This window comes from Mixophyes fleayi, chromosome 2 (genome assembly GCF_038048845.1).
Source record: "Mixophyes fleayi isolate aMixFle1 chromosome 2, aMixFle1.hap1, whole genome shotgun sequence".
Taxonomy (NCBI): Eukaryota; Metazoa; Chordata; class Amphibia; order Anura; family Limnodynastidae; genus Mixophyes; species Mixophyes fleayi.
Genome location: NC_134403.1, coordinates 88,522,679 through 88,583,626, shown reverse-complemented (window position 1 = coordinate 88,583,626; position 60,948 = coordinate 88,522,679). Strand labels below are relative to the sequence as shown.

Here is a 60,948-nt window from a genome sequence, read left to right as displayed (position 1 = left end):
TGCTCGGCACAATGTTCCCAGGCAAGCTCCCTTAGGGCTCCTCAGACCATTACCTATTCCTAATAAACCTTGGTCCAGTATTTTCATGGCCTTCATTGCAGATCTGCCCACTAGCAAAGGCTTTAACACATTCTGGGTAACGGTGGACCGTTTCTCTAAAACATTTCATGCCACTCAAGGGACTTTCTTTTGCACCCACCCTAGCTAATCCCTTCATCAAGGAGATCTTCCGCCTACATGGCTGTCCTCAGTAGATCATTTTGGCTCGGGATGTCTTGTTTATTTCCCAATTTTGGAGAGCCTTTTGCCAAAAACTAGAAATCCGTATCAACTTGTCTTCCTGTTACTATCCTCAAACAAATGAGCAGACAGGGTGAAACAGGACCTGGAACAAATTCTGAGAACGTACATGTCTGAGAATAAAGATGATTGGAGTGATTTACATGCATGGGCAGAATTTGCCCACAATAACCATCTGCATGTGTCCTCTTGTTCCACGCCCTCCTTCATTGCTTCATTGTCTTCGGTACTGTTACGAGCCGCCGCGGCTCGCTTCCTGGTTCCTCTAGCGTCCCGGCCGTCACCTTGACGACCGGGACATCACATCCGCCCAGCACCCGACCATTGCTAAGGCAACGGCCAGACGCTCCTTCAGCGCGGCGTCCCGGCGGTATAGAGAGCCGGGCGCGCACGCGCATTTTGTAAATTATGATTGAATTCAGCCTGTGGGCTGAATTAGCAGGCATTAGCCTGCAAGTGGGTATACTTCAGGGGTAAACCCTGATTGGTCCCTCTGTGTATTTAAGGCAGTGGGGTCTGCAGCCTCACTGCCGGTTATAGCGTTCTGTCCTCAGTCCTGCTGCCTGCTTGTGCTATCTGTTTTGGTTCCTGCTACCTTGGATTTGACTACCTGTGTTTTGACCCCTGCTTGTTATTGGACCTGTGACCCTTCTCTTCTGACCTCGACCTTTTGCCTGGACTTCGGATTTTGCTTCTCTGCCTGTGTGTTTGACCCTTCGCTTGTCTTTGGATATTGCATCTGTGCCTGTGACCCTTTGACCTAGGATTCTACTTAACTACAGTCCGCCAATCACTCCACTTCTGGGAACTCCTTTAAGTCAGTATACGTCACTCGACCCTCGGTCGGCCCGCAGCCCAGTCTGTCCCCACCACTAGGGGCTCCAGCGAACACCTGGCCTTCAGAGTAGTTCCCGAGTTTCACTGTACTGACTTGGGAGTTCCTAACAGGTACCTATCCCATCCTGCCTGACTTTTCATCTGTCAAAAACCCCGCTGTGGGACCCCGCTGTGGAATCGTTGGTCCTTTTTTTTTTTTTTGTTTACCACCTCTTATTTGGTCTCAAACCAAAGTTGTTGGAGACCACCCTCCGCTATAATAAAAAAAAAAGCTGCTGATAAAGGAAAGCATGTTTTCGACAGGGTTTGATTGTTCACAAAAACATAAGTCTTCGAGTACCTTCCATGAAATTGGCACCTCTTTTATTGGTCCCTTCTGCATTTCATAAGTGATAAAGCCAATGACTTTCAAACTAAAATGACCCTCTTCTCTTAGAGCCCTCAGTGTATTTCACATTTCTGTTGAAACTGTGTTTGAAGTTAAGTAACTATTGAATTCCAAGGGGAAACTTCAATATCTAGTTGACTGTAAGTGCTATGGTCCAGAGAGGTCAATGTCTTTAAGCTAAGTTCAGGAGAAAAGTTAATCTCAGGAAAATCTTGATTGATCAAGGATATATCTTTAAGGTGGTGATATTGTCAGGCGCCGCCTCCGTCCTCTTCCCCGTCACAGGGGCAGAAAAAACGCCTTCCCTTCCCAGCCCGTCGTTTAGCAATGATACACGACTGCCAGGTTTTCGGTGTACGTATGCCTGTTGCTAGGCAACTAGATGCATCTTAATTTCCCTGTTGGTGGTCAGCTGGCGTTACGTCACAGATCACCAGAGCTGCCTATGTAAGGAAGACTTTGGCACTACTTCAGTTCCTTGTTCCCATGTGCCTCTAGTTCTTAGAACTCTCCTGTCTCTTTTTCCATTTTGGATTCCGGCTGCCGACCTTTTTGCCTGTTCCAGACAAACTTTTTGCTACATGATTCTGGTTCTGTTCAGATCTCCTGCTTGACCCTGGCTACCCTGACCATTCTTTTGTCTCCTGCATTAGCTTTGTTTGGATCTCCTGGTTTTGACCTAGCTTGACCACACTGTACTAGTGTTTACCGTTACCTCGCCAGTGATGAACTATGCAGGGTGCGGCCTTTAGAGCCAATCGTTCCTTTAGTTTGGGACAGTGTCCCAACAAACAGGTAGTATAGAACAAATTTAGTTGGACACTTACTATATATAAATTAAATTTTTGTTTACTCATGCTTTACATAGTAAACCAAATGGATGTTTCCACTGCTTAGCCAATATCAAACGTGCATAGAATATGATATAAGTTAGTAGTAAGAGGAAAGGCCCAGATTGACCAATGTAAACCGATAAATATACATAGTCTGGAGGGAAAAGTCAGTTCCTTTTCAAGAAGCAATCATATTATAGGAATGATTTCTCTTCAATAGTTATCCATGTCAATAAATCATCTTTCAAACGCTGAACTGGGCATCATTTTTATTTTATGTAATTTCTCTGCTGTGTAATAAATGCTATGTACATATTTGCCCTGTGTCGATTGGTTTCTTGAACTTCTAACTAGTTTTTTATGGGGCGCTCAAGGACTTCCTCCCTCAACGGGCCTGTCATCCTCCCATTGGCTTTTGTTTTTAACAAATTGTATTCCTTTTATCAATGATCCCAATTAATTTTGAGTCCTGCAGAAGCATTTAAGGATCTGGAAAATATATCGCCTACATACACAATTTATTTTCTTCCGTTTCCTCAATTCGAGAACTCTTTATATTCTTATTGGTCCTCATTACCTGGGCTAGAGGTTCTAATGAAGGTGACAAATAGTACTTACCCTGGCAATGGGGAGATAAATACATTCACAATATTTACTTCCATTTTAGAAAATTAGGACTAGAGCCCATTTTCTTTTTCATCTATGGGGGACACTGGGGTAAATAGGTGCCGTGCAGGAGCCTGGTCACTTTAAATCTAGCTCCAAAAATCCAAGCTTCTCCCCCTCTATACCCCCAAAGCCTGCTGGGTCAGTTTTTTAAAGTGCCTGTCAGGTCTGGGCACAATTTTGTATGGTTGCCATTGGCATACCAATTTTTTTTATTTTTTTTTATGGTTTTACATTTTTATCTATGTACTTATTATTTTATCATTGGCAGTATCTCACAACATCAGCAGCAGCTGTGGGATGCCTGTAGCAGCCTGAGGCGGTACACTGGATGGTACCTACTCCAGCCGTCTTTCCACTCCCAGTGAGGGACTCCCTCTGGGTGGTACCTGGTCTCCGTTACCACTGGTAGTGACCAGGAAGCCTGTGTCTCTAGTACCATCAGAGACTGGACTGCAGGTCGGGGCTGCCTATCATGGTAGCCTCGTACTAGGTACAGGGAGAATGTCCAAGGCAAGTCCTGGTGGACAAGAGCAAGGGTATTTGCATGCTCCAAGTGCCATATCAAATTACCATATGCCCAGTCTGGGGACGTTACCCTCTGCACAGTATAGAAAGCAGAGGATCAGCGGTCCCACCTTCCTGTGTTGCTCCCATTGAGATAGCATAGCAAACCTGAGCTAGATCCTTAGCCTAGTCTATTGCAGCACTTATGCAGCAATAGACTAGCTCCCATGGAGCCTTCTGGCGGTTCTTCAGTCTTGGGATGAATCAGAGTCTGAGTTTTCCTCCCATCCTGAGGTTTCCTTGTGCCCTGACAAGGATTCCAACAGGATGAAGGGCTTACAGAATTTAGTGCCAGCCAGGCGAAATACATTAAATATTTAGGACCTTGGGGAATCAGTGATTCCTGATAATTTGCTGTTTATGAAGAAGAATATATAGACTTTGATCTTCCTCTCAATTGGAAGACCTTTTATACAAAGTGTGGCCCAAGCTTAATTGTAGGTTACAGGCTTTCTGCAGTTTGCAGTCCTTCTATTTTCTCCTTAGTGAGGATATGGTGAAATGTGAATCTCTGCTTAAGGGAGATGCTTCCATTGCTCGCCTATCTAAGAACACCATTATTCAAATTCCAAATGCTATTACCTTAGGGGGTAGTATGAATAGGAAAACTGAAGCCACACTTAAGTGGGTTTACATGGTGGCAGGGGCCTCCCATAGACCCATCTTGGCTTCAACTTGGGGCATTGAGACAGTCCAGAGCAATTGGCAGAGGATTTGCTGTCTGACAATCCCAGATTAGGTTTACTAACTCTGGTGGAGCATATCCATGAGGCCGCCATTGATGTGAGACTGATTGGCACTAGGATTTCAGCCTCCGCTGTCCCTGCATATCTTGCTCTCTGGCTTAGGACTTGGGAGGCAGACTAAGTTTCTGCCCTTCTCGGGAGCGATCTGATTTAGTTCTGAACAGGACAAGATTATTTCCCTGGCCACTGGGAGTTATTTTCTACCTGTTAAGGCTTCCAGACCAAAGGGCCCTAAGTTTCATTTCATTCATAACTCAGGGAAGGTGTGGGAGCAGATCTCCAGAGGTCATTTGGCATACCTCAATCATGAGACCCTAAGATTGCCCTGGCCATGAGAGAAACCTGCAGGATCATGCAATGAGCGAAGCAAGATGTTCCAATCATTGTGGTAGTGTTCATCACAGTGATGAAGAATTTCTCTGCAGGTAGGCACTTCAAACTGGTAAACGATCAATGCACCCGGAAATCTTCTAGCATATAGTGGACTTTTGGGGTTAGCCAAATGTTGACATGATGGCATCTCCGTTGAACCTTATGCTCTAGGTCAAGTGATCCAAAGGTGTTCTTGGTAAATTCCAGGTTGGTACCTTCATCATCGTCATCACCATTTATTTATATAGCGCCACTGATTTCGCAGCGCTGTACAGAGATCTCACTCACATCAGTCACTGCCCCATTGGCGCTTACAGTCTAAATTCCCTAACATACACAGACAGACAGAGAGAGACTAGGGTCAATTTTGATAGCAGCCAATTAACCTATTAGTATGTTTTTGGAGTGTGTGAGGAAACAGGAGGAACCCCATGCAAACACAGGGAGAACATACAAACTCTACACAGATAAGGCCATGGTTGGGAATTGAACTCATGACCCCAGCGTTGAGACAGATTTGCCAGTTCCCTCTGGTAGCAATGCTTCCACAAAGGAAAAAAGAGATTGCATTCAGGTGTTTCTGGTGGCACCAGACTGGCCAAGAAGGTGGAGTTACATGGACATTCTCAGCATGGGTAAGGGACCATTGTTACATCTGCATTTAATAATAACACAGGGCAAAATGCCCACAAAGATATAGGGCAGATCATAACAGCAGGGTAATATGCACACAGGGAAAAAGCAAATAATAACACAGGGCAAAATGCACACAAAGATACAAGGCAGATCATAACACTGGAACACTACCTTTCTCTTGGCCATCTCCACATCCAGGAGAGTTTCAGAGCTGAGGGCTCTGGCTTTTAGGTCTCATTTTCTCATCTTTCATGTAAGCAGGGCTGTTCTTTTGGCAAAGCTTTACCCAAAGTGGTTTCCAAGTTTTTTCATCAAGATATTTTGATATGGCTTTAGATCAGTGTAAGTCATTGGAGAAAGAGTGCTCTCTTCTGAACGTGGTCAGGGTCTTGAATACCTATGTCCATAGGACCTGTGATGTGCATAAGATAGATGAACTCTTGGTCCTCTGATACACACAAAAGAGGTTGTCAACATGTAAACAGACATTTACTAGGCAGAATCCTTTGGTAATTCGCCAGGCTTATGTTAGGGCAGAATAGCTTTATCACAAATATCTGACAACACATACCAAACGGTGGGTGCCTCTTGAGTCGGACGGCATGGGGCCTTGGCTGAGCAGTTGTGCAAGGTGGTACACATGTTCACAAGATGCTACACATTCAACATTTATCATACAAGGATACCAGTTTTGTACATAACATGCTGTGCTCGGCTACTTCTTCAGATCTTGCCCTCCTGTAAGGATAGCTTTGGAATATCCCCAGTGTTTTCCAGTGTCCTCCATGGATGAGAGAGAAAGTTTTTAGATTGAGGTTAAAACTTTTTTTTAACCTAAAGTCCATCCAGTGTCCAATGGGGAACACTGGGTGCATACCATTTTAAGTTCTTTTACTTTGTTCCTTGTTTTTCACTGTTCTTCGTGTTAGGTTCTTGTTATCTTCTCTCTCTACTCCTCTTTACTCCTTGTTCGAAAAATGCTGAAGTCCCATCAGCCTAGGCTGGTTTAGAGGGGGGCATGAAATTTTGCAGTTAGATTAAATTTGCCATAGGTCCTGCACTGCACCTCTCTACTACAGTGGTTTTGGTGTCCCCCATTGTTATCAGAGAAAATAGGGAAAATGATTTGCACATTTTGGATACTTCCCTGGCTTTAGCATTGCTACAATTAGGGTGTCCCTCACTAATTGGGGTAGTATACATCTTGTTTTAAAAAAAACAACATCTCTCCCCAAGGCTAATTGATGAGCGTGGGGAGCAAAGGCTAGGCCATCTGGCCCAATCCCACTGAAGAGCTACTGTAGCACAAATTGCTGATATAGTTATTGCTGGCTTTGATATAATGGTGTCAGAACACACAGTGCATCGCAGCTTGCTGCATATAGGGCTGTGTAGCCGCAGACTGGTCAGAGTGCCCATGCTGACCCCTGTCCACCGCCCTTCATGGTAAGAGTATTCCCTGATGGCAATGGCCTCTTTCAGCAGGATAATGCACTCGCCACAATGCAAAAAGTGTTGAGGAATGGTTTGAGGAACATGACAAGTAGGTGATCTTAGTCCGATCGAGCATCTGTCAGATGTGCTGGAAAAATCTGTTGAACCCATGAATGTCTGACCTCACAACTTACAAGACTTAAAGGACCTGCTGCTAGTGTATTGGTGCCAAATACCACAGGACACCTTGAGAGGTTTTGTGGAGTGCATGCCTCAATGCATCAGAGGTGTTTTGGTGTCATAAGGCATTATTAGGCAGGTGATTTTAATATTGTGGCTGATCGGTGTATATTGTAGTGTTAAATGTTGATCATCATCAGTTATTTATATAGCGCTACTAATTCCGCAGCGTTGTACAGAGAACACACTCACATCAGTCCCTGCCCCATTGGAGCTTACATTCTAAATTCCCTAACATATACAAACACCATACAAACTCCACACAGATAAGGCCATGGTCAGGAATCAAACCCATGACCCCAATGCTGTGAGGCAGAAGTCTGATAAAAAAAATGTTGAGATTATATAAATTAATTTGTGATGGGTTGCTTTAGTGTGACAGTGCATGTTGGCATATTACCTCTAATAATTCTGTATGTTCTTTGTACAGTACTGCAGTATTAGTGGCGCTATATAAATAGCTGATGATGATGATGATGTATGTGCCTCTTTAATGTCATTGACTATATATCTCTGTTCATTATTATCCTTCACTTTCTTTTAGTATTATTTTTGCTCCTGGTCTACCTCTTTATAATGTGCAGTATATTGCTCTATCGTGTTTCCATGGGTGAAGGCTTTAAAGGCATCTCAGCCTGTATGACAGCTAATTGTGTCCTTATCTCATTCATCATAGTTTATAGTGTCAATAAGGTGCTCTGAAACATTGGCTACTTTGAGCCAGATTGGGTTTAATTCACAAATTCTATTTAAACTCTTTTCTTAACGATTATAGGTGAGTGGTCTGATTTTCAATCAGATAAGTATTTATTTTAATAATGGTCTAGACACAAAATCCATATCTGTCATAGAGAGTAAGATTTTTAGTTATAGTGTAAGTGTCTCCAACCTTTTATCATATTTACTCTACCTACCCAAGTCTCCAATAAAGATGGTTAAAGTTTATATAGTTAGTCTAAACCTACTATATGCTCATTTAATTTTGTATTAAAATCCCCCCCATATAATTATCAGTAGTGGTTGTAATGCCACAGCTTTTAATATTGTTTCAGCTATGCGTTGAATGTTGAAAGGGGTTGAGCAATAGATATTAATTACTATAAAATATGTTTTTATAAATTTTACAGACCACAATAATATAAATTCCATCCCTATCCAGCTTTATATTAAACAAAGTAAAGTTATTTTTTTTACTGATCAACAAATTACACCCCTTGCACAGTTTGAGACTATGAAGGGATACGTACAGCCAATCGAGGGTTACTTTATCGCTAATAACTTTTACCAAGTAATATGTGTCTCTTGTAAAAGGATCACATCCTGTTTTTTATTTTTAAGATATCTGTATACCACTGTTCTCTTTATTTTTACTATTCATACCATTGGTCAATGTGAAAATTTAGAAGTGGTGATATGGGAAATCTATGTGAATGGAATTTGATTATTTTACAATGAAAACAATTGGAGAGGTGACATACCACCATATACTTGCCACTGATTTATATCCCACATTATAATAAATTAGTAAGGCTCAACAGCACCATACAGTAGGGAAAACAGGACATTCATAAAACAGGGGCATACAAGGTAGACAAAATAAATGCAGACATGAAAACAAAGGGTATGGAGGACCCTACTAATTAGAGAACATTTAAGTGGGAGAGAGCACAGCTCACACAAGAGGAGCAAGTGTGGCTTAGAGTGGAGATACTACATGTTGTGAGGGTGCATTAGTAGGAATAGTATCATCGGGCATAAGGTAAGCTCCAAAAAAAGAGATGGGTTTTCAGAGAGGATATAAACATTTGAAGACTGTGGGAAAGCCTAATTTGGCCTGCTAGGGAATTCCGTAAGTGGGTAGGAGCATGGTAGAGGTCTTGTAGGCAGATGTGAGATGTGGTTACCAGAGACATGACAAGGCGCAGGGAGAGTATTTTGATATGAGATTTGAGATGTATGAAGGGGTGGTGGTGTTGAGGGTTTTGTAGGCAAGGGTGAGTCATTTAAATTAATTTATGTCTTGCAGCAGCATTTAGGAATATTAGATAGCAGGAGGTTGTGGTAGTCAAGACGGGAGATTATATGAAGAGTTTTGGTAGCATGTTGAGTAAGAAAAGGGTGTGCTCTGGCAATGTTTTTAAGGTGGAGTCGACAGGACTGGGAGAGAGTTTGGATGAGAGGAATAAAAAAAGCAGAGGGCGGAGTCAAGTGTGACTACAAGGCTTGGGAGATTGAGGAAATTGTGGTGTGACAGTGAGGGAGATTTGAGGGTAGGTGGTGGCTTTCGCAGAAGAGAAGTTGAGTTCTGTTTTGGACAGGTTGAGCTTTAGGTAGCATTGGGACATACATGAGGAGATAGCAGAGAGACGGTTAGACAAGTGCAAAATGGGAGAAGTCAGGGAAAGAGATATAGATTTGAGTGTCCTCAGTGTTGAAGTGGTATTGGCGAATTATTTCTACAAGAGAAGTGTACAGTGAAAAAAGTAAATGACTAACAACAGAGCCTTTTGGGACCCCAACTGATAGTGGGAGTGGAGGGGAGGTTATGCCAGAGGTAGAAACACTAAAGGTGCGGTTTCATAGGTAGGAATTGAACCAGGAAAGAACTGTGTCACAAAGGCCAATAGAAAGGAGGGTGTGTAGGAGAAGAGGATGATGGAACAGTCAAAAGCAGCAGAGTTGTCCAGGAGAATTAGAATGGAGAAATGAGCCATAGATTTTACAGTAAGTAGATCATTGGTCACTTTTGTGAGAGCAGTTTCAGTGGAATGTTGGGGGCGAAAAGCTGATAGCAGAGAGCAGGGAAAGTGAGACAGGCAGTTGTACACTAATCGCTCAAGTAGTTTGAAGGGGAGGAGTTAAACTGGGCAGTAATTGGAGAGAGAGGTTGGATTGTATTTACTTATAATTTGTGAGATGAGTGTATGTTTAAAGGAGTATGGAAATGTGCCAGTGGAGAGAGACAGGTTGAAGAGGTGAGCTAAATGTGGAAATGCAGTGGAAGAGAGGGAGCGGAGAAGTTGGGAAGGAATAGGGCCGAGGAGACAGGTTGTAGGGTGAGATGATGAGATGAGTTCAGAGCCTTCATCTTTAGTTACTGAAGAGAATGAATTAAGGTTGGATTGGGAGGTGTAGTTGAAGGTGGCTGGAATGTGTGGAATTTGTCATGTCAAAATATCTTGTCGAAATGGTGTTGATTTTGTCTTTGAAGTTAGTGGTAAAATCACCAGTGAAGTTGGCAAAGGGGTGATGTGGGTTAGAAGACTGAGTGGAAATTAGAGATTTGAAGGATATTTGTTTGAGGGGCAGTGCTGTAGGATGAAAGGATAAGTTTATTGTTGAGGAAATAGGTGTCAGAACAAGATTTCCTCCAGTGGCGCTCGGCAATGCGGCAGCACTTTTGCAGGTAGCAGGTCTGTTTGGTGTGCCATGGTTGGGGTTTGAATCATCGAAAAACTATGTCAGGGGTGGCCAACCCGTGGCTCTTTTAACTTACAAATGCGGCTCCCATGCTGGCAGGGACAGATGAGTCCCCGGCCAGCACTCCGATGCTTCAGGTGTCGGCAGGTGCAGTTTGGTCCCCAGCCAGCGCAATTGCTTAGTCCTGTGACCTCCTCTGCACAACGCAGGGAGGTCACAGTGTGTAAGCCATCGAATCAGGGATGGAGGAGGAGACAGTGGAGCGTGCTCTTCCTCCTTCCTTTTTTTGTGGGCTCCAGGCTTTGTCTGCTGTAAGTAGGACAATAAGGGGCATATTTTTATTACAAAAAAATATATCCCAAGGCGCAATATAATGTGGTAGAGGGCTAAAAACGATAGTGTGCTCTCTGAGATGTGGTCCTAGGAATAGGAGAGGTAGAGGACAAGAATTAGATTTTATACATTTTGTGGGAGGCTGCTGGGCATGTAGGGGATCTGATGGGCATCTGGTGAGGTCTAATAGTATATAAAGTGCATGTGGAGTGATCTTGTGGATCTAAAGGGCACCTGGCAAAGTCTGATTGCATGCAGCAAGGCTTGATGGCATATAAGGGACATGTGGTAAGGTTTGATGGCATATGTGAGGTAGTCAGATGGGCATCTGGTAGGGGCATGTGGGGTGATCTTGTGGCATCTAAGGGGCATCTGGCAAGGTCTGATGGCATATAACGGACATGTGGCAAGGTTTGACGGCATACAGTATGTGGGATGGTCTGATGGTAGGGCATCTGGTGAGGTCTGGTGGTATATAAAGAGCATGTGGATGGTCTGAAGGGCATCTGGTGAGGTCTGGTGTCATGTGGCAAGATTTGATGGCATATAAATTGATGATAATGATATAAGACGTGGGGAAGTTGATTGGCATGTATGGGGCAGGTGGGGAAGTTGATTGGCATGTATGGGGCATGTGGGGAAGTTGATTGGCATGTATGAGGCATGTGGGGAAGTTGATTGGCATATATGGGGCAGGTGGGGAAGTTGATTGGCTTGTATGGGGCAGGTGGGGAAGTTGATTGGCATGTATGGGGCATGTGGGGAAGTTGATTGGCATGTATGGGGCATGTGGGGAAGTTGATTGGCATGTATGAGGCATGTGGGGAAGTTGATTGGCATATATGGGGCAGGTGGGGAAGTTGATTGGCTTGTATGGGGCAGGTGGGGAAGTTGATTGGCTTGTTTGGGGAATGTGGGTAGATCTCCTGGCATGTGGGGAGGCTGATGTGTATGTAAAGAGCACGTGGTGAAGTCTGGTAGGAATCTGAAGAGGTCTGAGGGGCATGTTGGCTATTTAGAACTTTTTTATTTCCACTTCATTCCCTCCACAGCGACTGTGGATACAGAAACACCGTGAGTTACTGTGGAGAGCCTGTAAGTACCCTTTGAACCCTTCTCAACTGAACACAGCAGCGAGGTAAGAGTCAGCTCTTACCTCGCTGCTTGATTATTATTATTATGAACATTTTGGTTATGTTGGATATCTTCTTTTTTACTTATCAAGATATTATAAATTATGTTATACTTTCAATGTATATGTGTGCGTTATATATGCGCATGTATATACTGTTTATATGTATATGCACACACATATAAAAGGTAAAGTTGGTTCTTTGCTGTACCTATAGATATTTTTTGGCTCTTGGCCTCCCCTGCTGTATGTGGTAGCTGAACTTCGGTTTAAAAATCAAATCAAATGATACAATATGCTTTGGAACGATAATTGTTCATCGTTGGAGCGTACACAAAAATGTGATAATGGGCCGAACGGTCATTTATCGTGTGAACGTTTGGTCTCATAGCAGCTCTTGCTTCTATATATCATCAAATTATGTTACAGAAAAACACATTTCACATGGCAATATTTTATAAGTTAAATAATAAGGTAAATTGTATACTTTTATTTAAATTGTATACTTATCATTTTGAAAGTAACTCGGACTTAAAAATGCTAGATGCTTTATATATAGGTTAGGTATCCAACTACATCCCTTTATAAATAGTCATAGTTTCAGGAACTTGTTAGAACACAGGCTGTGACTGTGGAGTTCATTGTACACCACACAATCTGTAAACCTATAGAAGAACGCAACAGGGAGCCACTAAGATACAAGAAATGTGAATTTGCAGAGAATAGCTTACAGTCCTATAAACAGCAAGGGGTTCATACACATTTAAGCACTTTTACTTAGGAGGTTCTCTCACAATCACATGATGTCTTTTTATATCAGATTAACTTGTTTTAGGTTCAGTGGTCATTAAGTGTAAGTCATGCACCAATATTAAATAATATATTTGCACAATACCCAAATACCCAGAGCATCATGGCATTCCAGGCCCCAGCAGGAGTGTGGGATCTCTGGCATATGCTACCCCTTTCTCCACCACCACCCTTGTGAGGGGGCATGTTGAACTTTACGGATTTCAGAGGAATGGCTGTTATAGCCAGTCCCCAGAGAGCTTTCTCTACTGGGTGATGATAGATACAGAAATCCCTCCACTCTGCAGGGGCGCACAGAGGATTTTTCAGGGGGGGGGTTTCCTCCACCCTCGAAAAAAAATCCTAGAGACCCGCCGCGCATGTGCGGCAGCTCCGTTTCGGCTGCACTGTAGTATACAGCAGCCGCGGCGCTGTCAAAGAAGCGTCCGCGGCGGTGCTGTATACAATACAGCACAGCCGCAGACGCTTCTTAGACAGTGCTGCGGCTGCTGTATACTACAGTGCCGGTATGTAGGGCACTTTTTAGTGGAGGGGGGGGGTTCTGGAAACCCAGAAACCCCCCCTGCGTGCGCCACTGCTCTGTGGGGCCCTACAGCTCATCTAGTGCCTGGGGCTCATGCTTTACCCATACTATGCCCCGGCCCGGGCATGGGAACACTGTTAGAAGGAGAAGAGAGAATTATTCTAAAAATAAACATTTGCCACGGAGTTCTTTAAGAAAACCAAGCATAAATGACTAGTGCACAACAAAAACTCCATGAATACAAAATATAAATGTTTTATTCTAACAAAGAAGTAAACAAACATACACATATGTGCGTTCATTTATTTTTTTATGTTGTGTGTGCAACATTAGGTTTACAGTGTTTAATCAAACCTGAATATGAAGGCTCCACTTTGTGTACATAAACTGTATTTTGTTGTGTAAGAAATAATTGGATGGTATTAGGAGTGTTCATAATTTGCCTAGTTATCCTATCTTAGACTTGATAGATTGTCATGAAGTGCAAAACATCTGCTTTTTCCATTTCAAGCAAGAAACAGCATTCTGGCATTTGTAGGGGAAATGCTGTAGTCACTTGCTACACATTCAGGGCCGGATTAAGGGAATGGAGGCCCCTGGGCTAAGGGCGCCTCCATTCCCCCGTGAGGCCCCCAATGTGAGACACCAGCCGCCCCCCCCCCCCCCACCCCCAAAGCGCTTACCTGTTAGTTTAGTCCTCCGTCCCCGGCGCGCTGTAAGCTCCTTACTATGGAGATCTCGCGAGAGTTCAGATTACTGAGCGCCAGGGACGGAGGACTGAACTGACTGTGCTCAGCAGCATTGATCAGGCTGGGGGCGCCCCCGCCCCCGGACCGATCAATAATGCTGCTGAAAACTTTGAAGGGCCCCCTGGATGCCCGAGGCCCCTGGGCTATAGCCCAGTTAGACCTCGGGTTAATCCGGCCCTGTACACATTGCATGATATTAGCTTCTACATGCTAAAGGGGGAAGATGTCAATATGTTCTCAAAATCCGCCCGAGTTACCACATCTTTTCAGAACAATTAAAATGTCCACTTAAATTTTCTAAAGATTCAACACCATCTGGTCCTGGAAAAGAGCGATGCACAGCATTATACCACATCCCAGCAGGAAACCAGCACTGTGGAGGAAGCAATCCATTCCCTCGCAGAGGTCTGAGGTCTCACGGTGTAACATTTGGGGAAGCTGAATACAAAGGTACAATAATTAGATTACTTTTACAACTTTACATTTGTCTATAAATATTAAATAACCAAATGAACACAGCATTGTATAAAAAATCTTAGTTATTATACACATATACACACACACACACACACACACACACACACACACACAAACACACAAAGGTATCTGAATGGTTTCCCTGATAAAAGGTTATTTTATAATTTGGGAACAACGCCTAAACTGTACTTAAACACATAGCAAAGCGACCCCTGTCTTTCCATGCAGTACCCATACTCGTTAAAGTGTTTAGCAAGGCTTCTCGTTATAACTATAGGTAGAGAATATTGATGAGTATGTCTGTGCGTATGGCAAAAATCCCCAAACCTTATTAATAATAATTAATATAAAACAATAATGGTTTTTATTACTGGTCTTTGGATAACAGGACTGTAGATAAAAGAAAGAAGCCATTTGACATTGAACTTTTTGTTTTTGAATGACAAAACTGTATTCTTGACTCTGATCTTTAATATTTACTTCAAGAATGGGAATTGTCAGCAACTCCTACTGCAGATCTGTAAAACGAGCCAGAATAGTATTGACATTAAGGGGTGGTCATGTAGGGTTGACAACCGAGTGACAGTTCAAAAATGCTCAAATGGCCACTGGGAGTCAGGTTTCATAGGTAATTATTTATGAAGAGAACATGTACTGATCATGGTGTGGAAGCAGGATGAAGTCACGGAGATGGACAATCAGACTTATAATTGACATACTATTTTGTTTCAGCACCATAGAAGTAAGTAAATAACAACATTTGGGTATTTAATGACTAGATATGCACCAAATCCATACTTTGTGCCATTACAATAACAATCCAAACCTCAAGTTGCATATTTCAAATTAAGCAGGAAGCCCATAAATGAATAACTATATCTGTATTTCGACAGTTAAGCTATGCTCTAAAATCTGGGAAATATGGGATTTTGTTAGCTGAATGGTGAGGGTTTGACAAAAACTCAGTACTAGGGTTTGTCCTACATGTTATTAAAGACTATCCATCTATACTGCTACCCACTATCCAAAGTTGGCATCAGTAACTCTGCGTTACAATTAAGATCTGGTATATTATTATAGAATAATATGACTATAGATTATAGTATATTTATGAACAGCTGACTTCAAACTCTTAAAGGGAAAAGGAAAGATGTCTTCTTCATTCATTTTTCATTAATACATAGGTATGTGCTTTTCTTGTAGACTGTGCAGACAATGGTGTATAAATTAGGCAAGCAGACATATGCTATATACATAAATTCAATAGACAGCTGCTATTGCTTTTTCGCTACAAGCACCAAATTGACTGACGTGCGGACAACGCTCCACGTGGGACAGCTACAAACATCAGAAGATTACATACACATGCCCCTGAAAGGAGTTGCAGTTTGAGGAACTATTGGCAGTTGGTTGTGGAATCGGTCGTGAATTCATACACACTACATGATTGGAACGAGATTATTAAATAGTGCGACCAACCTAATGAGCTGACAATTGGCACTTTGAGACGACTTTCGACCATCATGTGATTCTACACACTAATGTGTCATCCGACCAAACGGTCGTATGTCAGCTGATTAGCACGATTATTGGACAAAAAAGCTCCAGTGTGTACCTAGCCTTACTGCTAACTAACCACATTGCTTACCCAGAGAAGAAACTCAACGAAATTAAGAGCAGTTGCTAACTTGCTCATCTGAATGAGCTCTAAAGCTATGTATCGGTGGATGGGCATTTTTAAAATCACAATTACCTTTTTTCCTACGAGTATGAAAAATTATATATACATAGTGTTTAGAGAAAAAATGCTCATGTGTTTATAATAATTTTCCTTAAGAACCTCAGTCAGGTACATGGAGGCTGCTTTTGAGATCGCCTTAAGCACTTAAAATGTGCTCTAATACAGTGATGGCCAACAGGCAGCCAGACGCCCTCATGCAGCTTTCACCTATAGCCCCCGGATCTTTCCTCCTTTATGAATTGTCTGCCCTTTTCCCTGCTTTATGTCCTGTTAACCACAACTCTTATTATTTTTTTTATGCCAAGCTTCACCCACAGCTCTAGTCTTATTAAATAAGTCAGTGAGGGGTATTTTAGGGGGGCAAGTGTAAGGTGTTTTGAGGTAACTGGGGCTCAGAAAGGGCATATGGCACTATTTAGGTCAGTGAGCATAGTGAGAGGCTTGACTGGTGTATTAGGGTGGCTGTTTGGCTTCATTAGCATGTAAGGGTGTATTCTAAAGGCATATTGTGTTGTTTTCTTTGATTAACAGTAGTGTTTAACTTATTACTGAGTTTAAGGGTAATGTGAGGGCCTTTTGAAGATTAGAAGGCCACACAGAGTAAGTGTATCAGGTCAGAGGTAACAAAATCTTAAAATACACTTACAATATAAAACAAGGTTTTCCAACTTGCATTTAGCTTATGCTGAGAAACCTGTAGATGTTCTGCTATAACAATACTAGTATTATTGTAAAACATTTATGTTTATTTTAGATATTCTTAATCTGAAGGGGTATTAAAGTAAAATATGTGTTTAATTGGCGGCAGACAAATTCTAATTTTAGTTTATTTTATTGTCAATTTTTGTTTTGGTTGAATACCATCACCCCCCTGAACTTTGTAAACCATTAACTGGCAGTGGTCAGTCTTCCCCTCTTTCCTCTTTCAGAGTGGTCTCAGCACACAGATATCTTTCTTATAGCCGACAGTTCCCCTCCTACCTTCACTGGTGTTCGCTGTATAAATAGAGACCAGCATTTACTGTGTCCTTGATAAGAAGATGGAAGGAACAGTGCATAACGAGCCTCACAGCAGAATTTGGGAAAGGGCTGGTGATACTGCTTTAGCAGCCTTGGCCTCCAATTTCTTCACAGAAGAGCATAGCGGGAACCTCTTCTGAACATGTGCTGTACTGGGCTTTACTGCGCACACACCGACCCACACATGCTTAGAAGAGGCCCTGCTCTGCTCTCCTGAGCACGCCATGGCCCAGTGCATGTGCAGTGAAGCTTCAATCAGAAGAAAGCAGGGAGGGAACCCTATAAAGACCACACCCCCTGCACTGGTGGCAAGGGCAGTAGCCCAGTACACGAGTCCAAATAATAATATCACAATTTATGACATTAACACAGAAATACTGCTGACATACCATATCTACAAGTGCCACATATAGAAATATCCCAGCAGTAGCAGAAAATATCCAGGGAGTGACGTGAGCTGAACTCTGGCTTGCTATTGCTCCAGCCAACATTCCCAGATATGATAGAAATGCCGATATAAGACTGAAGAAAAGGACTCTTCTCACCGGGACACCAGTCTGTAGCAAGACAGCAAAGTCACCTAGGAAAGAAAACTAAATCAATCACAAAGTAACAAAGCAATGTCCAATTTCAATCAAAATAATCATAGAAATAATCATGATAATCATACAGTTTTTAATCATTCAAATATTTGTACAAAGGGATCCCCTTTGTACAAATATGTATGATTATTTTGGATGAAATTGAACATTTATAATACCATGTAAACTGTCATCGATAGCTACCTCTAGCCACTCCCTAACTTAATATCTTATCATATATTGAAACATTTAAACAATATATCACCTCTAACTTGTCAGGAACCTCTCCTGACCACATTTACCTGTCACAAACTGCACCCCATGCACTCGCATTTTTGAAGCTTACTCTAAGGGGGGTGGGACACAGATTTCCAGCCTAAATCTCACACTCACCTCTTTTTAAAGACACTTTTACACCTTTCCTCACCTCCATGGGGTTGCGGTCTGTGACACTGTTTACAACCACAGTTTGCATGTTCGCTGATTTAATACCCAATTCTACTATGTGACCTAACTTTCCTGAGCAGTGTCACACAGATCGTGTATTAATTGTATTAATAAATTCAATATAAATTTACAAATTTATAGATGCCGAACAGTATAGGTCCAGTGTATCAGCTGAGCTGAAACTTAGTTCCTCACCTCCTCTACTTGACAGACAGCTTTATTTGACATATGGGCTGCCCTTCATCATGTTATTATTGAATATGTGGCTGATCACTAATTACATTGATTTTAAGCGCCATTTTTGAAAACTGAATTATATTTGTCTATATACAATATTGCAGGCCATGGTCACACAGCTCATGTCTCTTCGTGTGAGACTCCTGCTGGTAATGGCTCCCTCCTGTCCGTCCCACATCTCTTTAGGTGTCAAAAACTCTCCTATGTCAGGATGGAACTCCCCCCAGGGGGTAAATGTATCATTCTCTGGATTCTGCAAGTTCCCGGAAATCGGTGTCTTTACAGTGAAATTTTAAAGTGGTGACGGCTTGTAAAGGCAATCATAGCAAATTTGCCTTTACAAGCCATCACTGCTTTAAATTTTCACTGCAAAGTCGCCGATTTCCTAGCAGAATCCAGAGAATGATACATTTACCCCCAGGAGGTATTTGAAACTGCTCAGTTTCCCCTAAAGGTGACGCTGTTATAGTTTTTACACAGAGGTGGGCAAAGCCACCAAGTAAACTCACCAGAGCCTCTGGCTTCTCATTTTATTAGTAGCTCAAATTATCAATGGATTCATTTGATATACAGTATTTACTATGCAGTTATGGTTAGGCCTTATTCCCCACAATTATGTTATTGGCTAATCCTTATAACTGTAAGTCCCCTATGTTCACTACAAAAACCATACAAAATGTAAGCACACATGGATCAACTGAAAAAAAAGAAAATGGCAGGTACTTCCAGCATAGGGCTTGGCAGATACAATTAAAAGGGAGGGGGAGTAAGGTGGGGTGGGCACAATGCAATCATAATACAATACAATAATAAAGTACATTCCTACTTAAATAAAATGAAATATGAGACAATATTATTGTTTATTGCAATGTCAGAAAACATTCTAAAATAATGTTCTGATATAAGAGGAGTGAAGATATGAGGGGATGGGGGCCAAAGAAGCCCTGAGTAGCTCAGTCTGCAGGCCAAAGCGTTCCAACAAGTTATAGACCATAGCTAAGAGGATGGTCAGCAAGATGATTTTCCAGCCAAGGGGAATCAGATGGTTGAGAATTTAAACATGGAGTTAAAAAATAATACATGATATATGCTGCATTCTATAGATGATCCAAACTCTCTTTAATATAGCTGCTAAAGTTGTTGTTCTTTTCTTTATTATTGTTATTGCCATTGCATTATAAGGCACGAAAACATGGCATCCACAAAACAAAATATATGGCGAGAGAGTCTTGCAGTGGCATTTAGGATGGTTTAATAGGAAAAATGGACGAGGGGAATGCCAATTAGGAGGAGGTTACAGTAGTAAAGGAAGAAAATTAATAGAGGATGAATAAGAGTTTTGTGCATCTTTTGTAAAATAAGAGTATTTTTTGCAAAATTTCAAAGGTGAAGGTAACAGGATTGAAAGACTGGAAGTAAAGCGGAGGGCAGAGTCAAGTGTGACATCAAGGCAAGACGCTTGGGAGACTGAGGAAATTGTGGTGTTGTTGACAGTGAGGGAGATTTGACTGGAGGTGGTGACTTTGGGAGGAGGAAGATGACAAAGCTGTGATTTGGACATGTTGAGCTTTAGTTAGCATTAGGACATCCAAGTGAAGATGACAGAGAGGCAATTGGTCATACAAGGTAGTAGAGAAGGGAATTAGTCAGAATCGGAGAGGTAAATTTGGGTGTCATCAGCGTAGAGATAGTACTGAGGCCAAATGTGCAAATTAGTTCACCAGGAGAAGAGGTGTACAATCAGAAACACAGAGGGCCAAGAACAGAGTTCTGTGGACCCCAACAGATAATGGCAGTGAAGTGGAGGATGTGCTAGAGGTACAAAAGCAGTTGGATGGTAGCAAACGAATCTGGAAGGAACTGTCTCATGAAGGCCATTACAGTGAAGGGTGTGCAGGAGAAGAGGGTGATCTACAGTGTCAAAAGCAGCAAAGAAGTTCAGGAGGATGAGCATGGATACACTGCTGTAATTAGAGCATTGATCTCATTTGTGAGTGTAGTCTCTGTGGAATGTTGGGACAGAAGCTCAATTGCAGTCTGCAAGTGAGTGAAAGGAGAGAAAGTAAAATAGAAAGTTGTATGCACGTTCCTTAAGTAGTTTGGCGGCAAAGAGGAGGATCAAAAGATGGTTTCTTTAAGATTGTTGACAAATGGTTTCTTTAAGACTGGTGACATGAGTGTGTGTTTAAAGAAGAATTGGAATGTACCAGTGGAGAGAGACATGTTGAAGATGTGAGCTAGAGGCAGGCATGCAGTGGGTGAGAGGGAGCAGAAGAGTTGGAAGGGATATGGGTTGAGGGGACAGATTGTAGGGTGAAATGATGTGTAGACGTTACTGGAAAGAATGATCAGAGAACTGATTATCCAGCATAGAAAGAGGTGGATGGAATGTTCGAGGTTTGGTACTCCAATGGAAGTGTTTTTATCTTTGAAGCATGTGGCAAAGTCATGGGCTGTGCAGCAGGAAGGAGGTGGTACAGGTGTGCAGAGAAGTAAGTTGAAGTTGGCAAATTTGGGTGCACATTAGTGAAGGAAAGTAGGTTTGCTTGTAAATGAAATGGCAGTGTTTTAAGGATGAACTCAGGTGGAGAAAGTCAACGTCTTAATAAGATTTCCTCCAGTGGTGCTAAGCAGTGCAGGGATATTTTTGCCGATAGTGAGTCTATTTGATGGATCGCCAGAGACGGCTGGAGCTGCACTATCTAAGGTTAAAGTGAGTGTGTTGCAGAAAGGCAGCTAGATCACAGCAGGACAAGACAATATAAGAGAGAGGAGCAGGTTTAGTGAAGCTGAGAAGCAGGTAAGGTTGATAGTATATAGTTGTCGGTGTGTATTTGTTTTCTTTTTTAGATGGGGGGAGTTGGGTTATTGAGTTGATGTAGGGCTGACATAAAGGGGGTGAAGACAAGGTCAACGGGGTATCCAAGGGAAGCCCAGTTGGAGAGATCAAAGGAGGAATTAAGTAAAAAATGTTTTGTGGCAGCAGAGACAACAGTTTTGTCAATGGGAATATTGAAATCGCCTACTATCATCATCACCATTTATTTATATAGCGCCACTGATTCCACAGCGCTGTACAGAGAACTCGCTCACATCAGTCCCTGCCCCATTGGAGCTTACAGAATAAATTCCCTAACATACACAACCAGACAGACAGAGACAGACTAGGGTCAATTTTGCTAGCAGCAAATCAAACTACTAGTATGTTTTTGGACTGTGGGAAAAAAACAGAGCACCCGGAGGAAACCCATGCAAAAACGAGGAGAATATACAAACTCCACACAGATAAGTCTATGGTTGGCAATTGAACTCATGACCCCAGCGCTGTGAGGCAGAAGTGCTAATCACTTAGCCACCATGCTGCCTTATGAGAGTGATGAGGCCAAAGTATAGGAAATAAATCAGCCAAGAAGTAAAGTTGGGGAGGGGGAGGGGGGGGGGGCGCAATAAATGATAGCAACACAAAGCTGTAGTGGAGAGAATAGATGGATGTTATGGATTTCAAAGGAAGAGAAGAAGAGGGAGGGTTCCAGGGCATTGGCAGCATGGAGACAGTAGGATACCTTCCCCGCCTCCTTGTTTGTCTCCAGCCTGGGAGTGGGGCTGAGTGTGATTTCCCCCAGATGAGAGAGCTGCAGGGGATGTAGAGTCAGAGGAGGTATGTTAGGTTTTTGTAATGGAAAGGTGATTGAGGAATTTTAAAATTAATAGATCATAGATGGATGTGAGTTTCTTGAAAACAGACCAATGCGCTTGAGGGTTCTCAAGAAAAGCGGGGTAATGGATAAGGTTGAAGGGATTGGAAGAAAAAGGTGGATGGGAGGTTTTGAGGTGGAAGAAGTAATGTGGGTACATAAAGGGCAATGCACTGGGCACAGGGTTGGGTCAGATGTCACCAGCATAATGTAGGTGCATTGTGGAGTAATGTGAGAGAAGTGAATGAATGTGAATTAGTTGGGGAAGGTATTAAAAGAGTGGAGAGCAACAATTCATCCAGTGGAGGCTCCTTTGCTGTCCACTGGCTAAGGTAATGCAGTAAGCAGCCCCCCCAATCGGACACATGGACCAGGACACTGAAATGTGCAATCACTGGGTCCAGCAGCCGTACTGTGATGGTAACAACAATGATATCTGAGCTCAGTGGGTCCAACAGCTGGGATATAGTAGTCCAGTAGATCCTTGTTATTGGTGTGATGACAGTCCTCAGTGCTACTGTGTCATTTACTAACAGTTTCCACAAATTAAAGATTTGTGCAAATAGAGCTGAACTAATGTGCGGCTATCACTATCTGCTGCCCACATGCCATTACATGCCACCTTTCTTGTACTGTATAGCATTTTTATTTTTGGATATACACAAATATAGTATCTCTAAGTTTTATTAAGTTAGACAAATTTATTTTCACTTCAAAATCATTGTGTATGTATAAACTTCTGTAAATAATACAGGTATAATCAAGTAATTTTAATGTCATCACTTCAGTGTTCATTAGGAAAACCTGTGTATTATAAGGAATAATCTTGGATGATTAAGCAATATACTTAATATGTACTTTCTTAAAAAGCAACCACTTAGTCCTATGCTTAGATCAACTCCCATTTGTTGAAACTGCCTTATAACAGTCCTGGATTATCCTGAATTCTTCAATTGTCACTGCATTACAATGAATAAAGGATTGTGGTCACGTAGGGAGCTGGGGTATGTCAGCACAATAAGGTAGGAGCTCTCCTACTTCCAAACTTTAAGGAGGTGAGAAGTATGATTCTGTGTGCAGTGTACAGGGTACTATGAAGGAAAATTGTTGCTTTTAAGTCAAATAATTTCTTTCACTAGGGTTGACTTGTCACACTAGTTTTATCTTAAACATATGGTAAAGCAAATTATTTAGGGATTTGTTTTGGGGGAGGGGGTGGATGGCGATTCATATCTACTCACCCTCCCTCCAAGGGCCCCTGCTCTGCTCTTGTGGGTCTCAGCTCTGCCTTTTTCCCACTTTATTGTAATCTCTCTCATGACCAAGGCCCTCTCTATCCTTTGTTTTCACGTCTGCGTTTATTCTGACTACCTTTTATGTCCATTTAAAGCTTGGTTTTCCCTATCCAGGACTGCAGAATGCTGTAGAGTCTTATTGGCATTTCTTCCTACAATTAGATGGAGGAGCACAACAGTTTAATGAGTAAAGGAACGCCACAGGATTATTTTTACTAGGGATGAGCGGACTCGGATTCTGCCAATCCGAACCCCCCCGAACAGTGCGGATCCGAGCACTCGGGTATTCCCGCCGATGGCCAAACTGAAAACGAGGCTGAACGTCAGGATCCCGCCGTCGGATCTCGCGAGATCCGGATTCTTTATATTTCCCGCTTGCCGCCGCCATCTTCACTCGGGCATTGATCAGAGAAGAGGGAGGGTGTGTTAGGTAGTCCTCTGTCCTGCTCTTTCTCGTGCTGTGTAGTGCTGTGCTGTGTCCTGCTCAGTCCAGTGGTGCTGTGTCCTGCTCAGTCCAGTGGTGCTGTGTCCTGTGCAATCTATAACTACGTTCACTGTTCCTGCTGTACCAAAAAATAGGTACTGCAATCTCAAACTATGTTCACTGTTCCTGCTGTACCAAAAAATAGGTACTGCAATCTCAAACTACGTTTACTGTTCCTGCAGTATTAAAAAATAGGTACTGCAATCTCAAACTATGTTCACTGTTCCTGCTGTACCAAAAAATAGGTACTGCAATCTCAAACTATGTTCACTGTTCCTGCTGTACCAAAAAATAGGTACTGCAATCTCAAACTACGTTCACTGTTCCTGCTGTACCAAAAAATAGGTACTGCAATCTCAAACTACGTTCACTGTTCCTGCTGTACCAAAAAATATAATATAATATTAATATATATATATATATATATATATATATATATATATATATATTAATATTAATAAAAAAATATAATGGAGTACAAAAATTTGGAGGATAAAGTAGGGAAAGATCAAGAACCACTTCCTCCTAATGCTGAAGCTGCTGCCACTAGTCATGAGATAGACGATGAAATGGCATCAACGTCGTCTGCCAAGGCCGATGCCTAATCTCATAGTAGAGGGCATGTAAAATCCAACAACCCAAAGTTCACAAAAATTAGCAAAAAAAGAAAATTAAAATCATCTAAAGGAGAAACGTAAACTTGCCAATATGCCATTTACGACACGGAGTGGCAAGTAATGGCTTAGGCCCTGGCCCGTGTTCAGGACTAGTGGTTCAGCTTCACCCAAGGATCTAAGCCCTCCTCCTCCCCCCCCCCCCCTCAAAAAAATTTAAGAGAGAAGAGCTGTCAGCAACAACACAGCAAACAACTCTGCCTTCTAAACAGATGGCATCACAAATCCCCAAGGCGAGTCCAAGGGTGTTGGTGGTTGCGAAGCCTGACCTTCCCATCACTGTACGGGAAGAGGTGGCTCCTTCCACCATTTGCAGCACGCCCTCTGCATATGCTGGAAGGATCACCCACAGTGCAGATCCAGATTTGGCTAATGAAGGTGTCAATGTTGTACACCAGGAGGAGGATATTGATGTAGCTGGCGCTGAGGAGGAACTTGACGAGGAGGATGCTGATGTGGTTATCTTAAATGTGGCACCAGGAGGGGAAACAGTTGTTGTCCATGGGAGGAAAAAGTCCATCGTCATGCCTGGGCAGAAGACCAAAAAATCCACCTCTTCGGTCTGCAATTATTTCTATCCCAATCCGGACAACAATTGTATTGCCATATGTACCTTATGTAAAGCTGCAATAAGCAGGGGTAAGGATCTTGGCCACCTAGGGACATCCTCCCTTATACGTCACCTGAAGAACCTTTATAATTCAGTGTTTAGTTCAGGGACTGTGGCTAGGACCGTCAGCAGTCCAGGGACACCCAAGTCCCTTGCTGCCATTGTATCCACACCAGCAACACCCTCCTCATCGATTTCCTCCTCGATCTCGATTGGAGATAGTCCTGCAGGCCATGTCACCGGCATGACTGAGTCCTCTTCAATCCGGTATTCTTCCGGAGGATCCTGCAGCGCTACGCCTACTACTGCCGCTGCTGGTAGTCGGTCATCTTCCCAGAGGGAAAGTCGTAAGACCGCTACGTCTTTCACTAAACAATTGACCGTACAACAGTTGTTTGCCATGAGCACGAAGTACGACAGTAGTCATCCTATGGCAAAGCGGATAACTGCGTCCTTAACAGCTATGTTGGTGTTAGACGTGCGTTCGGTGTCCGCCATCAGTGGAGTGGGATTTAGACGGTTGATGGAGGTAGTGTGTCCCCGGTACCAAATCCCATCGAGATTCCACTTCACTAGGCAGGCGATACCCGGGATGTACAGAGAAGTACGAAAAAGTGTCCTCAGTGCTCTTAAAAATGCGGTTGTACCCACTGTCCACTTAACCACTGACATGTGGACAAGTGGTTCAGGACAAACTAAGGACTATATGACTGTGACAGCCCACTGGGTAGATGCATCGCCTTCCGCAGCAGCAGCATCAGTAGCAGCATCTCCAAAAGGCCTGCTCGTTCCAAGGCAGGCAACGTTGTGTATCACCGGTTTTAGTAAGAGGCACAACACTGACAACCTCTTAGAGAAACTGAGGGAAATAATCTCGCAGTGGCTTACCCCACTTACACTCTCCTGGGGATTTGTGGTGTCGGACAACGCCAGTAACATTGTGCGGGCATTACATATGGGCAATTTCCAGCACGTGCCATGTTTTGCCCACACAATAAATTTGGTGGTGCAGCATTACCTGAAGAGTGACAGGGGTGTGCAGGAGATGCTTGCGGTGGCCCGCAAAATTGCTGGACAATTTCGGCATTCTGCCACTGCCTACCACAGACTCGAGCAACATCAGAAAAGCCTGAACCTGCCCTGCCATCACCTCAAACAAGACGCGCTGGAACTCCACCCTCTATATGCTGTAGAGGATGGAGGAGCAGCAAAAGGCCATTCAAGCCTACACAGCCACCTACGACATAGGCAAAGGAGTGGGGATGCGCCTGAGTCAAGCGCAGTGGAGACTGATTTCCGTATTGTGCTAGGTTCTCCAGCCGTTTGAACTTGCCACACGAGAAGTCAGTTCCGACACTGCCAGCTTGAGTCAGGTGATTCCCCTGATCAGGCTGTTGCAGAAGCAGCTGGAGAAAGTGAGGAAGGAGCTGGTAAACCATTGCGATTCCACAAAGCATGTAGCTCTTGTGGATGAAGCCCTTCGCACGCTTTGCCAGGATCCGAGGGTGGTCAGTCTTTTAAAGTCAGAGGAATACATTCTGGCCACCGTGCTCGATCCTCGGTTTAAAGCGTATGTTGTGTCTCTGTTTCCGGCGGACACAAGTCTACAGCGGTGCAAAGACCTGCTGGTCAGGAGATTGTCATCTGAAGAGGACCGTGACATGGCAACAGCTCCTCCTTCATTTTCTTCCACACCTGTGGCTGCGAGGAAACAGCTGAGATTTCCAAAACGACCCGCTGGCGGGGATGCAGACAACATCTGGTCCGGACTGAAGGACCTGCCAACCATTGCAAACATGTCTACTGTCGCTGCATTGGATGCTGTCACCATTGAAAAAATGGTGGAGGATTACTTTGCTGACACCATCCAAGTAGACATGTCACACAGTCCTTACTTTTACTGGCAGGAAAAAAAGGCAGTTTGGAAGCCCCTGTACAAACTGCCTCTATTTTACCTGAGTTGTCCCCCCTCCAGTGTGTACTCCAAAAGAGTTTTTAGTGCAGCGGGGAACCTGGTCAGTGAGCGGCGAAGGAGGTTGCTTCCGCAAAATGTTGAGAAGATAATGTTCATAAAAATGAATTATCAATTCTTCAATCAAGAACAGCAATGGCCTCCAGAGACTACAGAGGGACCGGTGATTGTTGAGTCCAGCGGGGACGAATTGATAATGTGTGAGAATGAGGAAGTACACACTGAAGGGGGCGAGGAATCAGAGGATGAGGATGAGGACGACATCTTGCCTCAGTAGAGCCAGTTTAGTTTGTACAGGGAGAGATGAATAGCTTTTTTTTTTGTGTGGGGGCCCAAACAAACCAATAATTTCAGCCCCAGTAGTTTGGTAGGCCCTGTCGCTGAAATGATTGGTTTGTTAAAGTGCGCATGTCCTATTTCATCAGGGTGGGTGGGAGGGCCCAAGGACAATTCCATCTTGCACCTCTTTTTTTTGGCATTATGTGCTCTTTGGGGCCTAGTTTTTCAAACTGCCATCCTGTCTGCCACTGCAGTGCCACTCCTAGATGGGCCACGTGTTTGTGCCGCCCACTTGTGTCGCTTAGCTTAGACATCCAGCTACCTCGGTGCAAAATTTTGGACTAAAAACAATATTGCGAGGTGTTCAGAATAGACTGGAAATTAGTGGAAATTAATGTTATTGAGGTTAATAATAGTGTAGGAGTGAAAAAAACCAAAAATATGGATTTTAGCACTTTTTATGCTTTTTTAAAAAAAAATCAGAACCCAAAACCCAAAATCAGAACCAAAACCTTTAGTGGGGTGTTTTGGGAAAACCAATCCGAACCCAAAACCTCAAGCTAATCAGAACCCAAAACACGAAAAGTGGCCGGTGCACACCCCTAATTTTTACACGTTTTAGTATAATTTAGACACAGTACTCCAAATTACGTAAGTCCCAAGCATTACATATAATAGTTCCCAGACCTGTAGAGTATATGTGCACAGTATATGTATCACTCACCAAGTTCATGTGGCAGCTCGTGACAAAACACAGCTACTGTGGTGCTGAGTCCACTAGAGAAGCCAGCAGAAAAGGCCGCACCTATAGGAAGCAGCAAGCATCTGTTAGTACCTCATGTTTATTTATTTATTTATTTATTTATAAAGCGCCACAGATTCTGTAGCACCGAATACAGAAGCAAGTTACAAATAGATGAGGGAATAGACATAAGTAGCACAGAAGAGTGTGAGTAATGCTATGGGGGGGGGGGGGGGGGGGGTCATCTTATTCCCTGAAATCCAAGTGGAGTTGTGAGAATCAGCAAGTCACTGGCTGGTCCACCTGAGAATCTCTTCAGTTCTAGGGTTTCATAGCCATGAACCTTGTCCACATCACCCAGTACACCCCCATTCTCTCACTAGTAGATCCACAAGGGATCCATGAGTGTGGTTTAGCAGTCACTCATTGCAATCACCACCTGTAATGGTAACTTCTCCCTCAGAATATTTTTAGAGATAAATTGAATCATTGAATTTAATTTCTACATAGATGCACAGACGTAAGTTAAGAGATAGTGTTGAAATGTATTACTTGGGTGCTGTCTCACCTATTGATAAACCATCTGTAAAGTTGTGTATTCCATCTCCGAGAAGCACCATCCATACAAACTCTGCGATACCTCCACTTGCTGCACTGTGCGAGTGGCCCGAGTGAGCATGGTGTGAGGGGGCCACATAACCACTGGTTCCTGATTCCTCCATCTGTCTCTCATGGCTCTGCTGACAGTCATCTGCTACTTCACAAAACTCTGGCTCTACAAAACCATTGATTTTCATGTGAAAGAGTTTATAATCACCTGCTTGTCTCCAATAGGATTGGAATAAAATGAAAAAATTATGTATTATAACTTCAGTCATGGATTCTGTAATTGGAAAATCAACTCTGACAACACCGTCACACAGCCCCCACTTACACACCTCTGGACAAAGACAAAGACCCTCACTCTGGTTCTCTCTGATTTGACTTTTGAACACAGACAAATCTCTCTCCCTCTTGCAATCTCCCCAGACTTATCTACAGCAACATAAGAAGTATACTACTACTGCTATATGTAATAAATATATATATCCTTTCTGTCATTCAATATTCTATAGGAATGTGTAGCAAAAAAAACCTTTTTGATTATTATTATTGCAGTGCCATGTTAGCCAGAAAAATCTATGTGATGTTGAATATTTTTCTGTCCAAAAAGTCAAAAGTATTATTGTAGTGACACCTTTGTTGGCCAACCCCCCCCAAAAAAATGATTATACTTGCTAGATTTCAGCGCACAGAGGCCCCTTCATCAGACGAGTTTACAAATGAAAGACTGAGGAAAAGGCACAACATTTAAGAGCTGTTACATCAAAAAAATTGTACAGGGGGAATATATAATTAAGCTAAAGTAATAAAACAAAGGTTTTCGTTACGGATGGAAGAGTAAAAGTCCTAGGAGTTCAGAGATATGGAGTTGCTCTGCTGTGGGGTGTGAAGTGTGTCCATGTAGTGGGTCATAAATCCAGGTGTTATATTGAGTCCTTGAGTTAATGACTGGAATGTTCTTATCCGTTTGAGTTCCCATATTTTTCTCTACCTGTCATTTTTATAAAGACCTTTAAGTATATTCAGAACAGTATTACTCACCAACAGGATGTCCAAGGTCCCATAACACGGTGGTACAGCCTTCATCCTGAACAGGCTTTTTCGTCTGAGGATGTTTCTAAAGGGACAACTAATATTAATATGCTGTGCAAAGGAGCAGTATACATGTACATCTGTTACATGACTAGTCACCTTCCGCCTTCTTCTCTGTCTCAGCAGCCCTATGAGATTTTCAATAAGGAAAAGTATGTAGATACCACCAAGTACACACAGCCCTTTCAAAACAGGAACCACAGGGTGGGGTCCATTATGCTGCTTAGCCTCTGTGTGATCTTCCTGTGCCTGCAACAAAATCATAAAAGCTCAGTTATTGGACAGTCAGTGCTCTTAACTACTCAGCCAAGTTCTCAAGTGCTGTAAACATGGACATCTAGCTCACATTTATTGTGTGTTATAGAGAATAGGCACACTCCTTATCACCCTCAATGACCACAATCTAGAATGTCAATTAACTGACAAACAACAGTCACCGTTTGCCATTGATGTGATAGGATTTTACATAATGTGGAAGGTTCTACAGTGGCTATGCACAGATTCTGGTTTAAACTCTGTGCACAGGGATTGTGGCGCTGAGAACCCCTCAGTGGAAAAAGTACAAATACACATGGGGCTTTGAAGAGGGAAGGCAGTCCCCAACAGCTGTGGGCCCATGGCAGCCGCACCCCCCTGCACTTAAGGAAGTTACACCCTTGAGTCTATGGCAGACCCCTCGAGCAAACAGAATACCACTGGCTACAGCCAGTTCAATGTGGTTACGCAATAAAGCCGCGCTCTACAAATTTGGCCTGCCAATCTTACAATTATTCATGATTAATTATAATTATTAAATTGCTCATTTAAATTCTGATTGGATGTTGATTGTGCAGCCTGAAAAATTTGAACGCTGATGATCACTGACCTACTAGGATGTAAGGGGTCCTCACAAGTTCTTCAGCCTGATCACCAAATAGTCAGATTTGCAGCAATCAGGGCACAAAATGATTTTCTACCTAAATGTGAGTGTAGGAACTTGCAAAAACTGAGGACCATTTACAGAGATGGTGGGATATGCAAATTCTAGTGAGAAAAACAAAAACAAATGCCTAATTGTTTTATTGTGCAGATTTACACTGCTGAGGAGAAGCGCTGACGACAAACTTGAACTTAAAGTTTAAAAATGTAACAACTGAAATAAAGGCAACCCCAATAATAGTTATTGTGATAAGTTATATAGAATGTTATTGAGGGTCAATTCAGCAGTATTGTATATGAAAGAAAAAAGAAAAGTGTATTAGATAAATATTTGTGCAAAGTGCCTTTGCAAAGCAACATGAAAATTCTAAATGGTATATGCGTTGTGCAACAAAATGTGTTATTTTTGATGTCCAAAAAAACGTGTTCTATCAATAAAATACATGTGGTTTGAATGGAAGTTGTGTGACTAATATAAGCAATTATGTAGTGCGATAATAGCTTTTAAGAGAAGACATGTGACATACGTGTGGCAGAAGGTGCAGTAAGGCATCACCGCAGAGAGTCCCCACAGCTAGGGCCACCAGGAACCTGAGTAGGTAGCGGAACAGAGGGCGTCTGAGAAGTGGGACAAATGCCACAGCCAGAAGTGAAGGGGCCGTGATCACTGTGACAGCAAGCGCTCCCCAACCCATGACTGCAAGACAGAAGAGATTGGTATCAGTAGGAGAAAAACAATGTCATGATCCTATTGACTGGACTTATTGTGGTTTGTTGCATAAAGGTGACTAAAAATAATAAAACTAAAAGTTACATATAGATGTGTTACACATATTAAATATACTTGTTGTTAGAAGAATGGTATGTATATTAATATAGTGCATGAGTTACATTAATTAGTAAAATACTGTACTGGCTCAATATAATCTGAAGATGTGCTTGTCCCCCTACACTTAGCTCAGATCAATGTGGATGAAGTTCCATCAAGCTATATCCATGTCATAGGCAAACTGAGGGGGGGGGGGGTTCCTAGTGCCTGGAAACTCCCCTTCGAGATTGGGGCACTGTATAATTGAGGTGGCTGGACCCTGCTCCCGCTTCACACAGCTCTGCTTGAAAAGGGAGAGCTGCGTGCACCTTACAGTAGTGCACGCAGCATTGCCTATGTATATTATGGGGATAGGAAGAGTTGGAGAGCAGCCAAGCACTGTCTAAAATTATAGCCACGCCCCCATGCATGCTGGTCACGCCCACTGGCGGCGTGGTGTGGAAACCCCCCTCTACAAATTCTGCGTTTGCCCCTGCATGTATGCATATATAATATATACAGCAGTATGCAGCTTGACACAGTTACTTTTTTCTCCCAGAGCTCTTCTTTCATGTTTTACAATACAACAAAATGTACTTGCTTATCTAGTAGACTTCTACCTGGGAAAATGTGTCCTGTAGAACAGAGCTGCTTCCGGCACATCCTTAGGAAACCAATTTGGTGATGAAAAAATGTTGCCCATGTAGCCCTGATTTTAATAAGACATGTGCCTAATGTCAGCATACTGTTAACCAGCTAGAACACAAGTGCCATATAAAGATGTTGATTTTAGGAACAACATACCATTCTGTTCTCCAAACATTACCAATACAACAGCCCTTGAGGATGTGATGCATCTAATATGGTAATTGCTAAGCGATCCTACTTCTCGGGTCTTAAGTCTAAAGGCTCAGATGATGCAGTGTAGGCCTCTGGAGATCTATGGGATGCTAAGGGCACACATGGTCTATTGCTTGGACATACATATTGTTCCTGCATTTACAGTTTTACTCAAGTTGTCTACAATGTGATCTGTTACATGCTCTTTCCTGAGTTCATAGACTAATTAGGAGTGGCATAGTTTTGCTGTCCTTTCATTTCAAGACAGAACTTTGACCTTTTGTATTATATTTGCCAGGCCTGGCAACCAAAAGATGTCAGTGACCTCTTTTTTTTAGTAATTACTCCTAGATGTTTTAAATTCTCTAACATTAAAAGAACATATACATTTCCTATACCTATGCAACATTCTGCAAATTAATATACAGTTGATGTTTGCGCAGTAGTCATGCAAGCACATAATTCACTACATACTGCACCTTTTAGCAGTGACTGCTGGAAGTGTGTCTCATGGGGGGTCAGTTCGTCATTGTGCTGAATGCACACACGACTGTCAATCTGGAAGAGCAGTGCTGGACATAGTAGGGTGAACTGCTGAGGTGTGATTTCTGACACCCCCCCAAGGCCAAAATTCAGGAGCAACTGTGTTACATTCAGACACTGCAGTGGACATAAACATGGCAAGTGATTAACAGGAGCGTAGCAAAACAAGACACAGTTACCTCTATTATGCACACTGTAATTAAATTTGCTTGGCACTATTGTTGAATAACTGGGGACAATTTAGCCAGCAACATGGACAGCCAAACACAGATCTGGTCAATCAGAGGGTTGTATCACAATAGTACAACATTTCTTTCCCCTAGGCATGCGTGCCAGTCGTGGCATGAAATGCTGTGCTGTCTGGCACGCTGGAGTGTCTTTCACTGAAGCATCAGATCGCCGAAATGTGCGCAGCAGTTTCTTCTTGCTCCCGTTGCGGAACTGAAGACTTGTGTGTCGATAAGAGGTGAGTCGTACACACAGCGGGCTAATGTATCATAACGTGAATTGGGCCACTTGTGTGGCACAATGTGAACTGGGGGCAATGCTGTGGGACAATGTGCACTGGGGGAAATACTGTGGCACTATGTGACCTGGGGGCAATACTATGTGGCATAATACAAATTGAGGGTACTACTATGTGGCATAATATGAATTTGTTGGCACAATTATGAAGCTTAATATGAATTGGGGGCACAACTATGCAGCATGATATGAATTGTGGGTTCTAGTATGTGGCATGATATGAATTGTGGGCACAACTATGAAGCTTAATATGAATTGTGGGGCACAACAATGCAGCATGATATGAATTGGTGGCTCTACTATGTGGCATAATATGAACTGGGTGCACTACTGTGTGGCAAAATATGAATCAGGGACACTACTGTGTGGCATAATATGAATTGGGGACACTTTTGTTACGCAATATGAACTGGGGCATAATTTGAACTGGGTGCAGTACTGTGTGGAATAACATGAACGTTTATTTTTTGGTCCCACTATTAATATTATCTTGACATTAGCATCTTAGAATAAGAAATTTAAAAAATATATATACGCACACACAACTGCTACACCCTGGCTTGACTAGAAAAAGGTTGCCAACCCCTGCTCTAAAATATTTCACATACAGTCTGTAAAAGGGTAGTGTCTTGGTGCTTCTTCCATTGTTATCATGAAGGTCTAATGATGAGGCAAATATATTAAAGCAAATATACTAATAATGCTAATATCGTAATAACCATTTAATAACTATCTACATTATCGGTCACACAGGGCAGATTCTAGTTCAAACCCGGTTCTTAGAAAGATAATTCTATTTCAATGTCTGCTCTATTTTTTTTGAATAACACAGTATAATACAGGTAAAAATTAATATTATGTCATATCAAGAAAGAATTTACACAAAGTCTCATTAAAGATCATATGTATTCTTATTAACAATAGATATTTGCAGTAACAGTATTTACACATATAATAACAGTGTAGAACGCATAATACATTTTACATGAAATAAAATGCATTGCCTGCTTCAACTATTTTATACATGTGTAAATGTGCCTCTTATATATGTTACTAAGTAAACATGATAGTACTATATGTGTATATATCAGATTGTAGTGTGTGTGTGTGCAATCAGATTGTAAGACAATGTGTGTGTGCACATGCAATCAGATTGTAAGACAGTGTGTGTGAGACTGTCTGGCCATCAGCATTCTATATGTGTATATGTATGTATATCAGATTGTAAGACTGTGAGTGTGTGTGTGTGTGTGTGCAATCAGATTGTAATACAATGTGTGTACGTGTGTGTAATCAGATTGTAAGACAGTGTGTGCGTGCAATCAGATTGTAAAACAGTATGTGTGTAAGACATTGGGTGTGTAATCAGATTATAAGACAGTGTTTGTATGTGTGGAATCAGAGTACTATATGTGTGCATATCAGATTGTAGTGTGTGTGTAAATCAGATTGAGAGTGTGAGTGTGTGTGCAACCAGATTGTAAGATAGTGTGTGTGTGTGTGTGTGTACATGTGTGTAATCAGATTGTAAGACAGTGTGTGACTGCAATCATATTGTAAAACAGTATGCGTGTAAGACACTGTGTGTGTGTAATCAGATTGTAAAACTGTGTGCGTTTGTTTCTGTGTGTACAACCAGATTGTAAAACAATGCGTATGAACATGCATGTAATCAGATTGTAAGACAGTGTATGAACAATCAGATTGTAAGACAGTATGTGTGTATGTAATCAGAGACAGATAATGTGTTTGTGTATGCATATGTTAATTGCAAGTGGGGGTGTGCAAGATGGAGGATATGATCAGACCAGGCATTGCAAAATGGAGTCCAGACCATGTGTCTCTTACACTAGAACAAACTCACATGTCACTCACATGTCTCTTACATGGCTCACACAGGAGCCATTTTGTCCATTAAATCTATCCAGGACTAAATCTATGCAATCTGCATACTTTCTTCACTGACCACTTCCTGCAAAACCTTCCCAAAATAATATAATAATTTTCTATGAATTTACACAAAACTATATTAAACAGTAACTAATCACTTACTATTCACTTTCTAACAATATCTCATACAAATAACTATGTAACAAACATCACATATTCACAATGTTTTTCTATGTACAAACAGTTTAAACAACACAATATTTTTCTATCACTTTCCCAAAATAACCATTTTAATCTTCCAAGTCAGAATCTTTGCAAATCACATTCTAAGTACACTAACAAAATCACTTGTAATGTCCATTAACCTTCTCAATCAATTCAGAACAGCTCACAAACAGGGTAACCCCAATTCCATTGAAACACTGCAGAAAACTCTGTACATTTAAAAATACTTAACTAAAAACGAACACCATACAATGACGTATGTTACATGCTACACACGTTACTCAATCTAACTTTTCCATTAAACACATCATCATATTGTCTTAATAAACTATGTCCTCACAAACAGTGTAATCAGAGAATGTCCCACCCATTGGGAATGAGAACCAAATATGATCTCTTCATGTATGCCAGCCCTCCACGCTGTCCCAATGTAATTCCTATTATTTATAGTTTTACCATCAAAACACTAGCAATAAACAGTGTATAATAATACTTATATTTAAGTATATTTCCTCATGTTCAAACAATTTACCACTGCCCGGTTGGGCCCATGTGAAATCCACGCAAGGGGCTAGATTTACTAAGCGGCGGGTTTGAAAAAGTGGGGATGTTGCCTATAGCAACCAATCAGATTCTAGCTGTCATTTATTTAGTACCTTCTACAAAATGACAGCTAGAATCTGATTGGTTGCTATAGGCAACATCCCCACTTTTTCAAACCCGCAGCTTAGTAAATCTAGCCCAAGGTATATAGATAAAGGTTAAAGATGTTTCTCCTCCTAATTCCTGTTTGCAAGTGAGTGAGTGAATGAACAAGTGTTTCTCCCACTTCACCCCCAAAGGTGGGTGGAATCTCAGTATAGGTTGCCTTGGTATCCTTAAGATGTGTTAACTTGACTTAAACAGCTCCAATTTCTACACCAATAATCAGGTTAGTGAGGAGGGGGGATGTGCAGCTTTGCTGGCCCCTATTATATATCTGATATATTGAACACAGTGCTATTGCCGCCAGTACACCAATTCAGATCACACCGAGATGACATAATCGCTGGTGACACGTTCAGGAGTGATCGCACCTTCACACACACCAATTGTTAACCGTTATGTATATTGTGCCAACATATTATCTAATGCTTCGCGAAAAATGTTTAATCATTTATATTAGTCGGCTTACAATCTAAATTCTCTACCACACAAACAAACACAAAGACTGACGTGGACCTACCAGTATGTTTGCACTTGTGCCCATGGGCATGAGCCATAAGTATGCACTAGAAATGTTGCCGTATCATGAAATAATAAATGTTACCTGCCTCATAAATATATTATTATTACCCCCATTATAAATCAAACAGTAATGCCCCGTAATAAAATTATACATTATTATTATTATCATTTATTTGTTAGGCGCCACAAGATTTCCGCAGCGCCGTACACAGAGCAAACAGTAGACTATACAGGGTGAGACAGTACAGAACAATAAACAAAAATACCAATGCTTCAGAAACTCCAGGCAGGTTAATGCAGTAGAGGCGGAGTAGAAGAACAGGTATGGAGACAAGAGAGAAGAAGGCCCTGCTCATACGAGCTTACATCCTAACGGTGGGTAAACAAAACAGATACAGTGGGAGGAAGTTGAAGTATGGGGAGAAGGACCGGGAAGAGAGAGGGTAGAACGTAAGGAGAAGATGCGGGGTTAGGTAGAAGGATGGTTGGCTTTGAGGAACAGGTGAGTTTTGAGTGCTCGTTTCAAGGAGCACAGATTAGGAGAGAGACGGATGGAGCGAGGGAGGTCATTCCAGTGAATGGGGAGCAGCACGGGAGAAGTCTTGGATTCTGGAGTGGGAAGTGGTGATTAGAGTGGAGGAGAGGCGGCGGTCATTGGCTGAGCGTAGGATAGGAGGTTGGAGATATAAGGGGCCGTAGACTGGGAGAGAGCCTTGTACGTGGTGGTAAGGAGTTTGAAAAGGATTCTGTAGGGGAAAGGGAGGCAGTGTAAGGCAAGGCAGAGAGGGGAGGCAGAGGAGGAGCGGCGTGAAAGGAAGATGAGTCTTGCAGCCGCATTGAGTATAGAGTGGAGGGGTGCGAGGTGGGAGTGGGGGAGGTCAGTAAGGAGGAGGTTGCAGTAATCAAGGCCGGAGATGATGAGTGCGTGTATGATAGTTTTGATGGCATCCTGAGAGAGGAAGGGACGGATGCAGGCAATGTTGCGGAGTTGGAAGCAACAGGCTTGGGCGAGGGATTGAATGTAGGGGGCAAAAGAGAGAGAGAAGTCAAGAGTGACCCCAAGGCAGCGGAGTTGGGTGACAGAGGAGATGGTGGAGTTGTTAACAACGATAGAGAGGTCATGGTGGGATGTAAGTCTAGGCGGGGAAAAGACAATGAGTTCAGTTTTAGAGATGTTAGTTTTAAGAAAGCGCAAGGACATCCAGGAGGTGATGGCTGAGAGGCAGTCAGATACACGAGAGAGGAGGGAGGAGGACAGATCAGGAGAAGAGATGTAGAGTTGAATGTCATCAGCATAGAGGTGATACTGAAGACCGAAAGAGGAGATGAGAGCGCCAAGGGAGGAAGTGTAGAGCAAAAAGAGTAGAGGGCCAAGAACAGAGCCTTGAGGGACTCCAATAGGGAGAGGGGAGGGGGTGGAGGAAGAACCAGACATGGATACAGAGAAAGAGCGGTTAGCAAGGTATGAGGTGAACCAGGCATGGACAGAACCAGAAAGGCCGAAAGAGAGAAGAGTTTGCAGCAGGACGGTGTGGTCTACGGTGTCGAAGGCAGCGGAGAGGTCGAGGAGGATGAGTAGGGAGAAATGACCCGTGGCTTTGGCTGATAGGAGATCATTAGTAACTTTGGCCAAGGCAGTTTCAGTGGAGTGGAGGGGGCGATAGCCAGATTGGAGGCGGTCGAGGAGGGAGTTGACTGAGAGGTGTCTGGTGAGGCGGCTACAGACAATCCGTACAAGTAATTTGGAGGCATAAGGGAGAAGAGAGGGCGATGATTCGCAAGGGAGGTGGGGTCAAGATTGGCTTTCTTGAAGATAGGAGAGATAAGAGCGTGTTTGAATGAAGAGGGGACTATGCCAGAGGAGAGTGATAAGTTGAAAAGGTGAGCCAGGTGAGAGCAAGCAGTAGGGGAGAGAGAGTGAAGGAGGTGAGAGGGGATGGGATCAAGAGGACAGGTAGAGGATGGAGAGAAAAGAATAAGGGAGCGAACTTCATCACCAGATGTAGGGGTGAAGGAGCACCAGAGCTGATTAATAGAGGGCGGTGAAGAGATGGTGGTGGCGGGAGAGGGATTGGAGGAGGAAATGTTCAGTCTGATGGCCTCAATTTTGGAAGAGAAAAAGGTGGAGAAGTCAGAGGCGGAGAGGGAAGGTGGGAGAGGGGGGGGGGAGAGAGGATGGAGTTGAAGGTGGCAAAGAGGCGACGGGGATTGGAGGACTGAGAAGAAATGTGGGACTTAAAGAAGGATTGTTTAGCAAGGGACAGGGCAGAGCAGAAAGAGGAGAGGATAAATTTAAAGTGGAGGAAGTCAGCCAGGGAACGAGATTTCCTCCAGAGGCGTTCAGCTGTGCGAGAGCACTTTTGAAGGAAGTGGGTGAGTTTGGAGTGCCAGGGTTGGGGAATAAGGCATCGGCGGCGGATAGAAGAGGCCGCGGCGACAGCGTCTAGGGCAGTAGTGAGGGATTTGTTGCAGACAGAGGACGCCTGATCAGGGCAGGCCATAGAGAGCAGCGATAATAGGAAAGTTTCAAGAGAGGAGGAGAAGGAGGTGGCGTCAATGGCATCAAGGTTGCGCATGGTGAGGGTGGCTTTAAGCGAGGTGGGAGCAGGGGAGGAGGACAGAGTGAAGGAGAGGAGATGGTGGTCAGAGAGTGGGAAGGGAGAGTTGGAGAAGTCAGAGATTGCAGAGATGAGAGAAGACAAGGTCGAGGGAGTGACCAAGACAGTGGGTGGGGGAAGAGGTCCACTGAGTGAGGCCAAGGGAGATGGAAAGGGCGAGAAGTTTGATGGCGGCAGGGTCAGAGCAGTTGTCAATAGGGATGTTAAAGTCTCCTAGTATAATGGATGGAAGGTCAGAGGAAAGATAATGAGGGAGCCAGGCGGCGAAGTTGTCAAGAAAAAGAGAGGTGGGACCAGGGGGACGGTAGATGACGGAGACAAGAAGGTGGATGGGGGAGAAGAGCTGAATGGAGTGTACTTCAAAGGAGAAGGAGAGGGAAGGTAAAGTGGGAATGAACTGAAAAGTGCAGCTAGGGGATAGAAGGATCCCCACTCCACCTCCTGGATGCTCGTCTGGTCTGGTGGAGTGGGTGAAAGAGAGGCCCCCATAGGAGAGAGCAGCAGGAGAAACCCCTAAATAAATAAATAATTTATTACCCCCTAACTAATAAGTCAATGTTGTCTCCCTCCTGTTCTGAAAGGCACTGATAGCTCGCCTACCAGAAACATGTCTTTTCTGATAGTTTTGCAAACTCTATGCGGCGTAGGGGTTTGTAAACCGCCTCATATAAGGTTTGAGTTTACACCCTCCAAACCCCAGGTTGTTGAATCCTTCAGTTTGGAGCTGAAATTTACCTCCTGGTTTGCAAACCGCACAAAAAAATGCTGCCTAGTAAATTTACCCATTAATGTCTATGAATTGAAAGAGAAACTTCAATTCCTTATATACAAATATATACATACATAAACAAAGGGCTAGTGTGATTAATATGTAGTTGCTTTTGTTCTGTTGAGCTTGGAAATGTTGGGGACTTTACTGTATACCGTAATATTTCTTATATTGAAAACAATATTCTTTAAGTCTATAATTTGCTGAATAAAATATAGTAGATGCAAAGTTTTTAAAATTAACTCTTAAATCAGAATTCATTGTATAATGTTTCATGAGCATTTGGTCTCAGGAAATAAGGAGACAAATAAGGCAGAGAAGATCGGCACACCAAGGGCAGCCAATCAGTGGGCTGATTTATAAAAACATAACTTATCAAATCACTAGGAACTAGAACTTTAAGAATCTGACCTCATGGATATCGGACACTGATATCACTGGTTTCAAGCAAATTGTAGTCTGCATGTGGCAGGTCCATTTACTAATATCTGGAGGCTTTAGTACCAGTTCAATGGCCCTTCTATTCCTGGACAAACCTATTCCCCAACCATACAGCCCATATTATATCCCACCAGGAGCCTCCTAGATTCCTTGACCTTTCATACCTCCCCACTCCTACTCCTATTTAAATACAAAAATTGTTAAAGCAGCAAATCTGACTTTCCTCCAACAAATCACACAGACAATGGGCTAGATTTACTAAGCTGCGGGTTTGAAAAAGTGGGGATGTTGCCTATAGCAACCAATCAGATTCTAGCTGTCATTTTGTAGAAGGTACTAAATAAATGAAAGCTAGAATCTGATTGGTTGCCATAGGCAACATCCCCACTTTTTCAAACCCGCAGCTTAGTAAATCTAGCCCAATGTGTGTTATGAGGAATATTATAGGATTGTCTTGATTTTTGAAAGTTCTCCCATTAGCTACTGTAAGATCCAACATGGCACCAAAGAGCATCAGTAAAAAAAAATTATTTTCCTTGGCTTTCTTCCTCTCCTTGGTTCTGTGCTAGTGTTTGTATATGTTACTGGATTATTTTGTTCTAACAAATGCTGAACCTACAAATAAAAAAGTTTTAAAAACAATAAAAAGTCCATTACTGAATGATCCATTAAAAGAGGGGACGAGAAGCACATGCAATAAGTACATAGGTATGAGTTCCTGTTTCTTTGGAAGACCATGCAGGATCTTCAACCCCACCTCATTCAAGGGCTTACGGTGAAAAAGGGAAATGCCAGACAATAACCACTGTCCTGGATTATAGTATATACACATTTTACACAAGGAATGGTGCTGGAATCTTGATTATTTAAAGATTAAGAACTATTCAACCTCAGCCGCATAACATAGACAATAGAAAATCAACATTTCCATCAAATAAACAGGTGCTTCAAAGCCATAAAATACTTTACAGCAGATCAAAGTCTATTAAAAAAGTAAATAAATACTTGTGGTAGGGACATGCTGACATAGGAATCACAAGTGTTCACAAAATGCTGACATGTTTCAAAACCCATTGACTCTCACTGATAATGTAATCGCTCAGCTGCAATAAACTGTTGGACTTATTACTTAGGATAACTTTTTTAATGGGTGCAGATCTCTAACCTTGCCAATGAACTATAAGAAAAATATTTCAGCATTTGAAAAGATAGCTCTAGATAATTTAATGAGTAATGGTAAATTGGTCATCAAACAGGCTGATAAGGGAGGAGGAATAGTGATTTTAGATAGAAGTGATTATATTAAACATGCAGAAAGATTATTGGGAAACGTGAAGTCTTATAAGGTGTTGGATTAAGATCCTACTAATGATTTTGTCTCTGAATTAAAGAATATATTGTATAAGGCCCTCAATAATGATATAATTAATAAAGATGAAGTCTCCTATATACCTCAGGAATACCCTATAATTCCTATTTTTTATTACCTTCTCAAGGTATATAAGTCCTTGATAAATCCCCCGGAGAGACCAATAATAGGAGGTATAGACTCCATAACTTCGCATGCATCACAATATCTGGAAATCTTTCTGAAAAAAATATGTAGTAGACTTGCCAGCCTACCTAAAGGATACTACTTCCCTACTACAGACTCTAGAAACCATCTGTTGGAAACAAGGGAATAGATAAGTAAATATTGATTTTCCGGCCCTTTATACCTCTATAGACCATGACAATGGTATTAAGGCTATTTGGGCCTTGATAATAGTTTGAACGATGCTCAAAAGGGGCCTGATTCATTAAAGATCTTAACTTAAGAAACTTCTTATTTCAGTCTCCTGGACAAAACCATGTTACAAAGGGGTGCAAATTATTATTCTGTTTTGCACATAAGTTAAATACTGACTGTTTTTTCATGTAGTAACACCCATGTGAAAGCCAGGACCCTAGGTTTCCCAGCAGAACAATGACCAGAGTATCACACTACCTCCGATGGCTTGCCTTCTTCCCATAGTGCTGTCATGATCTGCCTCCATTTGCAGCAGCATCTCCTCTGTGGATGCTGCTGTGCTTTCCCCTGATCCTGCTTACTAAGAGTTAAGCTCTCATTATTGGTTTGGGATCATTCTCACCTGTATCTGGCTTTTAAAAGACTGCCTCTCCAAGCAATCTGGGCCAGTTCATCAATTGCCTTTGCTGCTGCTGGTCCCTCAGTGTAACACCTGATTTCTGATCCTGACTGACTTCCTGGTATTGACTCCTGCTTGTGTCTCTGCTTTGCACCTCATCTTCTGACCCAGACCCAGCTTTGTTTTGACTTCGTTCCTGCTTTTTCCCTGGTATCATGGAGGACCTACTGGCTTCAGATCACTGGCTTGTCTAACCCTTCTTTTGTCCGATTCTGTACGTGGACATCCAGTCTCCCTGTGCCTACAGATCTTCTCACCTGCCTGGTCTCCAGCTCACAAACTTCCCAGTTTAACCTGGACATCCAGCCTCTTTGTTGCTGCAGATCATCTCACCTGTCCGGTATCTAGCTTATAAGCATCCCAGCTCGATCTGGACATTCAGTCTCTCTGTGCCTGTAGATCATCTCACCTGCCTGGTTTCCAGCTCACAAACTTCCCTGCTTAACCTGGACATTCGGACTCTCTGTGACTGCAGACTGTCGCTACTACCTGCCTGGTAAGCCAGTCTCTTTGTGTCTGCACTTCACATCCAGTATCTACTGTCCACAGTATAACCTGGAATGCCAGAGTCTCCATCTTCCCACCTTGTTTCATTTCATATTACTCTACGTGGTGATTCATACCAGGAATCCGAACAAGTGCATCCTGGTGCCATCTCTTCCCCAAGTAAATGACATACATGCACCAGGCCATCCACATGATGTAAAAGAAAACGTGATTCATCAGACCAGGCCAACTTCTCCCATTGCTCCATGGTCCAGTTTTGGCGCTCACATGCCCATTTAAGGCGCTTTCTGTGGTGGACAGGGGTCAGCATGTGCACTCTGAGCTCTCTGCAACTATGCAGCCACACACACACAGAGGTGTCGATGTTGTGAACATAGAGAACTTACGATTATTTTATAAGGGTTTACCCATCACATAATTGTTTGGGGAATAAGGCCTAAATCATAACTGCATTGTAAATATGCTATATAAATGGAATACTTTGATAAATTGAGCTACTAAAGTGTAAAATGTGAAGTCAGAAAGTCTGTTGTATGTGTATTCGGTAACTCTGCACATCCCAGCGTTAGAAGACAGCCGTGTCACCTGTAGAAGCTTCAAAAGGCCCCTGCTGTAAGCTATATCCTGACACAAGTTAGTTTTTGGATACCTGAATAGACGTTGTGGGGCTGTTCACAGCTTGACATCCTTGCAGGCAAAGGCCGAATTTAAAGGCTGCTTATACAAGTATACAGAAATAGGAACTTCAAAAGGAAAATATCTTCATATTTTGGGAAGTCTGGGTGCCACTCCATACTGAGGGGCAAAAACCACACCATTTGTGAATTATACTTACTAGCATTACCCGGGAACAGCTATAATAACATGTCTTTGGGAGAGGTATTTCATATTGTTATGATTCCATCATATTTGGTATTTAAATGTGCGGGAGATTATGACCGGTTTATTGACAGGGGAGCTATGTTTCTGGGACATATCTGAAAAAAGCTAAGACTGGTCAAAAGGAATATTTTTGAACAAGCCTTAGATGACACTGAAAGGACATTTCTGCCCCCACATTAGCATTCACACTGCCCCTGTGAATGCTGTTCCATTTGAGTTTGCTTAAAAACCTGTGTTGTGAAGGGACAAATTGTCAGTCTTTCGGGAAATCAATCTTTCATTGATAAGCTGTCCATCTTCAAACCAATTTCCCTTGACTCAGAATATACTATTTTGATGTAAGTTATACTCTGAATCTAATCCTTTTCATTTTAAACTGTTTTGCTTGTGTATATTAAGTTAATGGTTTATTAACTGTTTTTATATCTGTATGCCCTGTACCTTTGTATATTAAATCTATAGATTTAGTAAGTGGCGTCCTTGATACTCTAACGAATCCATTAGCCTTTTAAGAAGAATATAGCTCAACCAAGTTAACCCTTTGAATGCCGGTGTGTTTTTTTTTGGTTTTTTTTTAATAGATTTGACTAACAAGCCTAGTGTGTGCTTGCATTTACATTTGTGTAACAGTCTGGAGGTGTGAAGAGTTAACCCTTTGATTGCTGGTGTGGGCCTTGCTAACCTGTGGGTAGCCAGAAGCCTTGTGTGCCAGTGTGGGACAGTATATTGGGGTCCTATTGCCCGCATTCAATAGGTGGTGGCAAACCTGAAGTGTGTGGGGGGGATTCAGTAGATCTATAACCTATGTGATAGGTAGAGAGAGACTGAGGGCTGGAATTGTGTGTAACCTCAAAAAACAAACTCTCCAAAGTCATGAAAGCTGGCAGCGTGTTCGTGACAGTCGAGTTGGGAGATATTTTGAGACAAGTGAGGAGATGTATGTCGGTGCAATTTTGTTGATGGCCCTTTTAGGTTAGTAGAAGAATTTTATATTGGATTCGTTGAAAAACAGGCAACCAATGTAGAGACTGACACAGTGGGTCAGCAGAGGATGAACGATTTGCAAGGAACTACGGTTTTGCAACTAGGGTTCAAGTCTGCCTTTGGAAAGACCAGTAAAGGAGGGAATTGTCAATGCGGTACATGATGAGTGCATGAATTAAGGTTTTTGCAGTGTCTTGTGTAAGATATGTGCATATTCTGAAAATGTTCTTTAAATATATGTAACATGATTTAGATATAAAGTCCCGTGGCGCATCAATGAGCCTTGGGCGCCCATGACTCTGTCGCTGGTTCACCAGTTGTCCTTCCTTGGACCACTTTTGGTAGATATTAAATCACTGCATACTGGTAACACCCCACAAGACCTGCAATTTTGGAGATGCTCTGACCCAGTCGTCTAGGCATCACAATTTGACCCTTGTCAAAGTCGCTCAGAACCTTACACTTGTCCTTCTTCCCTGCTTCCAGCACATCAACTTCAAGAACTGACTGTTCACTTGCTACCTAATATATCACACCCCTTGACAGGTGCCATTGTAACAAGATAATCAATATTATATTAACTTCACTTGTCAGTGTTTTAATGTTATGGTTGATCAAAGTGACTCAATCATAATTGGTCATTAAGGGTGATTTTTTCCTGTTCAACCAGGGCACACAGCTATACGCAATACAGAATTATTATTTTATGGGAGCTTTTTCTTACATGAGCAGCTAATCTAAAGAGTTTTCTGAGTCTGAGATTTAGAGGCTCCAATGTGTATTCAAACCAGTGCTGATAAAGCAGCAAAAGATTTTCCCTAAAACATAGTTGCATACTATGGGATGCCAACGTTTCAGCTGAGAAGATAGATTATTGTGACCATCCAGTGATGCTGAGCAGGTAGGTTATTGTGACCATCCAGTGATGCTGAGCAGCTAGGTTATAGTGACCATCCAGTGGTGCTGAGCAGCTAGGTTATAGTGACCATCCAGTGGTGCTGAGCAGCTAGGTTATTGTGACCATCCAGTGGTGCTGAGCAGCTAGGTTATTGTGACCATCCAGTGATGCTGAGCAGGTTATTATGAGTCATATAGTTATGTCATGATGCCAAAGCCCTATATAAAGAATGGCTAGTCAGTGGCAGCCACACTTGGTGACAGTTTATTCTATAGTGACACTCTGAGTAATTTCTGTGTTTTCAATTTATTTAACTTCTGGTGATGACTTGGATAAGACTTCAGATAACAGCAATTGGAAACTATTTCAGGCAAAGAATTCTGGCAATGACTATTGACAAAGATTTCTGACAAAGACTTCTGGTTACGACTTTTGGCTTGACACATGGTTTACGCTCAGGGTCGGACTGAGCCACTGGGGGGGGCGAGCTATCTCCCGATAGGCCCCAACCCTGATTGCTCCCCTCTTCGTTGGTGAGAGGAGCGGGTAACTTTAAAAAGAAAAAAAAAAAATTGAAAAAAAACCCCACTCACTTGACCACGGCGCTCCACCGACTTCTCACAGAAAGGAGTCAGCAAGAAGAGAGAAGACAGAAGAAGACAAGAAAAAAGCCGATTGAAAAGGTAAGTGTAAGAACGGAAGCAAGGGGAGTGAGAAGCATGGCAGAGAGTGAGAAGGGGCAAAGGCAGCATGGCAGAGTGTGAAGGGGGGCCAAAGCAGCATGGCACAGTTTGATAATGGGGGGCCAGGAGAACGGGGAGCAAAAGCAGCATGGAGGGCGCAGTGTGAGCATAAGGAGGCACAGCATGGTGATTAAGGGGCACAGTAATATATGTGTGTGATGGCACAGCAGGCTTGTGGCAATGTAATGTGTGTGTGGTAGGTGGTGGCTAACTAAAGGGTGCTATTTTGTTTGTGGGGGTGATGGTGGGGCAATTTAATTTTATAGTGGGAACTATTAATTTAATATGGGGTGGTTTGGGCACTATTAATTGAATGCGGGGCTGAGTTTGAGGAGCATGAGGTCTATTTATTAAATGTGAATATTTACTGGCAGTGACTGTTAGCGAGAAATAGGTATATTTATTATTATACATAAATGCTATTAATATATTGCTGGGGCTCTCTGGAGGGAAATAGGTTTATTTATTAAATAGGAATACTATTACTTTAATGTTGGGGCTGGAGGAAGGCCTAAGTGTTAAATTAATAGGACCCACAATTAATGCTGGGGCTGATTTTCTAAATGTACCCATTTTTTTTCCAAATAGGGCACCCAATATTCCAGGATCCAGACAAGCCACAACTAAAGAAACCAGCAGCCACAGGTGGTGAAAGTGACAAGAACAGGTAGGACAGTCTGTCAAATGTTCCGAGTTTAGTGGGACAATCCCGATATTTTTTTTATTTTTTTTTGGGTGACTGTTCTGCCCAATCTAAGGGGCAGGTCAAGACTGTGTACTCTTTATATACACACTGCATTCTTCATATACTACTACACTATGGTGCTAGCTGCCTTCGTGGGCTGACTACTCCCCTTCTAGTGTCTGGTCTCGCCTCTTTGATGGCTGGCCACGTCCCCTCTGGTGGTCCCCTAGCGTTGCAGTCCCCCGATGGGCCCTTCATGCCCCAGTCTGACACTGATTACGATTACCGGTAAAACTATTAGAAACTATGGATAAAGAAAGTGTTACATCTAGGACGCTTTAAAAAAGAAAGGAAACCTTAATATATCATCAATCATGTTGCCCTCCAAGGACTTTGCTGAGATTGCTGAGAACATCAAGCTTGTGCTTTAACCACCGATGACAAAACATTGGGATACTTTGAAAACGGATCCAATTCTACTGAATATCCTTCCAGACAAACCGAAGATCATTTTTAGAAAAAATAAAAATCTAAAGGACACTCTGGCCCCAAATCCAAAAGTCCATTTTTAGACTACAAAGGTTTTCTCACATGTAACCATTGCAATATATGTAAATATGAGAGCTCTGATAAGATGTTCTTTCGTAATTTTAATAACAGCAAGAGGTTTGAGATTAAGCAAATTATGAATTATCTGGCACAATCTGTCATTTATTTCTTGGCATGCATTATAGCTCAGCCACCCAGATAAAGGTGTACCAGAAAAAGATGTTATAAGAATTTTGACCATAGATAATTTCCTTTTACATGGAATCAAACATAAAGACAGAGTAAAAGCACCAAGTGGAGCTTCCAAAACACAGGGCAGAATCCTTGTGATCCGCCATCTTGGACAAGATGGCGGATGACAAGGATTCTGACACTTGCTAGACACGACTGGGGCCCTGTGTGATTTTTCTAATAAGTTTTTGAAGCTCCTAATGCGGAAACAAATGAGCTCAAATTCAGACCTGCTGAGTGATACCTGCTAGCTGATACCCTACTGGGATTGCTGAGTGTGACCAAGAATTACCAAGCTGTCTTCACATCCATTATCAACATACCAAGATGAGCTGAGGCGGTTGCCATGGAATTGAGACACAGATGAGCTGTTTTTCTTACTATCTTTGGTACGCGGCCACTTGGTGCTTTTACTCTGTCTTTATGTTTGATTCCATGTAGAAGGAATATATCTATGGTCAAAATTTGTGTAACAGTATCACACTATCTGGGATTTTTATCTCTTTACATGGATTTATGAGATACAGCGGACCTACGTGACCGAGGCAAAATTATCTATCCTGATTATTGATGAGCTGTTTTAAAGCAGATATTTGGTATGCATACGCACATACCTTGGTTTTGGGGCTCATCCTCTCATCCTCAACAATACACCAAAAAGGCGCCATACCCCTTCTTATTTGCTTTCATTGAACTTCATTTGGTTTATCATACAAACCTTAAAGGGAGGCTGCCACTTTGTTATAAAGAAGGTGTCCAGGTGTGAATTGATATTGGACAAATATACTTTCAATTTTGAATTGAGCGCCATTGTTATTGTCATTTTCTGTATTACATATGTACTAATGTTAAGTGATCAGAGGGAATAAAGTCATCTTTCTCTGTATCAAACAAGCTAGAGGGCCACTAAGTCTTGGGGAACACAGAAGGATTCTCTGGTAACTTTAATGGCCAACTCTCATCATAAGAGCCGCAATTTAAACAGAATATAAGCTATTTAGATGCAAGAGGATAATTCTGTATGACAGGATTGCTAGCAGACTATGGTAACTTACGTCTTCATGTTGATGAGCGTTCTCAGCATGATGTAGCAGGTGCTGCAGAATGTCTCTGGGTGGCCACTGTCTTTGCAGTGGGGGTACAGTAACTTTTTTCCCATCATGCATTGTGGATTTTCTATGCTCTGGCTCCATTGTTGCTGGATGTTGCGTGTATGCCTTAGGTGTTTTATATGAGCTGTCATTCACTCTATCATACCCGAGAACAGACAAAAGTGAACATGTGGAAAAACTAGGTTATAATGACTGACAATATTTAAATCAATAAATGGTCAACTAGGACAAATTAGTTAGAGTCAATGGTTAGTAAGATTTAGAATATTTCCCATGATTCTCAGTGTCTCACCAGTAGAATCCACCCTCCTACTGTAGGTGTTGTGCTATATCGTTCTGTATAACCCTACAGGTGAGCAGGACAAAGATACACAAAATTGATACCATTCCATACAAGTAATAGGATAAAAACTCTAGAAAATTGTCCATCATAGTAAGTTGTCTCTGGGAAGTTACCCTATAGTCTCTGGAACCAATGACTTGGGGCCCTGATCAGCCGAAGGGTTTCCATGACCACAGTGGGGGATATTTATACAAGTAGAATACCCTGATACTGGAGTATAAAATTAGAGTTGATATAATGGGCCTGATTCATCAAGGAACGCAAAGTGAACGCAATGTGTGTTTTTTTTTGAAAAACGCACGTGAATCGGGCATACACACGTCCCTATTCAACTACAAGCGCAACTGAAGAACCGTCTCTTGTTGAATATGGGCTCTGCTCTGACAGACAATACACTGCAACATACGTACAATGTATATGTGGAATATAAAGTCCCAGGAGAACTCACAGAAAAAAAAATATTCAATTTTTCTTACCTGTTAATAATGTAGTTACTAATGAAAAAACATATAAAAAAAAAAAGAAAAAGTTTTTTTTTTTACATTTTTCACCCTACATTAAATAATCTACATTATTCATGATGTTTTTAATGTCTCCTGGTCATAAAATGTATTTTTATAGTTGCTCTTGATTGCAAACACATGTCCTAGTAGGCGTATCACTTGGCACTTACACCTGACCTGTAGCTGGTGCAAGTGATACAACTGATAATCCCGTACCCTAGAGATGCCCAAAGCTTGAATTGGACATGTTACATGCTCTTGAGCTTGGCACGGCCTTACTGTACACTGACTAAGTGCATACACCCATTCCCCGCCTACTTCCGCCAATGAAATTCTAACCTGTCATAATTGTCCTTTACGCTGAAAGATGAATCACATACACTTGCATTCTCTGGCGTATAGATAGTTTCTGGGCATGTGTAGTGCAATTTAACACAAAATACGGCAAATATCTGCATTTACGTTCCTAAATGAATCGGGCCCAATAAGTCTATTTTTTTTTTCCTCTATTTAAGTTTCAGAAATGTTCCCCAATGTGTACCATAGCCTTGTGGAAGTTTCTTACTATTCTATAATGTTTATAATCATTAAATGTTATTTTTAATATTGCATATTTGTCTGGGGTTTGTACCTTTGTGTGCATACACCAGCCATGTCAGGATAGATCATTGTGTTTAATTACATGCTGATAATGCAGAGGCTTCTTTACCATATTCAAAATATATAGAAAAAGAGCATAGAGTTGTACTTTTAAACTGTAAATAAATGTAACATATGTGCATTACCTCATGTCACCCTTGTCCTGTGCAGAAGGTGAGGGAACTGACGAATGGTCCAAGGTGGAGTGGACATGTCTATGTTTGTTTTCTTGGACATCTAGAATATCCAGATGGGAGACGTGATCATGTCCCAGTTCCAGATGTTGTATTTGTACCACCTATGGGCATAATGTGTAGGAAATTGTAATTATTTCCTATGAATTTAACCTCGCGGTAACAACAAAAGTTTTCAGTCAATACAAAATAACTTCACAGGGAGAATTTTTTTTCCTTCAAAAATAACACAAATAGCCTGATGATGAATACATCTGTGTTCTTTGTGGAAGCCACTGCTATCTAAACCAGACAGTGTTTGGCTCTCCAAGTGTTGGTGAACTTCTGGTGGTATACCATCCTGAAACTAATAGTTGCGTAGCAGCTGGTGGGCCACAGGCTGTCTGAGAAAGGATAAGCTTGTTCCTATCTGAAGATGCTGTGATAATTTATTTTCCAAATTCAGGCACCTGATGTGCCAACTTACCAAAGCCTCTCACTGCTTTTTATCTGATACCTAATGCTGTGAATCACACTCAAAGGGTAAATGTATCAAGCTGCGAGTTTCTGGCGGGTTTGAAAAGTGGAGATTTTGCCTACAGCAACCAATCAGATTTGAGTTATCATTTAGTACATTCTGCAAAATTATACCTAGAATCTCATTGGTTGCTACAGACAACATCTCCACTTTTCAACTCTGCCGAAAATTCACAGATTGATACACTTACCCCCAAGTGTGATATTAAAATTATCTTTATAAAGCTAAATTTTATTCTACTCTGTGTTTTTACTTATACCCTAAGGGATCCTTATCGCACATCCTTGCCTATGGACCAGAACCGTAACTTAGAATTCTATTGCCTGGGGCGAGAAAGACAAATGCCGCCCCCCTAGCCCTTAATTTTAACCAAGTAAACCTAAAATATTCCTAAACTGCGCTCCCCTTCAGCATTGCGCCCTGGGCGGTCACCCCTATCACACAGCCCTAGTTACGGCCCTGCTATGGACAACAAATATACACAGTTGCAGCAACAATTGATTTGATTATAAGAATATCTAGCGTGCTGTGGAAATTTTCATTGTAAAGATATACACTGCAGTGTGTCAACATTCTACATTACTTCAAAATAAAGTTGGAGACTTATATATTTGACATTTCTTTTTTTCTCTTAACTGTCTTTATTTCCTCTGCTCTCCAAAATAATTTCCTCTGTGTTATTTTCAAGGTCAGCCATTCACCTGCACTTTACCAAGCCCCAGATTTTTCAGCAGCAGAGTGAGCCCCTGGTAAGTCAATGTGTCATTCTCGCCATAGAGATGAAACAGCTGCTTTAGGTAATATCCTTGTTCCTTCTCCGCCTCTTCCAAAGAGGACAGGTTGTGCTTGTTTCCAGGGCTCCAGGCCAGCAGCTCCTGGTCATGGGTCTGGTGTCTGGTTGTAGTGTAATTCTGAACATTAGCTCTGTCCTGACATGTAGAGAAACAATAGGAAGTCCATAGGCTGAAAATGAGCACTAACCAGGCTTTGTAGAGCAGCATCTGAAAATACAGGATCACTAAATAAATGTAGTACTGACAGTCATATATTGTTACCAGTCAATGGAAACAAAATGCAGCTTTAACACTTTAAATCTTTAATCTGATCAGTATTTTAAGCGAAACAGAGGCTTGATAGCTTTAAAAAAAAGTTAGCATGAAAAATTGAAGTATAGGTCCAGACAGACATTTTCATTATCTTGTTAGAAACACGTAAAGACTTTTTAACCTTATGTCATGAGCAAGACCATTTTAAAATGGGTGTTCTAAAAAAAAAACTCTTAGGCATTTATGAGGACCATACTCTCTCCAACTTCAACAATCCACCTTTCTTTCACTCTAACCACAATCTCCTCTCGTTTAGTACCCCTCTCCACTTCCCCGTCCCTAAAGTTCCTCTTACCAGGTGTAACTAGGACACCATTGATCCTACTACATTCTCATCCTCCCTGGTCTCACTACTCTCTCACATCACAACCATTGTTGCCCTGAACAGGCTGTCTCCTTCTATAACCACACCCTTACCACTACACTTCACTCTGTAATCCCAGCTATCACTATCGGCCATTGCCAGTTCCCGCCTCAATATTGGCACTCCAAACTTACCAGTTGGCTGGGGAACGGCTCTGCAGGAAGTCACTCACTCATGTTGACTTACTTTAAGTTCATTCACTCCTTTTTCAGTAATGTCCTATCATTCTCTAAACAGTTCTACTTCAAGTCTTTGATTTCCTCCCATCCTCCAACCCCAATCACCTCTTTGTCAACTTGCTTTCCCCTCCCTTCCTTGTTTCCTGCTCATGACTTTGCTATTGTAACAGGCCTATCAAAATGGCCGCTAAACTCCATTTTTGTTGTATTCATACTTTTCTGTGTGTATTGTAAAATGCTTATCTGATCAAAGGCTGGACCGAGACATCTCCACTTATAATACCAGGACGTTGTCTCAGATGCTTCTGCACATGAGTGAGAATATATTCTCTCTTATCAGTAATGTACCAATAGCAAGTCTGAAAATATATTCATACCCTTATATGTAAGTTGATTCCAAGACGCTTTGTTCTCGGAGTATAAAACTAGAATGCAGCCAGAGAGCCCCATGCCTTATGACTGGACCTTGATGAAGAGAGGTGCCTATTGTTTTTCCAGCTTTCGTGTGAAAGAGGGGTCCTGGAAATGGACTGTTACTTGAACATATTGAAAGCTAAGCATTTGATTTACTTTTTCTTTTATGTTATGTTTATCGTGAAAATAAAGGTAAATGTCACAATAAATCTTGCATTCATAAGTCATTAATTTTTTGAAACCAAAAGAACCTCATTCAACCTGGAACAGCTACCCCTTCACCTTCTCACCCCACAATTTCAAAATGGAATGTGAGGTGGCTTTATTTGGCATTCGGTATGGGAATACCCTGTACTGCAACTATTCTGGGAATCAATTGAAGAGGGTGCATGTAAAACAGCGGTAAATAGGAAAATATGGCTCTAATGGATTCAATCTTTCTACATGTTACTCCCCCAGGGGCATACTCTAGAGAGAACGTCCACAGTGCCTGGTAGACGGAACCGTTTCTTTCTTGGTTTCCCGAATAACATTTTATCTATTTATAATCAGTTAAACATACTTTCACAATGAAGGATTATCGGTACATCTTTCTGGTCTTTGTGGGAGATTACTGTTATTTGTCGTCTATTTCTTTTCTTTCCTGTACATTTTCTTGAAATGTACTCAATAAAAATACACAATGTAAAAACTATACTATACAATAAGGCGGCGGTTCCCAAACTGTGCACCGCGGCTCCCTGGGGTGCCGCGGCACTGTCACAGGGGTGCCGCGATCGCCCTAGAGAAAAAAACGAAAAAAAAACAAAAACTTACCCATCATCCAGCCCCGGATCCTCCTCCTCACTGACTGCCGGGCGTGACGTCATCATGTCCGGCAGCCTCAGTGAGGAGCTGCAGCAGAGAAGATGTCAGGGAAGAAGGTAAGTAAAGGAAGTGAAGGAGGGCACTGAGAGACAGGCTGAAGGGGGACAGAAAGACACTAAGGGGTGACACAGACAGGCTGAAGGGGACAGAGAGGCACTGAAGGGAGACACAGATAGGCTGAAGGGGGTTAGAGAGACACTGAAGGGAGACACAGACAGGCTGAAGGGGTATAGAGAGACACTGAAGGAAGACACAGACAGGCTGAAAGGGGATAGAGAGACACTGAAGGGGGACACTGAGATGCTGAAGGGGACAGAGAGACGCTGAAGGGGACAGAGAGACGCTGAAGGGGGACACAGAGAGGCTGAAGGGGACACAGAGACACTGAAGGGGACAGAGAGACACTGAAGGGGGACACAGAGAGGCTGAAGGTGACAGAGAGACACTGAAGGGGGACACAGAGAGACACTGAAGGGGGACACAGAGAGACACTGAAGGGGGACACAGAGAGAGGCTGAAGGGGGACACAGAGAGAGGCTGAAGGGGGACACAGAGGCTGAAGGGGGCACAGAGAGGCTGAAGGGGGGCACAGAGAGGCTGAAGGGGGGCACAGAGAGGCTGAAGGGCGGCACAGAGAGGCTGAAGGGCGGCACAAAGAGGCTGAAGGGGACACAGAGAGGCTGAAGGGGGGCACAGAGAGGCTGAAGGGGGGCACAGAGACGCTGAATGGGGGCACAGAGACGCTGAAGGGGGACAGAGAGAGGCTGAAGGGGGACAGAGAGAGGCTGAAGGGGGACAGAGAGAGGCTGAAGGAGGGGGACAGAGAGAGACGCTAAAGGGGGGTCAGAGTGTGAGCTGATGAAGAGGGGGACACAGAGTGTGAGATGGCGAAGGTGATACAGAGTGATATGATAAAGGGGCACAATGTGATGGCGAAGGGGTCTAAATACATTTTACGTCATTTTGACCCAAATACTTAAAAAACGGGACTAACCGGTAATTATTTTTGCTTAGGGGTGCCATGGAAAAATTATGGTGACCCTAAGGGTGCCTCGAGCTGAGAAAGTTTGGGAACCACTGCAATAAGGGATGTTATAAAAGTTTACAGACAAAGAGCAGAAGGATAAAGCTAAAACTTTTTGCCACAGACGAAAATACAAAATTACTATCCTGCCCATACTGTGTGGAAGTGGTGGATGTGTGGTCTGTCTGTCACCCTGTACATGAGTAATGTCTCGGCCTACTGCCAAGAGGAACAACTTTACATCCCGAACGCTAAATCAGAGTTTACAGTTTCTGAGCTTACCCTGTACCGTCATGTACTGCCAAGTTGGGTTAATTCAGATTTAAAACTCAGTTGTCCATAGGATAGTGGCCTATAGCATACCGCTCAGTTTCATCCACTGGGGTTTACTAAGCAAGGTTATGTGATCCTTGGTTCCCCAGTTGTCTCTTTATGAAGACAAGAGAACCGTACACTATGTAAATGTCTTGTTTCGGCTGGGTCTGTCTGAGAGTACAACTATTCACTGCAGATTAGCATTCACCATGTAATATTCTGAATAGTCTCATTTATACTGTTGTTTTTATTTTATTGACATTATGTCATAACAACAAACAAAACAGAGTAAAAAAAATACTCCAAAATACAAATACAATATTACTCTTTTTGTTTTTATAAAATTGTAAAGTCTATACATTGAGGAAGGGGCAAACATGACCCTCTCTTGTGGGAGAGCAGGGCAATGCTCTTCTGTGCTGGCTGGACTGGGGAGCTCTTGCCCCTAGGCCATGACAGCTGAAGAGCACAGATCTGAGTGTAAATCTTGTAAAACATGTATAGTGTGTACGCATGAATCAGCATGGTGATTGGGACTTTTTTTTATCAGTCGTTTGTAAAATCGTTAAAGATAACACATCGGGAGAAAATTTCTGTACTGTGTACCCAGCCTTACAGTCTAGATGTATTTGTATTATTTATATAGCTCCACAAGTAAAATAATCAGCAACTGATGTAACAATGTAAAAAAAAATCCAATAAAATTAATGTTTTTTTTTGGTAGGAACAACAGAAGTTATATATAGTTGTGTTTTTTCTAGCTAACACTTTATGTTATAAAATCAAATACATCAGATCACATTTTGTGTTAAGATTATATGATTAAGTGACTGAACTGACCATAAAATGTGTTGAGTATAAAGTGCCATGATACTTAACTGCAGATGTTTCAAACATATGTTTCATGTTATTAATATAAAAAAAAAAAAAAAATAGTCTTCACTATGAAAAAAGTGCATATAACACAATTATTTATATAGCGCCAGCATATTCCTTAGCACTTTACAATTGGGAACAAGCACATTAATAAAACAGTACTGGATAATACAAACAGACCTATACATACATACATACACACACACACACACACACACACCTAAAATATATGGAGATATAACAGTATCTTGACTCTGAATGGGTGTATGGTTGTCGACCACACTTACCAGTTGTGGGACCAGTTGTGGTGCTCAGGCTTTTCCCTGTTACACACAGTTGTTGTCTTATATTTCACTCTAGCCCACATCAAAGCTGCTGTGACCAGTACTGTTTGTTTTTCCACCCCTAAAGTTGGCCATTGAAGTGCAGATTTAGCCTTGGACGGGGGAGGGGTGCAGAACCCTGACTCTAACATACATAGGAAAGTTAATGTTTAATTCGGTCATCAAATCATTTTCCAATATTAGCCCATTCCTTTACAGGAACACAATCCTGAATGTATAGCATACTTGCCAACTCTCCCGTAATGTCCGGGAGACTCCCGCATTTTGCGAGAGTCTCCCGGACTCCCGGGCGAGTGTGGCAATCTCCCGAATTCTGCCCACTTCACTAGGAAGTGCCCCACTTCCTAGTGAAGTGGGCAGAATTAGATCCCAAACGCCGCGATTCCCGATGAATCGCGGCGTTTAGCCCCGCCCCCCGCTGTCAAATGACGCAATTTGCGTCATGACGTCACAGGGGGCGGGGCCGAAATGACGCGATTTTGGCCGCCCCGCCCCCTCACGCCCCCCTCCACTGGCTGGCTCCCGGAAGGGAGCTGAAGAAAGTAGGTAAGTATGATGTATAGATTATATCTATTTCTACAGCGTTAAAGAGAGATTATCCCAGATATTACATAGTACTCTGAGGCAGACCCAACTATATGACAAGTAAAGACAACTGAACAGAAGAAAACACACTATGATTTCTTACAAAACATCCAAACAGTATTATATATGTATTTCAATCCGCTCATAAAGCAGGCTATAAATACATTAACACTATTGTGACAAAGATCTCTTTTTTTATTGTTAGCTACAATGGTCAAGATAATATCTTATGTAACTTTGTATTTTTCAATCACCATTCTATAACTTAGAAATAAATATTTACAGTGTTTACCTTTCATTATTGTAGAAATCTGCTCTGTAATCCACTTCTCCTGTAGCATTGGCTTCTTACACCACTAAATCCAAATACAATAATGTGCTAACAGAGAAATACAGAGGCTGCAGGTTAGGATCCAGTTTAACCTGCAACCTCCTCACTTACAGCAGGTGAGAGGACACTGCCCACGTTCCAATAGATCAAACTGCCAGGAAATTACAGTGTGAAAAAATAAACTTCACAATGCAGACACTACTGCCACCTGCTGGGAGAACACCATCCATCGATCCAACCTGACTCAAAGAGAGACACGGTTATTGAGTACAAAGGTGCCTAGTAGTTATAACCCTTACTGCTTTCTCAATAACAAAGCTGAAAGAAGGCGAATAGTATGTGTGTGTTACCAACTGTACCTTATTGTTAGACTTTTACTCAGCGTGTACTATTAATGTTAGATTTTTCAATACTGTATGACAAGTAAGCTTCAACGGAATTTAAGATAATTGAGATAACCTTTGTGTGACAGAGGAAGGAATCTTGCCTGTGCACACAATATTTCCTAGATTAAACGTGTAAGGTGTGTATCTACTACCCGAACAGCTTGTATTCATTCTTACTATGGTTAAAACGGGGTGAAGGAAAAATTGGGGTCCCTTCAGTAAAGAATCCTAAAAAACTCCTATCACTAGCTTACATTTAAACCTCCCAACATTTCAAAGAGCATAAGCCACACATAAACTTGTGTTCAAAAGAGCATGTAGTATATTTCCAATTGATATAATGGTGGTGGGTAAAGTCACATCCTTTGTGAAACACACTGTATATAAAAGTGTATAGACAATGAACTGTGCCTAATTGGATACAGCACTATAGTCTCTAATGAGCTGATATAACATGCAGCTTTCACAAGAAAACAGGCATATGCTTATTATTAGTACCATTTATTTATATAGCGCCACTAATTCCGCAACGCTGTACAGAGAACTCACTCACATCAGTACCTGCCTCATTGGGGCTTACAGTATAAATTCCCTAACACACACACACACACACACCTCACCTCACAGATAAGGCCATGGTCGGGAATTGAACTCATGACTCCTCTATCCTCCTCTCTTCTCTATCAATCGTTATCAGAATTGTATTCTCTGTCCCTGCTCTAATCAGCCTGTAACTACACCCAGCTCTCTCCCTCTGTCAAATGGCGATGGATTGCTATGGAGGCAGGTATTTATAATTTTCAAATATCGCAAGAACCGAGCCCCGAGATCCGACGACGTCACGATGACATTCGGCCTCGATTTGGATTTTTAACGGGCGGCAGAGTACCGAGCCGAGCCCTATTTAATCCCCAGTGCTGTGAGGCAGAAGTGCTAACCACTAGGCCACCGTACTGTCACTTATCCGGACTCCTTGATGCTTCTTTATATCTCATAGATTTAACAGTAGGGAGTATGATGTAACTCCTTAATAGATTCTCTACTCACAACAACATAGCTATATCCACAATCATATGTAGCAGTGTCTCATGTGCTGAAGTATAACATCAGCAGAGAGATTATGCTTTATCTGCAATATAGACGTCACTTATGTAGCTCTTTAATATGTACAAACCACTCAATCCTTGCAGCAGTTAGATTAGCAGCATCTCATAGGCTGCAAAGAGAGCGATCTTGGAGTCTGCCGTCAGTAGTAATAAGCTGTTGTGAGCTCTGCTTGTAAAAGGTCCATAGCACAATGGAATAATTAGGCAGCTGACACGCTGCAAAACTCCCATCAGCGGAACTCCCAAAGTAAGGGCATGTAATCACAATTAGGAAGATCAAATCCGTCACAGTCCAGAAACAAATTAAAATATGAATTTACCAGTGTGTAGCGGTGATATTTAATGACACGTTTCGTTATAGCTACTATAACTTTATCAGAATATAATGTTACCACTCTGCGCTCTGATAGCTAAAAGAGTTAACACTTCCCACACTAGTATTTAAAGAGTTAACACAGACAAGCAATCAACCTCTTCTAAACAGGCAGTGAATTTTTTAGAGCAATAAGGTCAGCACTTATTACATTTTAAATGTAATATACAAAAAAGGTACAATAGTTACAGATTATAAAAACAATAAAACATAACAACACACAGCAAAACATATTACCAGTAAAAAGGACAAACTTGCAGAGTATAAACTTACATACGTGTTGTATAAACTTTGCTAATGGAAATTGGCTTGGAAGATGGACAGCTTAATAATGTTGATTGATTTCCCAAAAATATGACAATATCTTGTAAGTGATTTCCTCTTTTTAAGACACTTTTTCCACCTTTCCCCTCCTACAGGGGTTGGTCTCCAGGGGAGGCCTGTGACACAATTTTACAACCACAATTTACATCTTCCCTATTTAATCCCCAATGCTAAAATGTAACATATCTTTACTGGGGACTTTCACACAGAACCAATTTTATCATTAATAAATCCAATACAAATTTACTAATCTACAGATACCAAACAGAGATAGGTCAAGTGTATTAGTTGAGATGATGCTCATTTCCTCTCATTCCGTGTGACAGACAGTTTTATGTGACGTCTGGTCTGCCCTTCATCATAGAATTTATGAATATGTGGTGATCACTAAATATATTTCTTGCAAGTGGTATTTTGGAAACAGAATTATATTTGCCCTTTTAAGATATAGCAAGCCATCATGTGGTTGCAGAGCCGATGGCTCCTGGTGTAACACGCCCATGCTGAGACAGTTCCCTAAAGCCTCTTTAGGTTCCAAAAACCAAACATATTCCAAAACATAGCTCACCCAATGAGGTCTTTAAAGCGGTTCAATTTTCCTTAAAGATGACGTTATTTTGTAGCCCGTGGGTCTGTAGA

General features: G+C 42.1%; 1 protein-coding gene across 2 annotated transcripts; it reads right to left on the bottom strand.

Moving 5' to 3' along the window:
- Positions 1-13,972: 13,972 nt before the first annotated feature.
- Positions 13,973-58,278, bottom strand: SLC39A5 (solute carrier family 39 member 5). Of its 2 annotated transcripts, none has more exons than XM_075198024.1 (12): positions 58,082-58,278; positions 52,417-52,716; positions 51,151-51,302; positions 49,463-49,655; positions 32,981-33,161; positions 31,381-31,550; positions 30,035-30,184; positions 29,885-29,960; positions 28,809-29,015; positions 28,223-28,303; positions 17,614-17,804; positions 13,973-14,424 (listed from the first exon to the last, which is right to left on the bottom strand). In XM_075198024.1, the coding sequence occupies exons 2-12, from the start codon at positions 52,714-52,716 to the stop codon at positions 14,284-14,286; spliced, it is 1,842 nt and encodes a 613-aa protein (XP_075054125.1). In that variant the 5' UTR covers positions 58,082-58,278; the 3' UTR covers positions 13,973-14,283. The 2 variants fall into 2 exon arrangements, with proteins under 2 accessions (XP_075054125.1, XP_075054127.1); XM_075198026.1 differs by lacking the exon at positions 58,082-58,278 and adding an exon at positions 57,148-57,186.
- Positions 58,279-60,948: the final 2,670 nt, after the last annotated feature.

What these genes read in the sequence shown, in the direction of transcription:
- SLC39A5 (XM_075198024.1), bottom strand. Translation starts at nt 52,716, where the DNA reads ATGCTGCTCTACAAAGCCTGGTTAGTGCTCATTTTCAGCCTATGGACT. An exon ending in ACGCTCATCAACATGAAGAC is followed by an intron (nt 33,162 to 49,462) that starts GTAAGTTACCAT and finishes TGTCCACTGCAG; the next exon opens with TGTCTGAATGTAACACAGTT. An exon ending in TACTGCACCTTCTGCCACAC is followed by an intron (nt 30,185 to 31,380) that starts GTATGTCACATG and finishes ATTTTGTTGCAG; the next exon opens with GCACAGGAAGATCACACAGA.